The following is a 67,162-nucleotide window of genomic DNA, read 5'->3' as shown; positions in this document are numbered from 1 at the left end:
TTTCTGAAATGTAAACTTTCTAAAAAAGGAAAAAGGTGAGTTGAGTTTAATAAACCTAAGTTAAATACCTAACCTCTTAATATACCTTTGGGGGTTTGTTTTCACATTATGATGAGAATTGAGAATTGAGAATTGAGAATTGAGAATCAACAACATCCAACCCACCCTCAAATGACTAATTTGCTTGGAAGACTTAATTAGTGGAATCATAATCAGATTAGAATGTTCATCCCAATCATAATCCTATTTATAATATAATTAACGCGTAATTTGTATTTTATTTAAATATAAATTATGTAACTTAACTATATATACTTTTAGTGCATAGTAGTGATTAATGACCAACATGACAACAAAGCATAATTATCATTTTTAATTTGTTTCTCTTTTTATAAGTGTTTGATCAAAATAAATAGTGTTGGATCACTTAAGGAGTACTTGGTAGAATGTTTTCAAAACTTTCATTTATTAATTTTTATTTTTGGATAATTAGGTTGTAACCTATATTAAGAGATTTTTTAGTAGAATAATAATTAAGGCATTGGTTTATGAATATATTTTTGGCTAACTAATAATTATGCCTCTTTTTTTTTTTGCTTAATTTGAATTTTATGTGATTTGGAAATTAGATTTCATCTCAGTTGGAGTGTAAATATCATTTTTTAGACATGTTCTAGGGTTCAATTCTCATAGTCCATCCCTTTTCTTCGGCCAACACCATAATAAAAAATATCAATAATTAACTTGATAAAAATTTGATTATATATAGTACCATACAATACCCGACTCTCATACTTAATAAATCCCGCTGACTAGCAGAGTCTAGGGGTAGAATCCAAATAAAGATATACTTCCTCCATTCCAAATTAGTCGCAACATTGGCTAAAATAGCACTATTCATTCATTAGTCTTAATTTGTGATTAGTATTTAATCTATAGGTTAAAATTTAATCAAGTGAGATCTTGTTTGATTCGTCTCATTACAAAGATTATTAATATCAAATTTTTATAATTTTTTATTACTCGTAATTAGAGATATTGAAGATTGAATTAGTGAATTGAACTGCTTGAACAAGCAAATGTTACAACTAAACTGGAACGGAGGAAGTATAATCCGTAGAATCCAACACAAGCTAGGAACAAGATAAAGATATACATATAAATATAAATATAAATATAAACATGACAAATTCTTGTGTGAGATAGTCTCTCGTCATAAGATGCTTTCCATATATGGACCGAAGAACCCAATTAATATAATAATTAATAAATGGACTCCTTATTTTGAGGTTGTCTCACCGAGAAACGGTTTCTCACAGAGTAGCTAATAACTTGAATTGATTCCTAAATTAACATATAAAAATACAAAAATTAATAAAACGTAAATTTCCCTCTTTTTTTCAATTTAAAATTCCGACCAAACATGAATTCAGTAGCAATTTAGTCAGAAATTCCGACAAACACATGTCAGTCGGAAAAATCCAACTATTTTGAATTATTTGGAGCTTTTAGTCGGGATTGACGTGTTTTTTTATGATAAAAGTGCGTTCTGTAAAATTTAAAATAAATTCATCCAATCAATCAAGATTGTATATTAGTTACGTTTTCTTTTCGTTTTAAATAAATAAGTAGAATTGATTCCTTAAGAGCTAAAAAAAAAAAATTAAGTCTTATTTCATTGGAGCAAGTTTTACTTTCTTATAAGGATATGTATTAAGTTTGATTCTCACATAATTTATCTCTTTTCTCATAATTTTAGTTATAATTATCAATTCAGTATTTTCCTCCCATGCGTTAGGCTTACGTGTAATATAAAAAATTGTTAGCCCTCCGTATACTCGCATGGAATTACACCCATGAGACTAATCCATGCAGGTTTTAAGCTAATTTATTTACAAGAGCTATTAAGCTTCATATAATTACTATGAAATTGATGAGACTGATTGCAACATATATGACTAATCGGAGCATAATAAAGGAAAAAACAAAAGGAATAAATAAAGGCAATTTTTTTTAGCGTCATTGTGTTATTTGTATGTTGCTCACGAACGTTGATACAACTTTTGTTAAGCAGCACATAAATCAATTTTAAGCAATAAATTTTTGAATTTTAAAATTATATTATATAAGCATTGATTATATCTAATTTAAAATTAAATTTGAAAATTTTAATTTAGTTATCATGCAATAATATATATATTTTTAAAATATATATATATATATATATATATATATATATATATATATATATATATATATATATATATATATATATATATATATATATATATATATAATGTTTTTTTTTTATTAATTTATCTTATTATTAATTTATTGTTTAAAAAATTATTATTTTCATTAACAATCGCATCCGCTTTTGACCTTGAATTAAATGTAGAAAAATATAATTGTTAGCTTGTGAAGGGTAATATAATTTTGCCTAAAAACAAAATACTTCACAAGAAACTAATGGTAACCAAAAATACATATAGTTTAGTCAATTATGACAAGCGCACGAGTTACATTTGAGTATTTTTATTTTCTTAAGCATACTATTATAGCTTATTATATTATTTAAGTTGTTTCAAATATATAATTGAAAATCATGTTTGTCTTAATTGGAGGGCGAATATTATATTTTATGAAAGATTATGAATTTGATTATCACCTAATTCTTTTCTTCTGATCTCATCCCAACTTGTACAAGTGGTATATTAGTTAAAAAAATATTAAAAAATAATAACATTTGAATTCATACTTATATAGAAAAACTTTTTTTAAATAGTTTGCGCTGAATCAATTGAAGTCGTCACACAGTGAGCCGGCTTGAATAAAAAATTAATTGAAAAATTATATATCAAAGAGTAATAAAATTGAATATGATACAAATAAAAGTAAATTAAATAAAGCAAAAAAAAAAAAAAAAGAAAAAATGAGAATTGTTTAGGAGGGGTTGAAGAGTAGGTGAAACATATAATAGGTAGTCATTATCAAAGAGTAATAAAAGATGCATGGTATAATGATTATAATATTTCAGAAGGGTTAGTGGTGAATAATGAGGTAAAACATTGGACTTTCTTTATTTAGAATGTTACAAAATTTTAGAGTGGTCCATATTAAGTTGTAATACGGGGAGAGTCTTCACTTCATATATATACTTCTACTGCAGAAGTATATAATTCCATGTCTTTTTTCGGTATAATGTATCTTCATCTTATTTGTCCCTCCCAAACTGTTTTCAGATCAGTTTTTCACATGCAGTAATCTTTTTTGATTGGGACTCTATGGTTATAAAATTTAAAATGTTTTATTAATTAGTCTGTTAAGTTTACGATATAGCTATTTAAGTTGTTGTTAGTTGTTTAACGAGGGTTAAAATAATACTTTTCGAAAAAGTATCACTACTTGGTAAGGTAATATTTAAGTAGTGATTATGATGGATAATATAAATATATTTGAAATTTTACTATTTGTATTGTTTGAAAATAAAAAAGTAGTGTTTGATTAAGTTTTCCTCAATAATATATATTTCAATCATCATAATAACTGTTATTTTCAAGAATAATTATTTTCACAAATAATCTAACGGTTAATAACTAACAACTACAACTGTAGAGTTACATGCCTATATCTACAGGCCCACAACTAACAATTACTTAGACAACTACCGGGTATTTGGGCTGCACATACAAACCTTAATTCAAAACTAAGTGTTTATATATATAATTATCTATGACTTAATTATGTGGTGAACGACTTTTAAGTCACATGATGCAAATCTAAAGAGATAGATGGAGAATTTATTTTATTTCATTTTAGAAAGGGTAAGATAGACATTTTTGATAAAAAAAAAATAATAAATATTTATTATGATTATTAAAAGCAATTTACAAACTAAACTTGTACGTCTTTACTAAATCAAAGGCAAACAAAATTAAAGGAAACAACCCTAAATAAAGCTAATATAAAACTGCTGAAGCCAATGTGTGTAGGGTATTTGATACATACATACCTTTTAATCTCCATGGACTCCTTTTTTAGGCTATTTGTCGCACAATCTATTCTTGTCAACTTCTGTTCAGGAAGTAATGCGAGTATTATCATAATTCACTTTTTTGGATTAGGAAATTCAAAGGAGCCTCATGCTATTAAAAATTAATAAATAAATAAATAAATAAAAACTAACTTGAATCTTGTGTTAAGAATGGATAATCTAAAAAATATAGAAATAATTTATAATTTTTCAAAGCATTGGTTTTTATGTAATTTTTTTGAGATTAAAATGAGCGTAAAGTTATTGCTAAAATATGCAACTCATAGTTTTTTAGATGCTTAACTCAAATTTACTTTTAACTTGTACATAATGTGATGCTTAACTCCTATTCATTATGTAAACAACTTTATGTATGTTTGTGACAAAGAAAAATTGTCTTTAAACAATTAGTCCTAAACTCACTAAACAAGCACAATTTCAATCACATTCTCCTTCTGTTCTATTTTATTTTTCTATTTTAATTTTTACACGTATTTTAAAGCAAATTTTAAACTTGAATAGATTATAAAGCAAAGTAGTATGGATAGATTGAAAAAATAAAGTTGAACAAAAAGTTGAATATCCCCTTGTTATGTTGCACCTTCTTTTCTAGTGATTCAAACATAAATAATGTATAGCTAGTCTTTTGAGAGACCGTCTCTTTGAGAGATGGTCCTTAAGCCCAGCCCATATATGTTGCAAGCCTAATCTAAAAAAAAATAAATTAAAATCACAACAACAGTTTGTGGGTTTCAAAAAACACCTTCTACATTCTAATGAACATCTTTAATCACTTTTTCTTGGAAACTACTTAGGTAATTATTATGCACTAATCTTAATAAAAAAAAAAAAAAACTTTCATATTATCAATGAAAACTAAATATTCAGATTCAAATATAATTTCATTTTGAATTTACCCTCAAGCACGTCTATAAGAAAAACTTCTTTATAACTATTTGATAACTGATTTTTAAGGCCAACTTACATCATTTTTAATGCTAGCTTATGTTATATATAATCCCAACTTACATCATATTATATGTCAATTTATATAATATATTATTCATATCGACTTTTTAAAGACTTTTTTATGAATATCTGATAACACATTAAATTTAATAATTAATACCAACTTAAAGCATAATTAATCTCAACTTATATTATGGTTAGTGCAAACTTAAGTTAGACTTAATGCCAAATTACATCAGAGTTAATATCTACTTACATCAGGCTTCATACTAAGCTGATGACTAAATGCCAACTTAATTCGAACTTTATGGCAACTTACGTCAGACTCAAAACCAACTTAAACATTCTTTGCCAACTAAAAATACATCGTTCTCTGTAAGTTGGCATTAAGTATGATGTAAGTTGGCATTAAGTTTGATGTAAGTAGGCATAAGTCTGATGTAAATTGGCATTAGGTATAATGTAAATTGGCATTAAGTTTGATGTAAGTAGATATTAAATGTGCTGTAAGTTGGCATTAAATTTGATGTAAGTTAACATTCAGTTTGATGTAAGTAGGCAATAAGTGTGCTGTAAGTAGGTATTAGATATGATATAATTAGGTATTAAGTATGAAACGTAAATATAATATAAATATACATTAAGATGATATAAGTAGGTATTAAGTGTACCATAATTTGACATTGTGTCTGATGTAAGTAGGCATTAAGTGTGCTGTAAGTTGGCTTAATTCCTACTTACAGTATACTTACATCATCTGCCATTGATATGGTTATTCTACAATTTCAATTTAATTGTATTAAATGACAGTATTCTTAATGCTAGATTACATCAGACTTATTGCCAACTTATATCTAACCTAATGCCAGCTTACATCAGACCTAATAACCGCTTATATCAAACTTCATCCCAATTTACATCAGATTGAATACCAACTTATATCAAACCCAATACCAACTTAAAATAGATATAAAGCAAACTTACATTAGACCAAATGCCAATTTACATCAACTTAATGTCAACTAACATCAGACTCAATGTCAATATATATTAGACCTAAAATCCGCTTATATTAAACTTAAAACTCACTCATATAAGAATTAATGTCAACTTACATCAGACTAATGCCAACTTATACAGTTATAATCTCAACCTATAACATATATAATGTTAACTTATAATAAACATAATCCCAAATTTACATCAGATTAAATGCCAACTTACATCAACTTAATGCCAACTTACATCAAAGAGAAAATAGGTCAGTCTCTAAACGAAAAAAAAATAATTACAAGAACAATGATAAATATGTCAAAAATACCATAAAAAAAGAAAAAAATTAATCAACAAATAAATGGATCAAAGTTATTAACCTGTGAACGAAGAAGAACAGAGAATATAAAAAGATGAAAAAATTAATCAAACTTGTTAATTCAACACGTAATGGTCGGTTTGAATTTTGAGAAAACATGAGAAGAGAAAGCTTGAGGATGGAGAGTATAGGAAGAATAAAGGGGAAGAGGTTAATGAAAGACAAAGATGACTGACATAATTAATGAACAAATAATAAGGTAACTTTTTGAAACTCACAATTTCAGTTTTTAATGAAAACCCAACTTTTATTTTTTTGAAAATTTGAAATGAATAAGAAAAAAATATAAAAAATTTGAATAATGATAAAGTTTTGAAACTATTTCCCAAGATAAACAGTTTTTTTCCAAAGTTGTGGTTTGAATCTATTTGCTGTTACTAACAACAAACAAAGAATTGAGGTCAAAAAAGTCAAAGAGTCTATTCGCTGTTATTAACAGCGAACAAAGACTTTCACTATTTTTTACCTCCAGTCTTGGTTCGCTGTTAATAACAGCGAACAAATGCAAGTTAAATTTTCAGATCTTCCTTCCTTCCTCATTTCCCTCCAATTCCATTAAACCCTAAAATCTTAGTTGACCTTTGCTCTCTCATTTTCCTCCATTAAAACATCTTAAAAGCTCCAATTAATCCCTCCCTCTTCCAATCCAACACTAATAAAGTGGTCTAGCATATACTTGTAGTTGTCTAAGGTATAATTTTCTTTTTTTTATACGAAAATTAGGGTTTTTTCTTCCTTATCTAATTTTCATTCTTTGTTTAAAATGCAGCTCATTACTTCTGCAAATACTACTCATTTATTTCAATATAAGCTTATTAAGGTAATGTATTATTGATTCTTTACTTATTTTTGCATCCTTTTGAATTTGGTTACATTAGGTTTTTTTTTTTTTTTTTTTGTGTAGATAATGTGAGTTTGGTACCATGTTATCACTACTCATTTGAATTAATAATTATGTACTTAGTTACTTGGTGATTATATTGATTTCGTTTATGTAAATGTAGGTAGTTAATTATGTTTGTTGATTTTGTTTTGTATATTGATTATACGTAATTAATTTGTTTTGTATATTGAGTATATTTATTTTATTTGAATTAGTTAATTAGTTTATGTAGATGTAGTTAAATAGTTATGTAAATGTAGTTAATTAATTATGTATCTTCGTGAATATACTTGGTGATGAAGTTGATTTTGTATGTATTCGTGTAGAAATAACATCATTTCGTGTGACTATTGCGTGTTTTTGGAAGGGTTCCATTCGTACAAGTGCTAACAAGGTTACGTATGTTGGGGGTAAACGTAAATTATTTGCATGCAACTTGAACATGGATTTGAATGAGTTTAAGCTTCTTGTATGTTCTAAGATTGGAATTGACACCACATGAAGTACTGTTAATTTAAGTTTTAAATACTACATGAGTGGTGAATTATTAGCTTTTCCTATTGTGGATGATGATTCTATAGATGCTATGTGAGAGCATTCAAAGGCTACATCTATTCCCTCTTTGGATTTATATGTAGAAGTGGTACCCCTAGGCAATCAAGCTGTGAATGTTACTTTCAATCCTTCTCCTACGCATATGCCTATTTTAACTCAAGAAACTCAAAATTCCTTTGTTCCTTCCCCATCTTCTACTCCTTTTGAATTCCCTCAAACTCAATTCCCAAATGATGCGACTGTTAATTTAGGACAAAGTACTGAGTTGGTACCTTAGGATGGTGGTAATGAAAGTAACGAGCTTGTTGATGATCCTTATGATGATGATATGGATGTGGATGAAGATGAGGATGCACTAGCTAATGATATGACCCTAGGCAACATTTCTACAATCGTTGCTCCTACACCTTATGATCTATGTCCACTTCTGGATGAATATGTAGAGGAAAACTCTTTGAGGACTTGGGTTTGTGATACCACCTACACCAAAGATGGGGAGTTTGAAAAGGGGTATGATATGTGATAGTAAGGAAGCTTTGTTGGAAGCTGTTAGAGTCTATCATATTCGTAGGAATGTAGAGTATAGAAAAGAGACTTTTGACCAAACTTCTTTATCATTGAAGTGTAAGAGGGGATGTTCTTGGAAACTAAGGGCTAGGCTAAATACTTATTCAACCTCATGGTTTATTTCAAAGTACAAAAAGCATGGGGATTGTGTGTTGGGTAGTGACACTGTGTCAGCTGGACATATTCACTTGACGTCTTCTGTGATTAACAATGTGATTAGGAATTGTGTTTCCAAAGACACTTCAATTAAGGTGTCTGTCATTCGACAGATGTTGAAAGATCGAATTGGGATAGAGGTTACTTACAAGCTAGCATGGTGTGCTAAGCAACAAGCCCTATTATCCATTTATGGTACATGGGAGGATTCATATTATAAATGAACAATATCAAAATAAACATAATTTACAAGAACACACTTCAACTTAACTTCAAAAGCAATAGGATGGATGGAATAGAATTAACAAGGGTGATGTATATTAGATCTTCACTTAACGACTATATTTCCAGGCTACAACGGCTATATTTCAAAGCTATAATGGCTATTTTGAACAAAAACAACCAACAAAAGTAAAATAAATAAATAAATAAATAAATAAATAAAAATTATAATCCTCAAGGATTTATTCGCTGTTAGTAACAACGATCAAATTAGATCTGGTCAAACAGATCTTTGACCAGGTTTTAGCTTTGTTCGCTGTTAGTAACAGTGAACATACTATTTGCCTTTTATGAAACCCTCGGCCTTTGTTCGCTGTTACTAAGTGCGAACATAGCAAACCTCATATCTGGGAAAAAATTGCTTATCTTGGGAAATAATTTTAATACTTTACCATTATTCGAATTTTTTATAATTTTTTGCTTATTTGTTTTAAATTTTTATTTTTTTTAAAAATTATATTATATGGACTGGCCCATGAAAGATGGTCTCTTTGAGAGACCGTCTTTCATGAGAATTTGTGAATAATGTATTCTTATCATGATTTTATTCAACTAGTTTATATTTTACATTATAATTTACTTTTTCAATCCCATTTAATTTATATTAATTTTCATTTTAAATTGTATCAATCATTTTGCATAAAATCCTTATTTGAAAATAAATTTCATCACCTTTATTCAATCTCAACCACATATTCATTTCTTTTTTAAAATCATCTAAATAATTTAGTTTTTCTTCATTTAATATCACATTTTCATAATTTTTCATAATCTCGCACCCTTTTTATTTGATGAATCTCACTGAGATAGAGAGTATTAGGATTTGTGGACGAAATAAAATAAGTATATAGTCAATAAGTATGATCCAAGAGTCAAAAACTTAAACGGTAATAAAGGGTGATAATGCAAATGATTTGTGATTCTTTGATCATAAAGAAGTTTTTTTTACTACAATTACTTATTACCACCTTATACCACATTTTCAAATGCTAACATATTGAGATAAATTATATATAAAGAAAGATAATTAAAGGAGAATAATCATTATAACACAACTTGTCAGAAGATTTTTCTTCTAAAATTACACTAACTTTACATTATATTTCCGTAATCTAATACTGACTACCAAATGCGTTGTTTTAGCCTAAAGGAGACACTTAAGTGAATTAGTAGGCTATTGTTTAATTGAATATATCCTCGTTAATTTCATTGATTTTCCAGCGTGTGAAAATCCTACCATTATTACGCCAAGCTAGTATCAAAACAAGAACTAGCTATTGGTTAGCCACTGTTAAGAAATTATATATACCATTCAAATAATTAACCAGTACAAAAATGCTTACAAAAGAAGTTTTTAAAGCTGTACATAGAAAAATTTACAAGATGTGAATATAGTCGAAGGAATCCATTGAAATAGCCTATAACTTACATGTACAAGGATACATGAGCATACTTTCGACCCGAAGGATCTTCTTGTATCGAATCCTAAACATTTAGTAAAATGCGTGATTATACTACTGATTAGAAGTTCATACTGCTAACTGTTACCAAGATGACCGGACAACTTTCTATGTTCTCTTGGGTGGTCTTTTGCTTATATTGTTGCTAGAGAACGTCAATGGCAATTCTTCATCGACAAAAGTTACGGTTTCCGTCTTATCTTTCGTGTAGCATCTCTGCGAGTTTAATTGAGCGGGATCTTCAGGAATGTCCCGGTACAAGTGTTTTAGTATAAAAAGAGCGGTGTCATAATCACGCCAATAGTTTCTGCACAAAAAGTGGGATATGTTTAAGGTAATTTATTTGATCAAAATCATATTTATAATTCCCTGATAGTCTGTCTATTGATGAAATATCTTACGTGTGTGCTCCGATAGCTGATATATATGAATGCTGGAAAGTTTTATCCTACAAGGTTTATAAGAACATCCACATCAGAAGCATATTTGCATGAAAAAGTCTAAAATAAGTGTACAATAATCACTCCATCATACAAACCACTTAAATTAGTTTTCCAAAATTATTAAATTAATAAACAAAACACAAATTCTCAAATGCGACGGTCTCACGGTGAGACCATCTCTATGGGTTGACCTAGTGCAAACTAACAGTCTTAAAGAGACCACTTTAAGTTCATAAGTGATCACTTTAAAACTGTAAGTGTACATTAGGTCAACCCATAGAGATGGTCTCACCATGAGACCGTCTCATTTTTAAAGTGATTGTCTCACTTATAATTTAAAGTGACCAATTATGTCTTTAAAGTGATCACTTACAATTTTAAAGTAATGAATTATAACCTTAAAACTTTAAATTGATAACTTATAACCTTAAATAATCACTTACTGTTTTGCAAACTTCCATGTGCATTGCGCTAATTTTCCCCATCCTCTGAGATATTCGACTATTTCATTTTTAATCTTTGCACTTTAACTCCAATCGACTCGCTAATTATTGGGCTTCAATTATACTTTCCCCAGATTTCTAAATGGATAAAGATCTTGACTCTAATGGTTGATCATAGTTGTAGATAGGGTGCAAGCCATAGGGGGGAGAGCTTAGAGAAGAAAAGGATGAAATGAGCAGTACACTAACCTGAAGAACATGATCAATTCGTCCATCTTCGCTTCCAGTTAATCTTTCCATCATATAAGAGCCGTAAGATTTCTCTTCTTCAGTGACATCATCGTCTCCTACTGCAAAACATATCCATTGATAACAGAGAAAAAAAAATTCAATCAACCAGAGGAAACTATAAACATAATGAGATTCCCTTGTTTTAATAGTTCAAACTTATTACGTAACTGTAACTAAAAAAAATACAAGGTCTACAGTTACCTTCTAGGTCATCTTTCCTTCTTGATTGACATAAAGTGAGCACTTGAACCTATCAAAATAATCATATATCATCAGAATTCATACTTTACGGAAAGTGGATATACAGAGCCCTAGCCTTGTAGTAACATGATCAAAATTCTGCATTTAGGGAAAGCTATCAATTGTACTCAACATAAACATCCATCATCATTCCAGTTCTCATCAATTTCAATTATAATTACGACATTTATAAACGCCACCAAGTGGCTCCCACCCAAGCGGCAACTGCCGCATTGTAAAGGTGTAAACAAACTATGCTTTGAGTTGTTTCAAGGGATATCTCATGCTTTCAGCCAATATTTGGCATTACAATAACTGCATCACCATGTCCTTACGCAATCGCAACCGTTACCACATTTTTTCACTATGCCCTTTCCTCCTATTTCCTTTATGTTTGCTATCCTTTTCGAATGAAACATAATGATATTCAACTTGGCTAGCAGAACTAAAATTAACAATCACTAGGACAAGAAGACAAAAAGGAAACAATATTGAAGAAACATCAATACATAGTAAATTTAAGATGGATGATGGTAAAATCTGTCACCAATCATCACCACCAAACTTAACAGAAGCTAGAAATGAGAAATGACAAAGACATATGTTGTAAATGTGCCTTTTGTCGACGTAGATGTTTGGTTGTATGGTTAGAGGTTCGTGTTTGAAGACAAAATGGTTCAAGAAAAAGAGTTCAAGGGGTGAAGCTAAAGACGCAATGGAACGAAAGCTCCGGAAGCTATTTTACTTGGTGTTCAAACGAGCGTACCTAGGCTGTAGGCTTCGTTTTATCTTCTGGAAGGTTCTAAACTTGTTTGCTCATACGAAAACTTGGAGCGCTTGTTTGAGCACAGCCTAGCGAATGAAAATTCTATGTTTTTTGCTGGATATCTTATAGAGAACGATTATAAATTAGAACCTGTTTTAGATTATTTACAACAAAACAAACCTTATCCTACACACATCAATCCTAGAATCCTCCCCTCTCTCTTTAAATTCTTCTTTTTGAGTTCTTGAGTCAAGAGCTTTTATTTTATCATATAAGTAGGCTACCAAGAAGGATGAGGCCAAAGTCGAGTGAATCTCGAAAATTTTTGGGTTTTTTTAATGTTTTCTTTCAATACTTGCATATAACCAGCGATCTTGGACTTGCATATCGCTTCTGCGATGTTGTCCTTCATTGAGCAACTATCATTGCGCCGTTTATATCAATATAGATATCAGTGCATAAAAAAGTACAAAACTTAAGCAAAACTACCTTGACAACATTTAGATTCTTCACTACTGACTGAGATCGTGCTGCAACATCTTCAGCAAATTCCTGCAACTCATAGCATAATCCAAAAATAGAAATATGAGTGATAGAAATGAAAGTAAGCCATTACAGATACAGTGGCAGTCACGTAAAGCCACACCTGAAGTCCAATATGCAATCGTTTTCCTCCTCTGTGATAAGGAACGATGACAGGGCGTCTTTCAACATATTCTCTACACACAAGTGGTTCTATTCTGTGATAACACCAACAGACTTTTGTTTAGTATTCAGTTTAGAACTTTAGAGTGACAATTAGAAAAGAATGTCTTTACAAGCATTGTATGCAAAGTAAAACTGCTGTGAACTAGCTTAATTTTAAAAGGCACGAGACCCACCTTTAAGTTAACTTTTAGTGGAATGAGAAATAAAAGAGACAAAGAAGATATGTATTTAGTACATATTACCTCTCGATTGCATTTGTATCACAAAAACTTTTTTTTTTTTTTTTTTTATGATGAGGGGATTCTGACTCCTACTATGCTGTAATGTCAGCCTTACCACTGAGCTTAAGCTCAGTGATATGAACAAAAGCAATAAGCAACACAATGCTGCCCAAAAAAGAATAGAGTAAAAAGAAGAATTAGAGAAGAAGAAAGAAGAGAAGTAATAGGTGGAATGCTTGTGTATTAGGTAAAGCAAGGCAAGGTGCCAAGCCTCAACTCTTCGAGTGGTTGAGTAACTCCACATTGTCAATACACTATATGATGAATATATAACGCAATCCTACCTCTATTTATACATGAGGTCATATCAAAAGGGCTGCGAAATCAAAGAGTCTCAATACTGAATAACCGAAATCAGGATAGTAACAGCACTAAAAATTCCCTGCCCGCTGTCCCATTTCATAACCAATTTCTGTTATTCCTTTTACCTCCTGCTGTAAGTGAAAAATGGCTGTGGGTTAGGCCACTCAGTTGGGCTGTATTATGGGCCATTCGTTACATATGCATAGATGATAGCCTCTTCCTATGGTCCAATAGACTCGATCACTCAACCATACAATAACTAACCCTATATTATAATCACATTCATCCATTATTTAGAAAAAAGTTTTATGAGACAATACTGTGATTATTTTAATAAAAATTTCCATTTGCAGCCATGTGACCCCAGGGCCCAGGTAGACAGAGTTGTGCAGTGTCAAATGCGCAAGCGGTTGAGACTTCAAACCGATAATCTTTACATAGTTGAGTTTTACCTTTCCTGCTAGGTGACCATTTATATGGCATGTAATGAGAAACAAAGAACAAATTCGACAAACGTTTCAGATCGAACTACACAGTAACCAGCTTAATAAATATGAAATCAATAGATTATGAAAGGATATTGGATATTGGATAATGGATATTGGGAGGAAATAAAACGCTTACATATAAACATGCTTTTTAACCGCGTATTCGCATAACACCAATAACCTAATTGATGGCCCCCATCAAGTGTAGTAACTCAAGAATTCAGCCAAATATGAATAGCCCAACAAGATTTATGAATGGACATAGTACAAAATATACGACAAGAAATGAAAAAGGATCTTTGTACTTTAAATAGTGTTATTGGGTTTATCAACATCCCAATTCTCAAAGCCACTTTCTTTCGAGTTCTACCTACATCATGTTTTTGATTTTTAGTTTTGAATCTTCTCCCTTCTTTTCTCTAGTTAATTTACTACTGAAGTCAAGAACCCTCATCCCAAAGTCCGGTATACTATATCCCCAGCCACATAAAAGTTCACTATTCACAGTAGTTCTCCCTAAGATTTCAAATCCCTACTATTTACTTTTTATGGTCATACAGTAGCTTAATTTCAGTTCTAGGAATATTGAATGTCTGCCTCTAATTGGATCATAAAATCCAAGTAGAGTGGCAAGCACTCTCGCAGTCTCCCTAACTAACTCTACGCTTTAAGATATTTAACATTATTTTGTTGAACGTCGAGTTGTGCAAAAGTCAAAACTACAATTTATTTCGGTATGTCCAGATTATATATTTAGTAACAATGTTATCAAGAAGGTTGAGTTTACTGTTTACCTATATGCCACAGGATCAAAAGGGTGAAAGATGTTGAACATTTGTAGACAAGCAGGCATCTCTTCACATATATTCTCCTCTCCCCAGTACTCTTGTCCTTCACCTACAAAATTAGAACTCAAAATTAATCAGGCTAAGAAACTATAACCTACAAATAGAGTAAATCGCACTACTTGGAAGACCACAGAGATGAAAATGTATGCAACCCTATCCTATCCTTCGCTAGAAAAGACGATGTACCCCAAAAAGTCGAGCATAAATTCATCAAAACAAAGCACGGCAACAATTTGCAACAATCAAAATAGTGCATAGCTTCAAGATATTGTGATTCAGCACTAACGAAATCTATTAGCAACATATATCCGAAAAAAAAATGTCTCCATGGCCAGGGGTAGTTGTTTAACAGTTCACACTTGAATGTACAACCGGGTATGAGATCATATTTTTCTTGTCCGTCAATTGAAACTAACCGAATGGAATTTATGATACTTCCGAAGGCAGTCCAATTAAACCAACCAGTTTATCATACTTTGTAAGCGTTCAGTAATTTACTAAAATTGTAAAATTGAACACCCCCTCCATTCTTTTTGACTCTATCGCATTTGAGAGTGGAGACCTCATGTGTGGGTGGAATTTATAAGTAGGACCATATGAGTGAGTGACTGAGTGGTATTGGAGCGAGGACCCTAAGGATAGCTTGTATTTAAGGGCATAGTGAACTACAAGGAAAAACATAATGATAAAATAAGAAAGCATAAGATTAGCTTCCATAGACCAGTCTCCCTAGGTTTCTCCTTTGAGGGTGTTTACTTCCAATACTTGTATTCCAGGTTTACCAGCTTTCACGTCTTGTTCTTCTTGACAAGACTTTTGAGCAATAGCAAACTGTGCAAGATTGTAGTCTACCAATAGAGTGGTGAACTGATGATGTTAAGGTACAAAAGAACGAAGGGCAGGGTACGGGGAGTGGAAAAATATATAGAGATCAATGTTTATCAATGACGAATGATGAGGAAATGAAAAAACTCAAGGATAACAGGATTGAAGAAGTGAAGGAACAGACATCTGAAGAGGAGGCAAAGAAGGCAAAGAAAGAAGCAGCATCATATAAAATTAGGGACCAAGTCAATGCTAACGCTTTACATTATAAGTTGTGAAACTGGAAGCATATATTGGAGATTAACACTCTAAACATCAATATCTTTCAATTTCTATTCCATTGGCAGCCATGAAAATTTGACCACTTTGCTATGGTCTTGGGATATTTGCAGGATGTGATGAAGCCTTCACAAGACAAAACAGAAATTCATCTACCTCCCAATCAGGGTGATATGTCCATCCCTTCAGAGGAAGAATCAATGCCGACGCGACAATACTAGGAACTAGGGTTGGCAAAGTCATAGCGTCAGACTCCACTACTTTCCTTGCGAACAATATAAAGAGTTGATATATACCTTCCTCTTCGAAATGGGTTAGTAAAGTTGGGTATCTAACAATTTGCAAGGAGAAGTATTTAATGGTCTACTAAGGTTCTATGAAAGGGTGTGTGGGTTATGAAAAAGGTATATCAATATAGAAAGACACATGGAATGCAGGTGGGTTGGGAAAATCATTACCCCAAGGCCTTGATTTGAGGAAGAAGCATAAATAGAGCTTTTGATTGACCAGTGCAACATTGTTAAAGGACATGCTTAAGGGAATTTTCTTCCCTGTAGATGTAAGCAGGATTCTTTACATTCTGGTTAGTTTGAAAGGATGAACTCTACTAGATCTACTACAATGACGGGATCTTTAGAGTGAAAGATGCTTACAGATTAGCGATAAATTTAGTCCTAGAAATCTTAAAGCTTCTCGTTCAAATAAGTGTAGTCCAGGAGCATAAAATCCACCAAAGGTGGCAAATCTGATATGGAGATCCAATTGGGATATTGCTCCACATAGTCACAAGTCACGACATGCAAAGATTATTCCGAAATATGAATGGGTGCCGAGATGCAGAGTCTACTACATATTTTCAGAGATTGTTATTGGATCGCTGAGTTGTGGAGAACTGTTTAGGAAAAGTTGTGCTGGCATGAAGCTAGCTCATTTTGAGAGTAGCACGCCTGGATTTATGGAAAACACCTCAACAAAGGAACTTGAAGATTTGTTCTGGTGTGCCAGAGATAGCTCCACTTCGAGAAGCTTTACTCTTCATAGGCTAGGTGTAGCCCAGCGTCGTGATTGTTTTTCCAAAGAATTAGAGAATATGTGGTGGTAAGGCACAAAGTGTATGCGAGTAGCCCCACAATCGGCTGAAGGAAGCCCTCCCCAAGATGATTTTATAAAGGTAAACTTTGAAGCAAGAGTTAATGCAAATCAGAGAAGAATTATCCTAGATTTTGTGGCTAAAGTACAAGACTGATTGTTTATGTGATTGGTACTGGAATGTTGAAATGACAAAAGGCAATGGGAGCAAATTGGGCTATAGATATTGATTAGAGGTGAAAAATAGCATTGGATAAGGTAATGTAAGCTCTTAAGCAACAGTGTCATAGTGATAGACCCATAGCTGACTTAGCTAAAAAAATTATTGTCCTTCATTTTTCCGAATGTAATAACACTGCTCATAGGTTAGCACATTAGGCTAATAGTTCTGTAAGTGATGAGATGTGACTTAATGGTAGTCCAACTTGAATCACTTGGTGTGATTGTATCAGCTCTTTGTCTATTTCATATTATGGAGCTTGTCGTTCATTTCTAAATAAAGATTACTTTTAACCTATAAAAGCAAAGGAGTTAGAAAGCAAAGAGCAACATTCAACGATATCTACATAAAATGAGAAAAGCTATCAGCAAGCAAAAACTAAAATCAAAAGTCAAGAAGTTAAAGAGGTAAGTAAAGAAAATGGAAGAGTGAAGTATAAATATTTTGTTCAACATTTAAAGTCCTGCATGAGTGCTAGCAATTTACATGAAGCAAAAATAACAAATTAAAAGTGGTCAAAAAGAATGATGACGAACCAACATGGTGTGACATCCTGGCTAAGATTTTTAGGGGCGCTAACAATACTCATAAATCATTAAAATGGTAGTATTTAAAGTGACCCCCTTTCCCTTGCACAAAAGTATTCTAACATAGAATATTCTATGAACCACCTAAGTGTTATCACAATGAGCTATAAAACAGAGTCTGTTTGATAGATGAAAAGGAGTGATGGGGAGGAGAAGAAAGAGTGATGAGTTTTCCTTCCAAGTCTGCAGCAACGTTGAAGAGATTGGTTAATCACATTTTTGTGAAGGAATTCTCCCTCCGAGTCCCTCCCCTTCAACTCCCTTCATTTTCTATCCAAATGAAAACAAAGTCATCCCTCCATTTCCCTTCCTTTTTTCCTTACCTTTCCTTCTATCCAATAAACCATAAATATTAAATTAGGCTCCCAAGGAAAGATTGAATTTGACAGCCTCTCAGCAAATGCTAAAAATGTAACTATTTCAAGATAAATTATTCTCCATTGCTCAATAATCAATCAAAAAGGGAAGAAATCACGTATCATTGTGGTACCAAAATAAGGCTACATGTACATTTCCTACATTCATAAATGTTACAATTGAAAAAATAGAGAAGAAAAAAACGAAGTGAAAACAGGAGAAAATATATAGCATTAAGCTACAAATATACCACCAATTGATAGATGAAGGTACATGACTCTGATGAAAGAAGCATAAAGACATTTTGGCCGAAACAAAAACAGAAAGTGGGCAAACACTACATAGAAAAGCCATTTGTTGACTCTTACCAATCCCAATGCGAACATTTCGAATGGAAAGAAAGACACCAAGAGGGGATCCTACTGCAAAGAATGTATCTACCTGTGACATAGTAAACATTTGAAAATGAAAAGACTGCAACATACATAGTGTACAACTGACATATGATATGATATTACAATACAAACTACAAACATATCAATAAAAATAGGAAAATTTAATTTTAATAGTCTGGGCTTTGGGAAGTTATCTTGTAAAGGTCGACCTTTTGTTTATCCTGCAAGGTCCAACCTTTGCATGCCATTTTCTTCTAATGTTGTAGCAATTCCAAAAAAAATGCCAAATGTCCAATTATAATTGATTTTTTAAATAAAATTTAAATGAAAAAACTAAAATAAAATATAAAACAAAAAAAAGAAAAACAGAAAAGAAAAAAAAATAAAAGACGAAACCAGAAAATAAAAGAAAACAGAAAAACAGAAGAAAAAAAGAAAAAATCAAATTGGGGAATTGTCCAAATTTTTCACTGTACACTCCCCATCCCCACCACCACCCAGCCATTGTAGTGCCTCCAACCCCATCCTCCCATTTCCCTGCGCCACCCCTTCACCTCCCTTTTCCCTGCACCATACTACCCCTTCCCCTCCCCTTTCCCTGCAAAATCAACATAAACACAAACCCTACTTGTGCTAATTTGATAGGATTTGATCGAATTTTCCCTAAATTGAATCAAAATTCGATCAATTGAACAAATTCTAACCCCAATTGACTGAATTTTGCCCCAAACTGGATCAAAATTTGCCCCAATTTGAAGGATTGGTAAGAAAATTTGAACGACATTTGAGTGGGAGGGGAAGGGGTGAGGGCAAAGTCCGAAAATATGGTATCGTTCAGGATCGCAGTAACAGTCGCAAAACGGATTCCACGACCATCACGAATTATTTTGCGGCCAATGTGGACTATATTTCAATCGCGGTAAACTCCAAAACCTTTACAATACGTTCGTGATACGGTGATGTAGCCTTGTATTTGCACTATAGGTGTGGGTGGACAGTAAAAGGGAGGTGAATGGGTGGCACAGGGAAAGGTGAGGGTGGAGTGGCGGCAGTATGGTGGGTGGACGGAGGTGTACAGTAAAGTTTGTCGACACATTTGCATTTTTTTTCTTTTTTTGTTTTTCTTCTGTTTTTTCTTTTATTTTCTGTTTCTTTTAATTATTTCCTGCTACAACATTAGAAGAATATGGCATGCAAAAGTCGGATCTTTGTAGCATAAACAAAAGGTTGGCCCTTTAAAAGATAAACACCCTAAAGGCAGACCTTTAGATTTAAATGTTTAATAAAAATATTATTTATTTTTTTTGAAAAAAGAATACCTTAAACTCAAGCTTGGTGTACTTGATGTAAGGTTTATAGCCCCTTGATCGATCATCTTGCATAATTATTGTCTTTCTAGATGCATCTTGATCTGATATGCTAGGTGGCTCATGACACCCTGCACATTAAAAATTTTGGAAACACACCCAATATATAAGAAATAAGCAGACATATAGTGTAAAGAATAGTAAAGAAGAAAAGAGAAAAAAAAAAAAAAAAGAAGGAAAAATAAGATATAAAGATCATTATCACCTTCAGAAGACCTGCCACTAGCATCATTCTGATACAGTTGTGTTTCTAAATAGGCTAGTCTTGCTTTTAAAGCATCAAGCTGAAGGAGCAGACAGAAAATGTCCAAATTACACATGGAAAACAATTTACATAAAAATTCGGGTGAAAAAAAGTTTTCACACCTCTGACTTAAGAGCTTGAATATCCTCATCTTTATCACACGAATCAGATGTATTCAGAGATTCGGTTAAATTTTCTTTTACATCAGAACCCACAACACCCATATGGGTTTTTGCCTCCGAATGTTCATTGCTGTCACAACAATTGATATCAGTGGCTTTACCCAAGGTTAATATTCCTACAGGACACACATCACTAGGACTGCAATCTTGATCTTGAACATTGGCTGCAAAAGATTCAGTGCCATCTTGCATTCCACGCACATCTTCCGCTATGGAGCTTTCATCTATATTAAAACAGGGAGCTGGACAAAGATCCTTAACTAGAGGAGAATTTTCAGTCTCCAAGTCTCCAAGCCTGGGTGGATCAAGATGTCCTCCTGTCTTGTCATCATTCAAAGTTTCTTGTGGGGTTACAATACCATCATCTTTGGAGTTGAAATCAGAAGATGATTTGCAAGCATCCCCCGATGATTCATCCTTTCCATCTTTTGTGTACAAAAATTCCATTGGAAATGGGGAGGACAGATTCTCTTGGTGGCAGAGAATATCATACGAGAGAACGCTTCCCAAGGAATGACCATATAATGATACCTGCATAATTTTTAATGTACACATTTAGGAAACACGAACAACATACTCAGAAATGTGTGAGCCGGGAAGTTGGAACAGTTCATATGTAACTATACCTTGCCATCATACCCAGGATTTCTCTTTAGAAACTTAACATATAAACGATTGAGCTGGTTTGAGACCTGTGAAAAAGTAGTCGAGTTTCAATAATTTATATATGTCAACTTACTGACTTCTTTCCAATCACTGAAACGGCACACGGTTGGAAATAAATAAGGGCACAGAGATACATTGAACATTACCTCAACAAGAAAATGCAAGTTGAATGAAGTTCAAAACTAAATAAGTATAAATGTAACTACAGACCTATATTTTTCTGTTGCTCTATTTTTGAAAAGTTAATTAAAAAGTTTTGAGTTTGGAGATCAGTAACGAAAAAAGTAATGGTGCCTTTTCTTTTCTGGAATAAACAAATGACCCTTCTACCAAAATAAAAAAATTTATATTTACACAATAATCAACCACCGATGTGCCTTAAAGAGTACAGATAGTCACCTCTTTAAGAGTCCAGCCCCCTGGCATCAGCCCACCTGCCAATCAGGCACAAACCATTCACCATCGATACCACTACCCATGCACTGCTTCCAGTCCCTTACCAACCCCTGCCTCTGACATGATCTTCCTATATGCCAGATGCCAGAAACCCCCTCCCCTCTACCTTCCAACATAACCATTGCAACAAAAAAAAAAAAAAAAAAAAAAAAAAAAGCAAAGAATTCAATCAATAAACTGACATTAACGGCAGCAACTACCATGGAAAAAAATAACAAATAAAATACAGAATAATGATATGAAATTAGAATACATCAAATAGAACTCTCAAATGTCAACGAAAAGATGTGAAATGTACAAGTGAAATGAAGCTCATCACCCAAACATGTACTCTTCAGTGCAATGGATGTTAACTGGTTAGCAGATAATGTTATGTAGTGATGATACCCATAACATAAGATTAAATCTTGTATACAGAGAGTCAGAGAGTCTTTGTCTCTACTAGAGTATGTATTCATGCATACAGAAACACTTTCACAAAAAATACATGTGAGTGCGTGAGTTATGTGACAGAATGTTTAGCAAAAATGAAGACAAATATAAAGGGAAAGCAGACAGAAAATTAAATTACCGAATCAATGATCTCCTGGCAATAGATGGGGCTCATGTAGTACAAAACATCATGAACAGTTGCACTCAGAGTTGTACGCAAGCCTCGTACCCCATCTAATGTAATTTTCTCCACTGCAGATTCTCCGCTGAGTTTCAAACCCTTTCGCCACTGCATTGGACAAGAGAAAAAGTGAAAATTTCTTTTAGTTTAAGACCAAATGGTAAGATTTGAGTGTGTATGCATATGAGAAAATTTTAAGTTATTCATTTTAGTAATTGTTTTTGTTTTATTTTTATTATTTCCCCCTTTCTTTGTTTCTTATGGCTGGGATCTATCAGTTCTTCAAGAACCTTTCCATATTTTTTTTGTAAGACCTTTTAATTCACATTTTTTTATTTTTTTATTCAACTTTTTTTATGATTTAACAATCTTTTTGTTTCTCTTACTTACCATACATTTTAACTTCGGTTGGATTAAAAACCAAAATTTATGGTTGGGGCTTATTTTATAAATTTATTTAAGTTACTAATATAGGGTTGTTAAGCTTTTAATATTTTGTAGACGAGGAGTTCGTGAACAATCAATAGTGGAAGCGTAAGTTAATATTCTAGGCTCGCTTCACAAGATAATTCTCAGTGTATGAGGTTATCCTGTTAGTATTATGTGCTAGTGGTAATGTGTATAAATGAGAAGTATGATTTTACTACTATACTATGATGTATATATTTATTACTTAAATTATGTTATATCTAGACTATATTTGTTCCTACCGATTTATGACTTATATTATTTTAATTATGAAATAAAATGTTGTTGAATACTTGAATTTGAAAGAGATACTTATGATATTAAATACTATTGTGACCGAAACCAAATTTTTGCACTTTGGCTGATTTCAAGTAACATAGCAGTTATATGCCTCCCTACAAAGCTAAGGGAAAAAACTTGGCTTCTGCATCACCATATGGTCTTTCCCACAAAAATTATCGATTTAGAACAGAGTGGAAATACAATTTTTAATAAGAGAAATCAGACCCTAATGGATCTCAGTGACATCTCCACACCAGGACATGAAGTAAATCAAGTTGAAAATTTCTTGAAAGTTGCAACTACAGACACCAGTTAAAGACAAATTTGGAGTTAATATCTAGGTCTTTCATCATCTTCTAGTTTGAAAAGGTAAAGCTAGGCTTGTTGTGTCTTCTTATCAGTAATTTCATGTCATTGTTCTATTCAAAAATTTCCTAATGTAGAAATAAATTGTCGGCTAGCCCACTAGCCCCATTAACACAAGAGAATCAAAGTAAAAAATAAATAAATAAATAAATAAAGAAAAAAGATTTGCAAAGTCCTACTAAGCTACAGGTAATATTTAGTCGAACACAATGAAGAATTAAAAATCAAAAATAGAGAAAAGAAAAGAACCAATCCAACATCTCAGATGTATAACCAACATCAATGCAAATTGCATATTTTGAGGACAAATCATTCAGATAAACACCCCTTTCTATTATAGGTTATTAGCTTTCAACTGGTGTTACGCAGAACAGGGTCAAATTTGAAATAGGGTACAGAAAAGGATGTACAGAACATTGCCTATGGTGAATCAGGTAGATACAAATTTATCCCTGGAAATCTCTTTATTAATTGCTAAAATTTGAACCTAACCAAAGATCAATCATATGATATGAATTTTGAGGCAAGGTCTCACTTCCCTGGCTCAAAAGGCTGCATTTTTTTAAACCCTCTGGCCTCTTGACTTGAATATCACCAACTAATTAGTTTCGCTTTGATTGATGTCAATAACTCCCAACACTCAAAGGTTTTATTTGAGATATGTTATATCACCCCTTTTCTAATATCGAAGACCATTTGTAAATTGATTTCTAAAACCAAACATGAACACGGTTCTAAACCTCAAGCTAAAAGCTTTTTCAAAATTCAATTCACTACTCTATAATTAACGTGTAAATAATGTCCTCATCTATAAGAAAATATATTTAGAAATTTCCTTAACTCTACCTACCTTTAAAAATGGAAACTTATAAACCTAATTCAACTAGGAAACAGAAGAGGAATTAATGAACTACTACTACTAGAATAATAAGACTCTAGCATAGTGTGAAATCCTCTCCTCATTAGACGAGGAAAAACCATTACTAGTTGTACATGGACTTGAAATGATACAAGGACATGTCGATGAATTTTACTGATCTTAGAGTTTATAGCTGAACATCAACTTTGTTGAGGCATCTTTGCATAGCACATTCTTCATGCATGACCATCTTGCCTGAGAATTGAGAGCTTAAGGCCTTGTATGATAATTATTGCCAACGCATTTATTATTTAAACGGCTAGTACTCAAAAGAATTAAATGCAATTTGGGTATTAATGGCTAGTTGATATGTCATATGTTTGGCTTGCATTTATCCCCAGTTTGGTGTAGTTGCATGCATTTTATGTATTGTATCCCATAGATTTTAAGTTTTCGGTGTAGTGCACTTCCTTGTTGGTTTTTGTAGGTTATGCCTCGAAACTCATGCTACAACAACCCGAAAAACGATTGAGCATTTAATATAGGGTACATGAAGGACATCTTGTGCAAAGTGAATAAATTTGGCTAAGCAAAACAAGAAGAATAAGTAAAGAAGTGAGCTGACCCAACAGGATCGAGCTTAAGGCCCCAGTCGGGCAAAAGAAATCAAAAATCAAGAGGAAAGGAAGAGTTTGGCTTGGATCTAAAAGCGTTAAATGCCTGAGTCTTGACCAGTTCAGGCTGCACGGGCGCCGGGCCAGCCCTCCTGCCCTTCAGTTCCAGCGCAGCGCCAGAACACCAAAATGAGTCGCTGCCCAGTTAGGCCAGCCATCCCGACCCTGTCAATAGGCTATCAGCCCGCCAGCCAGTCAAAATAGCATAATTCACAAAGGTACAAAACAAATTAAGTCTCTACTCCCCCCCCCCCCCCCCCCCCCCCCCCCCCCCTCTCGCTTCTTTCTCTCTCTCAGCCACATTCAGCATTTGTAGTGCTAGAAAATACAACGGGACACTCTCAGTCACATCACACAGGCAACCACAACCCTATGCTTTGAGCTTCATATATTTCGAGCCATATTTGAATAACCTTGTCTAGGGCAAAGTTTGCAAAATTTCCTGCCTAATTCATTATCCAGAAACACAAACTCCGGCAACAACAAAAAATAAACTTTTTAATCAAATCCTTACTTGGCATGGGATAAAAAGGACTCTCTGTGTGCCCCGTTGATATGAAGTTAGATGCTTCTCAGCTAGACTTGAGGTGATATGGCGAAAAGTTGTTACATCATCAACCAAATTAGATTTCTCCAATCTTTGACCAATACCATGGACCATAAACACTAAATGGCGAACTGGAACCTGAAAATTGCAAAATTAGCATCAAAAAATCTAAACAATATGTCAAAATCACCAGTCAGTGGCAAGGAGAAAATAAGTTGAGTAAAAACATGATGAATAGAACAGTTTAAAGACATATACAGAGAGTTAATGTTGTCAATTCCAATCAACACTAAATAAGCCTTCACAAGAAAGAATCTGGATATATAAATTTGAGAACACATAAATGTTATTGATCTAACTTGCAATAACATTTTGCAGGTTATCATCCAAGATCTACTCCCAATCCTTCCCTCCCCACTCCCCTCTCTTCTTATGATCCTATGGCGTGTAGAACTTGTAAGCAACTAATGTTGAGTTACATAAGACAAGATTCAAAAGGCAAATAAAGACATCTTCATACTGACATAAACAAACACATGTCTACGTCCTAAATTAAATCAATTGTAAACATATTTTTTAAGTCAAATTTGTAGGGTCTTAACCATAGAAAAAAATTGCAAATGTCATCGCGATTGCGATGTCACAGAAGTGGCACCTCACAGTGTTACTACTCATTTTGTGGAAATTGCAATGTGAAATTTTTAATTGAAACAAAAAAAAAAAAAAAAAAAAAAAAAAAAAAAAAAAAAACTATATTATTTCTATCATACTAATTCAAGTTTTCTAGGGCATATATTTAAATTAAAAAGCTTAAAATAGGTCTTTTAAAACCTAATACAGATAAAATAAATAAATAAATAAAAATAAAAAAAGAAAAAAAGATAACAATGACTATTATGTTAAAATAACAGGTTATAATAACTGATACTTCATGATTTTGAATCACAAGTTATGTATGTGGTTCGATAAATAAAGCGATCGTTATGTAACAGAACAACTTCATTTTTATTCCATGGTCTTAACAACAATATATATTATACACACCACAAATAATTAGTCTTTAATTGCTTTAGCATAGTAAGCACCATAGTATTATACCCCATTTAGCCAGGTAGCAATGCTAGACTATCTTATCTATTAGACAAAAGCTCTTTACTTCTGTTTTCTTCTTTTTTGTTGCATTATGGATAAGGGACAGTGGAGGACCATAAGGTAAGGAAAAAGGGATGCACCTCTGAGCAATAGTCATCCATCTCCTCCTCTTTTTGCTGCCGCAATTCATCCTGCAAGAATGAATCAAAACCTAGAATGAGAATCATAAAATTTTGTATAAACACATAAAAGCAGGTGTTAAAACTCGAGTATCAAACAAGAATGTGAGAATCTAATATGTGAGATGGCAAATAGCATTGAAATTACAAAAACATAAATTAATTTCACTTATCTACTAGCAAAGGCTACCCTCTCGAATGGTAAGTAGCTTTGATCTTTGTATGGAGGTTATATAAGCAACCTTTCAATCTGTTTCTTTGACTATTGTTTTGCTGGACTATGCTAACCAGAAAACATAGCATGTGATACCAAAGCATATCAAGAAAAAATAATGCGCACATTATGGTGGCATAGAGGGTGGAAACGAATCGACAATTGCCTATTTGTTATTGTTGTTGTTGATGGCACTAAGAGGAGACGTGATCATGCAGTACAGTTTCTGCAGTGTCCAGCCTATACATGTGTTGGAAGTGATGAAATTCTTTCTTCTTGAGCAATTGCAAGCAATTCACACCAGATCTCTCCTGGGCAGTGGATCCAGGAGTGCTTCATCGAGCTTCTAGCTCCATGGAGAATGTCCAAGATAAATTTTTCCAGGGGAAATTCATTAATAGATTAGGTGCAGGTGATACCCGATTCACACGCTTCTAACAAGTCATGGTCTGGCCTTTTGTGTCACAAATCTGAAAATTATATGGTATGTTATAAGGTTCATTTAGATTATATATGGTATGGAGGTGCAGTGGGAACAAAAGGTTCTTTTAGATTCTATATGGTATGTTAAAATATTGTGATTCAAATTGGTCAAATCTCGTGTAACTTATAGAGGATGCCTTAGCCTCTATTGTGCTCTGTATTTTATAATGTGCTGCTAATCACATTCACTTGTCAACAACGGATGAACGACAATTGATAAGGACGAACAACAAAAAGACACATAGATGTCCATATCCTTTATAGCTAAGCTACAAAGAATTGGAAGCGACTTCTACGGAATGACATACTATTAGACCCATGACTGCTGGGATAATTTAAAAAACATGATGCACATAGTTCACTTGAAAATGAGTTGGTATGCAACCAGTACATTATTTATCAAGAAAAACTTAACACAAACAAAAACCAAATTTCAATAAAATTATGTTAGACGTGTATATTCTTCGTAAAAGCTTGTTAAAAACGGCAAAAAATTCTTCTCTTTTTCTACTTCCAGACTGAGGTAGCTATTCTAAGTTTCAAAGTAAATGGCTCAGGTCTGGTAAGCTAGGACCTGCAACCAAATAGACTGCATGTGCATTATATACTAGGGCAAGAGCCAATTCAGAGACACAGACACACTGAATAGGATTGTTTCCTTGGATTAGATGTTGTTTGGGATAGAGTTGAATACTTAGCAACCTTATGGGTTAAGGCCAATGGTTTGTTTGGGAGCTTTGCTATTAATGATTTATGTAGAAGCGATTGGAAGATTTTATTGTAATGGGGATGTTATTGCAGTGGGATCCTTATCCCCTGTTTTGTATTAATGCCTTACTCAAACAAAGTTTTGGGAAATTCCATGTGGTAACCTTGAGGTATTGATTTTCCACGCGGTAGACAGTTTTTTTGAAATCTACATGGTAACCATGATCTTTCTTGATAAAAAAAATGTTAAACTCAGTCAAGGGCAATGTGAAAACCAGAATTACTCATCCCTTCACATTCATTGCAACAGCCAATCCTATCTTTTCCCCCAAAATACAAACCGTAGAATTTCTCTAAAAACAAAACCAATTTCTACTATCAAATTATTCCAATTTTCTAGAGTAATGGATTATTTTCGTGGTTCATCATCATCAAATTCATTTGGAAGCTACAATGAAGTGGTATTGCTAAGAGCAAGGAAATGCAATTGCATATCAGATATCACCAAGGGTGGCAGTGGTAAGAATATCAGATTCAAAAGCTAATACAGAGCATATGTACTACAAATGTAAATTTTGCAATCTTTTTAAATGGGTTGCAGAGAGCAAGCTGATTAGGGTTGGTGGAAAGTTCAATGTTCATGAAGATTACACTAAATAGCAAAGGGTTAGGAAAATTAACGAAATCAGGGTCAGGGAACTTGAACAATACCTTCAGATTAGGAATTTCAAATTCTTCTAACAAATTTCTTCGAATTAAGGGGAAATGTTCCAATAGTTTTCAGCAATATTTAAAATCAAAAGTTCACTTATTTTGTAAAAAAAACTTTCAAAAACACTTGGCATCTTTTCTTAATTAAAGTTGTCAACGTTTTTGGTGAAAAAAGACCATGGATTTTAAATTTGATTAACTTCAGGGTTACCATGTAGATTTTAAAAAAACTTTGTCTACCACGTGGAAAATCCAATAATTCAAGGTTACCACACGGAATTTCCAAAGTTTTTCTTTATCAAAAAAAAAAAAAGAAAACCTTCTGTCAAGGATAACCATAGAAGGAACGGCGGCGAACCGCAGCTCGATTACACATATGTTGATTGCCAATGCCAATAAAATATTTTCATCTTGAAACCACGAAATCCCCTTAGGTGACAATTTATGTGTGATTTAAAATCCCAACATATGTTAATAAGCCATTGTTTTACCATATTAGCCATCATAATCAGTGATTTCAACTTATATTAAGGTTATTACATACCTATTTTTTACCAACAAAAATTTACAAGAATTACAAATATTATTGATTATAGTTATAAAATTGATATTAATCAAATTGTACACCAACAATGTGATTGCCATTAGGTCTACTGAAAACTACTAAACGCCCACAAGTAACAACACTGTTATCAACAATTGCGCCCCCTTCCAAAATACTTTTCATACTTAGGCTATAAGAACAACAATGTACATTCACTTTGCAGGTCAACAATTACAAGTTTATAAGATCTAAAACTCCAAATTTCCATGAGAAGAAAAATCTTAAAAAATAGTGTAATATGGGAAAAGTGAAGAGCTCGTGAGAAGAGAAAAAACCTGTGTAGGCTTTGGAGATGGAGAAGGAGCATATCCTCGTCTAAGCTTCACACCCTTCCCCCCAAATTTGATGATAGTGGAAAAGCCAGAAGCATCAACATTCAGCCACGCTTCCCAAGTGTCATCCTCCCCAGTAAAAAGTGCATGCAACCCCTAAGTACCAACGAACAATAATTACACTCCAGTTTAGGACTTAGAAACTCTACTTCACACATAACTATATCATACTGGAGTATAGCCATGTAAATCAACACGAGCTGCAAAAAGTCCAGATGGTTGAAATGTCCTCCGATGCCAAACCTGAAACGAAAAATTAATCAGTCATCAAATTGCAACCTTCAACAAACCAAAGATAGCTAACCAATCAAAAAGAGCATGTTTTACTGTCAAATTTTCAAGCCATAAATGTTTTATTATCTCATCATACATTCAGAAAGAAGTTTTTGGTTCACTATAAAGCGTTTGGGAGGGGGACCGGGGGAGAATAGGATGGGCAAAAATGCTTCAACTCCATCTTTCAATATAAGCTAAACAGAAATTAATAGAATCACCAGTCACTACTAACAGGACACCGAGCAGGGTGACTCAGTTAAGAAACAAAGTTTATCATGGAACTAAGGCACCTCTAAAAATAAAGCTTGGTTTCGTGACACTGCCTTAATCTTTACCTTTAAGTGTAATACTTGTTAAATTACTATTGTTGGTCATGCAAGCAAAACTACAAACTAAAAACTGAAACTACTTTTTTTGAGTTACCAAAAACTAAAACTTAGATTTTAAAAATGCCCTAAAGAACCAGAAACAATGTCTTTTTTGCATATATTCATTCTTCAATAAGAATAATATAAAAAATCTCCTACAATTAAAGGAAGCAAGACCTAGAAGTTAACTAGCATTAAGAACCTCAGGTCCTCAAAGACAAACCACTATTTATCAAATCATTCTACAATTGGATTACAACTTTATGCTCTATCTGCAATCTATTAATCCAAAGAACCAATAAGGTACCTGCTCTGAACAAGAAAACAGTTTTGAGCATAATTGGAAGTTGGAATTGCAGGAGATGAAAATAATGAAGATGTATCATTCACACTTATCCTTCCATGGATAGTTGAACTTTCTAGCACTAGCAGCCAATTGCAGAAATAGATCTCACTATTTATCTTAATGGTTAACTCCAGAGAATTCTAGCCAGAACATAACGAGTACAGGATACAAAGTGGAAACATTTACAATGTAATTACGTACAAAAGTACAGCCAGAACAAGGGATCCAGCAACAAGAGAAACTAGAGTTCATCAAGCAATCAACTGTTAAAAAGCAATGTTTGCTGATACCTGTCTACGATATGCAAACTCCAATTGTTCAGCAACATCTTCCCGGAGAGGAAGCCAATCAAGGCCTCCACTTTGTGCAAACCAATGACCTCTCAAAACACGCCGATTCTCCCCATTCCAGTATACTGGAAAGCTGTGCCGCTTCACCAAGTCCACCTGCAGCAATTGCACAATCAAGTGTGTCCATACTCCATAGATCAAAATAAAAAAAATCAAGATGTAGTCAAGATACAATTTCTTCATACAAAAGAAGAAAGAATATAAGTGGCAGAGTTTATCATTTCCATATTTATTGAACTTACAGAAACACACAAGGCTGTATCCCCCTTACCCAGCCCTAAGTGGGAGCCACTTTACTGGAATGGGGTAATGCAATGATCGTTTCATGGTAAATTGTCTCTCAGATTTTATCACATAGATATATTTTATAGACTATAACTCCTTTGTGTCTTCCTATTGGCATGTTTATAAACACTGAAGCACCACCTCATCTTTACTCAAAATAAACAACATTAATCCTTTTGTAATACTCGAAAACACTAAAAAAAATCAATAAACAAATAATTATCAGATATAAAGATAGGGTTAATTATTATTAAATAGTGCAAAATGGTAGTTTCGGTCCTGATTAGGTTTACAGTCCGGTAATACGTAATGGAGTAATGTGATAGCCGTACCATCAGAAATCAGCCAACACCACATATTATCACCCCGGCCTAAAATGTTAGTTTTATACACCTTTACTAGTCAGTCCATCCATTCATTGCACAAAGAATTGAAGAATCTAATACCTCGTACAGACCACCCTTGACAGGGACACCAACTCTTTCCTCTTCAACGACATACAGTTCAGATGTTTGAGGATTCTGAGGTACATCTGCCTCTGTACTCAAACTAGTTCTTCCTTTTGGACCTTCACTGCATTCAGCATATTCCCTCCACCAGTAGGACAACAATTCTTCCTCCCTCTGTTGCACCAAAAAATGGACAAATTATTTAAATAAAGAATCTATCAGATACAAAAGGAAATATTTAAGAAACAGTCAATTTTTGAAGGCAAAGCTTCGAGGCTTGGGGAATTAATATACATGCTTTCTCTACAAGGTTAGCATACAATTGGAGCCCATAGTATAAGAAAAGGACCGCATCATATCACATCAGCCGCATTGTAAAGGTTTTCAAAACAAACGAACCGATATCCCGCGTTGTAAAGGTGTAAAAAGAACTGCATTTTTGGCCCTATCAAGAGATTTCTTATGATTCGATCGATATATAGGTGTTATGATAACCGCATCGCTCCTATCCGTATCATCGTTCCGTTACCACGATCACAACCGTCTCCGCATTTTTACACTATGTTGGAGCCACATGCTTCACAGTTCACATATGCATCATTAATTACCATAGAGGGAAAGGGTGCAGTGGGAATGCCGGATTTTGCTTTTTTCTTCTTGATATTTGCCTATATTGAAAGGATTTTATTTATAACCAGAAGGAAAATGAACCGTTCATGTTCCCTTCCTGTAAACAAGGGGCAATACATTTCTACTACCCCTTCCCTCTAACTATTTTTTAACAAAAAATAATGTGGACGTGAGTGCATTTTCTTTTCTTGACTTAAGAAATAAGATAATGAAAGATCCATTATCCTCATAGGATGAATTAGTACCTCCTATTCTACATTGATGACTCTGGTGGGTGTTATTGCACTGGTATAATAATTTCTAACACAAAACAATTACTGCCTGATTTTCCCAGAAACAGTTTAGGGCTTTAGGCTACCGTGATTGCAGTACAGTACATACATACATAACATACAATTTAAGAGGATGATAATTAATATAAGAACAAATTATAATGCAGCCATCAAATCAAAATATAGACACTTTACCTGCAAAAAAGAGGCCTCTATTGCAAGTGAATCCCTCATACCAAAGCGAAAATATTCTCCTTTCCCAACAACCTCCGCATGTGGAATAGAGGCAGCCAACTCTGCCCAACCACTACGCATCAGAAACAATGATATGGAAGCAAAACCTTGGATCTAAAAGTTACAATAGAAATATTAACATCCTCCCCTTGCAAGCTTACCATTCACCCCCCAACCCCCAACACCCCCCCCCCCCCCCCCCCACACACACCCACTCCCCATCCCACAAAAAAAAGAGGAATCTAAAGAAAACATATCGTTATATCATGAGGTAAATCAGAAAGTATGTTTTGATGGAATAAAAAGGTCACACTAATTCTATCTTTAATAGAGAATCTAGACCATTGTAAAGCATTCACAATCCATCCCCCACCCCACCGAAAAAAAAAGAGAGGAATCTAAAGCAAGTTTATCATTATATTACAAGGAAAATCAGAACATGTGTTCTGATGACATAAAAGGTCACACTATTTCTATCTCTATTAGAGTAATTTAGACACTTGTGAAGCATCCACAATCCAACATTACAAACATCATTTTTTATAATTTGCATACACAGAAAGCACACAAAAATATCGCTAGAGTATAAGCTTGCATGCACCAAGAAAAATTAACCCCACAATTCTTATTAGGGCATCAACAACATTCCATTAAATCAATGCCACTAAGTAGCTCCCGCTTAGTCGGGGTTTTGGGGTCATGTTTACTCAACTTCACCCTTGTAACAAAGATATTGTTTCAAACCTTGATTGCAAACATCATAAAAAGGACATCTTCAAAAATCAAAAGCAATAAAGATCTAGCAATTGAAGAATTAGTGAGAAGTCTGCTACTCCCACCTACCTCCCTCTCCCCCAACGTGCGATTATGAGGAACAATTAAGAGAAATTAGGTACTAAAAAATCAAAACTGTCAAAGTAATAATTACACAGTACACACTCCTCTTCAACTATAGCTAATGGAAGAAGATAAACCTAAACATACGGTTTATGCTAATTTCCCCAATCAAAAGAGAAACAAACAATCCTCTAAACGTTTTGTTAAGCAAGCGATATCCAGCTAGCCATATTGGAAATTTAAAATGCACACTAAAATATAGCAATGCCATATAATCAAGCCAAAAAAACAAACAAATAACAGAAAACATCCAAATAACTCTTTCCCCTCTTCAACAAAACCAAAAATCAAAAAACAAAAAAAAATGAAAGGAGGAAGGTACTGACGATTAAATCCCAAAGGAACCTTGCAGAAATACCACCGAACATCCCCACCATCAGATGAGCTCCTAGTTTGCGCAAGGTACTTTTGGCGGCCTTCAAACTGCTGAATCTCATCAGCCAATCTTCGAATGTTAGAAGGAGTGTTCTTCAGTAAATCAGGGTCCGTCTCTTCAACAACACCACTTCCAGCAGCAGCAATACTACTAGCCTCTGAAATGTTTTCACCTTCATTTTGGCGCTCCAACATTATCAGGTATTCAAGACAGCTTAATTTTATGTCAACTCCAATCAAATTCACAAGTGATCAATATAATTCAAAGTTCACCAATTGCAAGAACCTGTACGCAGAAATAGCATTCACAAAGTCACAAATTTACTCATAAAATTCACCAGTCACCAATAGTCCAAAAGTCTAGAACAATCTCAAATCCAGTAAATTACAACAGCACTAGTTACTACAAACAATAATCAATTCCCCCGTCCCTGGGGAGATGGAACACTTCCATATTGTGAATTCAAATTTTATCTGAACAATTATATTTGGTTATTATTTGCTTAAGTTGGCAATATTATTACATAATCACAATTTCACATCATCAATTAAATGAAATTATAAGAAAACTCTATGAACAATCTACATTAGAAATTTTAGAAAAAATTATCCATTAACGAAAATTTACATCAATAATCCAACTGGCAACTATCAACTAATCGAACCACATTTTTCATGCATTAACCGAGAAAAATCCCCCAAATAAATTTGCAATAACAAAGAAAGTGTATCAGGTACTGGCAAAATTGGATGAAATTAAAAAGAAAACACAAATATCTAAGTGATTAGTAATCCTTAACAAATTAAACTTATTGTCTTTTAGATTGATTTGAGTTTAGCTATAAAAGGAAATCAAAAGTAGCACCTGTAAACAGAAAGAGGGATTCAGATTTCGGTGTCAGCGGCAAGATAGGACGATTGATTTCAGTTGCGAATGATTGAATGAATTGTTAACATCAAAATTTATGGCCAAAGACTCGGTTGTAAGATACTGATGAAGCTTGAAGAGTTGGTAAACAATGGCGAATTTTGGGTTTGGGACCGACCGGATGGTTTGATGTTTTGGTTAGTTTGATCGGCTGGTTTGATCACTGGTTGATTGTTTTTGTGATACACAAATTGTTAAGAAAACAAATTGCTATGAAAGACGGTGTTTCCAAGCCACCTATAAGATATAATGGTTAAATAGGTAAATAATACAAAATAAAAGAAAATAAAAATGTCGGCTTTTTGTTTTGAGATCGTCTCCTTAAGAAACGGTCTTTCACAAGAATAGTTGTTTGTGATATGCTTTAAAATTAGTTACTAAAAACTTAAAAATCTAATATAAATTCAGTCAATATTTTTTTTATTGTTTTCCTAATCTTTCATTCACAAGCTCATAATCCTCACAAATTCTTGTATCAGACGGTCTCATCGTTAGACACGCTTCTTACTTGGGTTAAATATCTCAATAATAAAAACTTTTAGATTATGACTGCCTATTTTGTGATCGTGTCACCGTGAGATAGTCTCATATAAAATGAGTTGTATATTCCTATTTTATACTCTATTTATTCAGACTTCGTTCATATAAAACTTACTCTTTTAAACACAAGTTTTTTTCTATTTGACCAAGTAATTAATTAAAGGCAACAAAAAAATAATATACTCTCTGTGTCCCTCTCAATTTACTATACATTTGTTTAGTTTGTTCAATAATTTGTCACATTACTATTTTGAAATATGACATCACCACTTTAACACGTTTTTAGAGCCTATTTTCTCTCTTTTATTTCTCATTAACTCATGTAAGAAAAAAAAACTAACTCAACTCAAATTAACTAGATATCGATCTACAATTAGTTTTAAACTCAGATTTTACTTGCATGATATTTTTAACAACCCATTTAAACTTTTGCCGCCTAATTCATTTTTTTATTAGGCTGAGTTTAGACGATTTGTTACAATACTTATCGTGGAGGGTAAAAGTTTGATACCGTGATTGAGCATTAAAAAGGATTGATAAACTACCCACATTAATAAGGTTCATTGTCTTTTCAAATGAGCTCATTTGCTACGAACTATACTGTATAAGTGTGCTTTTTGTGGAGGAGCAGAATGGATGATCTCTATAAAAGTATTTCTTAGTGCACACAAATGTTGACAAATTTTATTAAAATGACTCATGTTGATTTGTAGGATCAGTTTACATCTTTCACAAGTAGTCATCAACAATCCAGTAGAGCTAGGGTGCTACAAAGAGCTTATACCAAGGGTTCAACTTTAAGAGTTCACAATTCACATATGTGATATCAAGTCTTGAATCTTCTTTATTTTTCTCTTTATTCTTTTTTGAGTGTATTGTAGGATAGGGTAGAGATCATTGAGAACAATAGTTATATTCCAAAATCTAAGTTTAAATCTTTTTACTAATATAATTAGACTTTTATAATTAACGTGTTTTGATTTAAAAGACGTAGATAAATTATCTAATTCCTCTCCTCTTATATATATGTTTTCATTATTTGACATATATAATCAATATAAACTCAAAATGTTAAGACAACTTTCATTACATATAATAAAATACAAAATTTATTTATTAATGAAATAATATGTTGATCACACGTCTTAAAATACGCTTTTTAAAAATAATTATTGTTTACAACTAGCTATAAAAATAATGGAACATAATTACAAGAAAATGTTGAGAGGATGAAAATCACAATTATATCTCCCCAAATCTCCAATATACTTCTATGTACTTATTTGCCTATTGACCATGTAAGACCCTATCAAACTTTCCTTTTTTGGGCATTACAAAATTAGATATTGTCAAGTGATTTACTAATTTGATAACCCAGATTGATATGAAACCCCAGTTGCAGCTATCCAATCTTGCCCAAATATAAATTGGGCCACAGTAAATTTAATTGCCTCTGCTTTGGACATACTCACATGCACACCGGGCCATTTGACCCGTTGTGATACATCGGCCCGTGGCCCACTATTCCCATATTCACCATAATATAACTTATCTAATGGAGATATTGTATCCCACTCTAACCATCCTCTAGGGTCAATGTGATCACCTAAGTATGATTCCATGTACACAACTCTTGAAAATATTTCCCATGGTCGACCCAAATATGTTGGGTTGCTAGACTTAGAGGCCTCAAGGTCGTTAGTGGCTCGGGCTTGGCAAGCGTGGATTGACATGCCGGTGTTTTGGTTTGGGTCTTTGCGATTTTGAGCAGTGATAGTTAACTTTTGTTGGGGGCCTGGTTTACGAGCCCACATAATGCAATTTTGGAACACGACTGCTGCATTACCAAAAATAAAATCCACTGTTCCGTAAATATCACATTCTCGATAGAATTGTCGTAGTGAATGTACATAGAGTGTGTCTTGATATCCCTTTATCTCACAACGGTAGACTACAGCATGGTCTGCACCTACTCGAAGAGCTACTGCTTGGTGATTATTCGGTCCAGCATCATTTACAAAAGTAATGTCACGAACTACAAATCCGGTGCCAGAGGCAGCTACAATGATAATAATTAAAACAAACCTTAGTTAATCATTTAGTATTATTATGAATAGTTCTGAAAACAAATTATAATAACATTTTCAACATGTTCATGAATAAGGCTTCTATTATAATTAAAATGAAGCAAATTGTCAAAAGGTTTAATAAGAGTCGGAAACTGACCTTTGTAAATAGTATAATTAATAGATGATTTAATTACTATAAATGCTAATGCCAATGAGGATTATTAACGTTTCTACTATATAATGATTATAAATGATATATTAATCATTACATATTGATCATCGGGGATTATAATACTCTTGAGTAATAAAAACGGACCAAACTGAGCTTTGAAAGCCTGATCCATGTAAAGTCCATATTAAATTTAAACGGTCCTTATTCAATCCAACTCGACCTGCATTCGGCCCTTGAATACCCTATTGATGAATAATACCTCTAAACTACAAAATAAACAAAACTCCATTGAAAGTTAATCACTATACAAAAATGCATGCCATATGGTACAACTCATACATCAAGGCTTTGTTAATTTACCTTGTTTTAGATAATAAGTTCAGAGTACTTCAATTATAGTAAGTTAAGATAACATAAATTCAAGGGTAGTATCTACTTGTTATTAGTAGGGATGGCCAATGTAGTTTGACCTTAAACCAATTAAAGAAATATCTGATTATAAACCCCAAATTCAATCCAACACCGATTATAGAAAAATCCCATTACAAACCGCAAACCCAATCGGGCCTAAATATTTTAAGCAATTGCTTATTTAGTTGGACTATTTAGTGTAAAGGAATCAACTCAACTAAAAGTTAAGTTGATAGTTGAGGCTCTATGATATGTTATATACTCTAATACGCCACCTCACACGAGAGCCTTTTTGGACTAGATGCAACACATAACCTACTCATACCTGACGGTTGATGCTATATATTTCACTTTAAATGAACTCAACTAAAAATTTAAACTGATAATTGAGACCTTGAATATGTCACATACTCTGACATTTATTTGTAAATTTTAAATTAGAGAGTAACTATTAAATACTACCAATTGAATAACCGATTAAAAACTCTAAAAATTAGAGAGTAACTATTAAATACTACCAATTGAATAACCGATTAAAAACTCTAAAGATTGTTAGTGCTAGCTATCACCTCCTAGTTTCCAACTTTCAATATCGAAAATTGGACAAGTAGAAGTGTCAATTTCAGAGTTCACATTCATGAAAATTTGAAACAAATAACCAAAAAAATATAAAAAATTCGAATAATGATGAAGTTTTGAAACTATTTTCTAAGATAAGTAGTTTTTTCTTAAAGCCGTAGTTTGGAGCTATTCGTTGTTAGTAACAGCGAACAAAGGCTGAAGGTCAAAAAAAGTCAAAGAGTCTGTTCACTGTTACTAACAGCGAACAAAGATTTGCACTATTTTTGACCTTCAGTCTTTTCGCTGTTACTAACAGCGAACGGATGCATTCTAAAAACAACAGCTTTCTTTGTTCGCTGTTTGTAACAGTAAACAAACTTTTTGCTTTTTTTGAAACACTCTGCCTTTATTCGTTGTTGTTAAGTGCGAACAATCCGAATCTCAGATCTAGGAGAAAATTATTTATTTTAAGAAATAGTTCAAAACTTTGCTATAATTTGAATTTTTATAATTTTTTTCTTATTTATTTCAAATTTTCTACATTCATAGCAATAAATCAATAATAGTGCAAAAGAATATGGATTTAGTGGCACATTGAAGGGTTTTTCTCGACAAAGGGACCATGATCTTGCATGACATACTACTCACCCATGTATTGTTTTGTACTATGTACTATACTTCTAAAGTGATTATTTTTATTGCCCGGAAGTGATTATGTATGATTGTTTATAAATTTAAAATGATTAATTGTAATTTTAAAGTAATCACTTTTTATAATGTTAAAGTGACTATTTATAACATTTAAAGTGATCAATTACAAATAAAGTAAATAATTCGAGAAAAAAGCTAATTATATAAGCTCGTTTACCATGAAAAAGTTTCATACAGAATTTGCTCTACATAAATTATATCCAATAATCAATTTTTTTGCATATGAATTAAATGTATTCAACAACAACTATGCCAGTATCCTAGTCTCGAGAGATTAAGGTTGACTACATGATTGAGTTCCTATGTAAAAAATGATTTATTAATTTCTATATAATTTTGAAAGAAAAAATTTGGGTAGTAATTTTGGCAAGGTATTTTTTGATTTTTCCAAGGGAATTATTCATTATATGAGAATAAAATTTTTCCAAATTAAATAAAAATGTCTTTTTTAAGGTCGCCTCTCGTCGTTAAGGAATAACTTCTCATAAGAATATTTGTTGTTATTGTTAATTACTCAAAAATGTATAAAAATAAATTGAGCAAATATTTATGGATTAAGGAATGTAAATGTGAGTAAAAGAAACTTACCAAATGCAGCGGTGCGAAAAGTAGTGATTTGATCATGACCCACACTCTTTTTACCGGAAATCACAGTTTTACCTTTGCCTTCACCTAAAAACCACAAATTGGTTTTCCTGATTCCTACTTTCAAGTTATCTTCTTCATATCTATAATTACATGTTAATTTTCATTAACTCCATGAAATAGTAAATCTATAAAATACCTTTGCAAAATCACACTTACATTTATTATTTTTTTTTTAAATGAAATCACACTTACATGTTACATAATACACTAAAATATTTAAAGCCATGATATTAGACTATAATTTAGTACTTTTAAAGTGATTTAAAATTCTTATTTATGTGAAATTGCACATTATATTTGCTATGGTTAATAAAAATAATATTATCACTTTTATTATTATAAACAAAGATAAAATTGCATACATATAATACGAGTATTCGAATTTCCAAACTACACTCTCGATGCGGCCATTTAACGTCATTATAATAAATTATTATCGTTGTTGTTATAACTAATAATGACATCAAATTATACCTAAGTCATATATTTCATGAGATAATACATATCATTTTCTTGTTAATTATTTTTGAGTCTATATCATAATAATTAGGAGGGAATATGTTATTTTGTGTCGATAAGTAAAAAGGAAAAAAAGCACTATAAAATAAATAGTAGAAAAGCATATCTACCGACACCTAGTTGAAAGTTGATAGCTACAAAAGCTTTCATAATCATATTATAATTTCCAAATTTCCTTTACCATAATTTGCTTCGTTTTCAAAGTCAATTTCTCAATAAGTAGCATTGAAACGGTTTAAGAAAATTCTAAGTCGTTTAAAATATTTGTGAAATTCATTGTACAATGAATATTATAGAACTATAAAATAAATTCATACTCTAATAGTATTTTAATAATTAATAAACTTTTTCTTTCAAAAAAAAAGTAATTAAATTTTTATCCAAAATGATTTACATGACAATTAATTTTTTATAATACTACATGATAGAATATATAACCAAAATGTTAACATTTTGGTGGTAGTTTAATAATATATTATTATTATTATTATTATTATTATTATTATTATACTTTCTCTGTTTTTTAACTTACAACTCAGTCACAACTATGAAAAAAAAATTGAAAATGTAAATGGATATAGCTAAAAAACTTAAAAATCAATTAGAGAAAACAATCAATTATTATTATTATCATGGTTTAATTTATTTTATTTACATAATTTGTTCATGTTTAATCTCTTTCTTACTATATGTGCTAAAAAGTTGGTTACAAGTAGAAAAAAATAAAGTATGCTTTATTTACTACAATATTAAAATTTTATTTTTTCAATAAAAACACCATTATCATAAAAAATATTCGAGTATATAACTTATCTTAGTGCACTATTAATTTAATATTTTGGTTAAGTTTGTTTCTTAATATGTTATCAGAAATCAATGTGATAAAACTACAATATTTAGTACTAGATTTGAAGAGGACCTGTGCATATTGAGCTATTTTTTAATGTAAAATGGAGGAGAACACGTACATTCCAGCCTTGACAAGAATAATAAATCGACGACCACTATTTGACGGAGCTTTAGCAATAGCTTCAGCAATAGTCTTAACGGTACCCGACCCATCTTGTGCCACAATAATATCCGCTTGTATACTTTGGGTCGGAGTACCCAATATCTCTCTTTCGGATCTAGCCATCCACTTAGGAAAACCGGAATCGGTCTCAGGTTCGAACCCCAATAACCTCCGATTTTGAATAGGTGTACCTGCAAAGTCATCAATTTTATGACTAGCCGCATAAATAGCTAGGCAATTACTAACAAGCTCGGACAAATCTTGTAATCTTTGGACCATTTGGCTCTTTATTGTTCCTCCCACGTTGGTGAATCCATCCGTACACGTGTCATGATTTGTCATGGCCCCACTTAACCATGTCATCACATCTTGCTTTGATCCTCCCTTGTAAGTCCAAAATTGTAAATAATTAGAATTTTTTATTTTGGACCATTTTTAAACTAATAAATAAAGCAAAAAATATATATTCTCCACAAATTATCAAATGGTTGAAAGTCGTTGTCTATTGTTAGCCTACTATATATTTACAATTTTAAAATGACTAAGTATAACCTTAAAATAGAGTTTTAAAATGATTATTTATATCAGTGATCACTTATAACTAATCCCTTAGAGAAATGGATTGATTATGGGTCCAAGACTTATATGTTGTCTTTTATTTGTCCATTTTAGTATTTTCTTACTTTGATATAGTATAAAGTAAATGTATATTCATGTAAAAATAAAATATATTTATATAAGATCTTGTTAAATTCGTTTTAATACATAAAATTTTATAAAGAAATTGAAATTTAAACTTTCTTTGAAAATCGTGTCTAAGTAAATAGTAGAATAAACAAAAAGAAACATAAAGAGTAATAGTTTTTTAACTCTTATTTGATTACATTTATCGAAATCATAGGACGTAATATAAAGATTTAATTTGGAACAAATATAAATATAACTTAACATTTAAAGTTGTATAATTTAAAGAATTTTGTGCAATTTAACACCTTACACAAACACGATTAAAAAAGTTACAAATTATAAGTAAATATGAATATGTAAAAACTTATTTTATATAGGAGCTTTTTTTTGGGAAGTTGGCTACATAAACCTAATTGTAGTACCTCATATACATGCATGAATCAATTTTGTGGAGGATGGAAAGAAGAATAGGATATAGAATGTATATTTCCTTAATTCTGATATGTTATTTAGAAAATATGCTGTTAGTTTTTATCTTGCAGAAAATTCTCTTAGTCTTTCTCGAGTTCGAGGACTCTTTTGGCCGCGCTTTTTTTTATGGGTATGAATTGTTGTCGTTCTTCTCTTCTCAGATCCTGACTATAATTTTTTATGAACGGATACACTGGTTATAATGATGATAATTTTCTTTAATTTGAAAATGAGAAAAAAGAAAGACTAAATTAGAATCAAACACAATTTTTTTAAAAAACATAATACTCACAATTTAACTTGAGACGAATCTAGTTCTGGGTACATTATACCTTTAAATGTAGTAAGTGAAAAAGAAGTCGGTCCAAATAAAATTTTGCTCTATTAGTACCCTCTCTATGCTTCTGTTCCTTTAAAGTCACCCCAAACAAATAAATAAATTCCAAAAATCTTAAGGTTTTTCTGTACGTTCATCACAAAATATTCTGAACCTAATCTTTTTAAAAAAACACGTACAGTACTTTTATGTTTACGAGACAAAGTTCTAGCATAAGAAAGCCGAAGTATAAATTTTATTCGATATAAACTTTTTTTCTCGAAGAGCCACTATAATAATGAGAAAGATTTCGGCATATACGTCCAAATAGGTCAATAATATTAGCAGTGGATAAATCGGTCCGCAGCTCAAATTAAAGCTATGAAACAAGTAGCTGGTAAATTAAAACGAAACTGGCCCAATTTGCAGAATTAGAAGCCTTTGCCCGATTTGCTTCTGATCTTGATAAAGCTACTCAGAATCAGTTGGCAAGAGGGCAACGATTACGTGAATTACTATTCATATTGTGTTTACTCTCAGACAAAATGCATATTAATACTTCATACATATTCCAAATATTCAAAAAAAGTTGAAACACTCAAATAAAAATAGAGTCTCGAAGAGTTAAAGGATGAAGATAAATAAGAATTATCTTAGATAAATTTCATCATAAGTTGGAAAAATCTCTATGAAAAAAAAGAATGTAGAATCTACACATTGATTTTTTTTTTTCACAATTTTGTTTGAACTGTATGCATCAAAAGGTGCATGAATGTTTGATTTTGCACGATACAACCCAGATTTTTTTCATTTTTTTAATATATATATTTTCTATTAACTAATAGTTTGAATAGTATTGAAATGCATTCATTTCCTCGGCATTACCTGATCTATGATACTATCGAAGTGAAATAAGAGATCTAAAGAACAATAGAGACCGACTATATTAGTAACAAGTGAACCCTTTCATTTGTAATATATAATTCTACATTTTATAATATGGTGAGCTACAACAATAGTTAAAGAGCCTAACATAGCTAGGTTAAGAGATAATTGAGCATGCCATGACGTTGTTAAAATCTCATATAGGCTTTTATGCCCCTGGCCTGTAAATGGACCTTTATGAGCTTCTAAAATATCTTTTAAAATTTGAGTAGAATCTTTTATTTACTGCCCCGTTCATACGTATTTCGTATATTCATATATGGAGTTTTTGTGTCAAATTTTATGTGATTTAGTAAACAGAATATAAATTCTATCGGAGCTAGATCGATCTATATGATCCAATGAAGAATGAGCAAAAAATGGGATTTTTCAATAAATAGGGAAGCCTACGTATGTTACAAATTATCTCAAACCCCGATTTTTGACTTATACAAGGTAAGATCTATTCTTCAGTATCGCGGAATGTCGTTATTTCTTAGAAATGAAATAAAAGATTATTTTGGAACCCAAGGAATAACTCATTCCGAGCTAAAGACTAAAAAACTTCCGAATTCATTTTGTTATTTTTCTTTTTTTCGACATTTCGTCTTGAAACAAGACAAAAAAATTTATTAATGTATCAAAAAAATAAATAAAAAAAATGTGAATTCAAGTTAAATATAGATGATTAAAGAAATAGTGGCTTCCTTCGTTTCTATGGTTACTTTTAAAACGGTGAAGTCCTCTCTGTGACAATTCCAATGACAGTTACATTTTGAATTACATTTTTAATGAAAGTGGAAATAGGAGTGAAAATTTCAGTAAAAGAACGAGCACAAATGATAGTAATTTACCTAGAATAGAAAGTTCTAATAATCTTGATGTAACTCAAAAATATAAACATTTGTGGGTTCAATGTGAAAATTGTTATGCATTAAATTATATGGGGAAGAAGTGGACTCTAGAAATATTCCTTAATTAATTACTCATTGAGTTTTTAGTTGAGGAATAAAACTGTATCATTTGTTTTAGATTTATAGGTCGCTCCAGAAAGTGTTTTTCATTTTTAATTAAAGATAATAAAGAAATGTCAATAAAAGATATAGAATCTATTCTCTTTTTTCAAAAAAAAATAATCTTCAAGATTGTGTAACGCTTACTCTCAAACTTTTTGTTTACACAATAGTAATTTTTTTGATTCTCTTTTCATTTTCAGATTCCTATCTAATGATCCAGGACGTAATCTGGACACGAAGAATTTACTCTTTCTCTCCTTGCCCCATGATAAATTTATTTTTGATTTCTTACCCTACATTTAGAAAAAAAATTCTCCATATGTACCAGATATTTTTTCTTTTATTTCAATGATTTCAACATTTAATTTTATAATAGATTATAAATGGTACTTTTATTGCTCTTATTATTTAATTTGTCTTGTTTTCAATTTAAGACTGGTTTATTTAATTTTGTCTCATTTACTATCGTTGGTTATGACTCACCACTTTTATCCTTTATATTCTTTCTCTTATTTTTAAACATTCCAGTACTTCAACTTATTAATTTCTTAATTTTCGTGTTAAAAGAAAATGAGTTAAAATGGCTTAAACTACCAATATATTTTAAAGATAATTTAGAATTTAAATTTAAAATCTTACCAATAATTGGATGAATATTTATGGATACTTTTTATAGAAGTTTAAGAATTTGATTATGAAGGCTCAAGTCTTATTACTAAGGAGGATAATGTACATATGTACAATTACAAGGAGGATTTGTTATTTTATCTTAAAACAAACCAAATTAAGAAAACAAAAATTAATTAAATAATTGGTTTTACACTTTTTTTAATCCATGGATACAAACAAAGATGATACATATTATTACATTCTTCATAGCCCCCAGGCGAAAATGATTGCTTATATATATTATTCACTTTATTTATTTTATATATAATATAAAAGTTTGTTTTCTTGTACCTTTTTATATGAGACTCATATTAACTTATATGAATAGAAAAGGAGTAATTTTTTACAATTATTTTATGCATAAAGCTATTACATACATATTTTACAGTTATAAGTATTATATTTCTTTCAAATAAAGATGAAATAATTATTTATATTAATTGTCCAAATAATAATGTCAAACCTTAATTCTAAAAAATTAAAATCAACTATTTAAACTAAAATATTAGTTTAAATAATTGTCCATGTTATTTTTTTATTCAATTTGTCTGAAGAAAGTAAAAAATCTTTAATAAACTAATAGGAGTAGTACAAGAAAATTCCATGTACATAATGATCAATATCGTTACTTTACTTACTCCAATATAATAATATTAATTATTAACTTGGTAGTAATATGTATCAACCTTATTGGTTTTGTTTTTTAGAAAGCAAATATAATTTTCTAAAAAAAATTAAATTTAATTTTTATCTGGCTCTTTATTTCTCTCATCTCACTCAACATTATTAATGCTCGTTAATCTTTAGTAGTTAGTAGCTACGTCTCCTAATCTCTTTTGAGTCGAGAAACTTTTTTGACCGCGCTCTTCTTTATGGGTATGAGTTGCCGCCGTCCTTCCCTCCCCGAACCCTGTCCATAGTTTTTTCTATAAGCGGGATACATTAGATAGGATGATGATGAATCATTAGTCGTTAGTCATTAAAGCAGTAATACTACAAACACAAGGTTTTATAGCCCTTGTAAATTTAAAAAATTGTATTATGAGAATTGGTGATGTTAATTTACTGATTAAAACTTTTCGTTATATTATTGTGATAGCGATTCTCCAACTCTAACTTATCCTCAAATAAAAAAATATTATTATTTTAATTAATTTTTATTTTAAAAAAAATTAAATTTAAATATTAATAATAATTTATTTTATAGCTTTACATTTAAAGAATACAAACTCACCTTATACATATTACCATCATTAGTGACACTTTCCTCTTCCATCGACGAAGTTTGAGCGATAGAAAACAACGAGCGTCCAAGAAGATCAACGGAATGGTCCAACAATTCTAAACAATCGTCATACGCCGACCTCGTCATCCTATCCATATTCAAGTTCCTTATTTCCGTCGAAGCGGACAACGCCGCCCCGAACCTACGAAACGTCATGTTTACCGAAATGTGGGCTACTTCAAGTGGGTTCCCTGCGGCCATAGCCCCAGGGAAACTTGCCAATGAGGATAAGCAGAGTTCGGGAAACCGAGTCACTCCGCAAACCTCCTGGATTACCCTTGTCGTACCATGGACCAATAAGGGATTGTTATTATTGGGCTTCCTTAAAATTCGTGCTGCCGCTAGTATTCCACAAGCGACAGCAATGATAAGGAGAGCCCCAATAAAAAGGAGGATGAGGCGGCAAGAGGTTCGAATTTTCGGTGGGGGTTTTGGGTTTTGTGGGTCCGGGTCGGTGATTCGGGCTGATGGAGTTGGGTATAAACGGCCGTAATCTTGGTTCATTTTTGGGCCGAGTTTGGGTTTGGGTTTATGAAGAGGGTATGAATTAACTATGAAGGTAAGGAATGTGGAGGAAGGGGGTTTAATAGGAAGAGTTAGGGAGGTGGGTGTAAAGTCTTGTCTAAGGGAGAATTGCTCTAACCAATTAAGGAGTAGAAATGGAAAGGAGTATATTTTTTGGTTGGGACATTAGATAGAGAAGCCAAAAAATAAATAATTATTTGTCATATGGTATAAAATTTATTATATTGGTTGAGAATTTTCCTTTTTTGCTAAAGGATCTAAGTCATTAAGATATAGAAGTAATTATGTAAGGTTTGAAAATTTTAATAAAATTGGAATTTTATTTTATATGATTCATATATCTAAATTTATAAAAACTTTCTAAAACTCACTAAGTCATTATTAAAGAATACAATAAATAAAAATATATGAGGTAGGAGTAATAAGATTGATCTAATTATCAACTCTCATTATAATTTTTTATGAAATTTATTTATAGATATTATGTTTTAAATACACGCTTCAAAAATTATAAAAAAATAAAATAAAAACATGAAAAGGAACTTAGTGAGTATATCACTAGATTTTGAAAAGTCTTTGATGATGAAAGCATGGCAACGTAATATTATTAAATAAACGCTTTAAAAAATATAAAATAAATAGAATAAAAACATAAAAAGAATGGTACGGAGTATATTACTAGATTTTGAAAAGGTGTTAGTAAAGTTTACCATCCCTTTTCATTTTATCGCCATTTCCTCGAAATTACCTATTTGCCCCTGAAGTTTAAAAAATTACAAAATTGCCACTGGACTTAAAATTTAATTAATAAATGTAAATCACACTTAATAACACTGTTAACACTTTAATCTAGAAGATTTGTCTATATATTTCGAATTCTCAGTCGCGTATGAAGTACGAATTCAAACACGGTACTATCTCTCTAAAAACTCTTAAACAAGCTGTTACCTGTAATCGGTTAACTATGGCTAACGAAAGCGACTACGAATCCGATGCGGTTTGTAAATTTTTCGATTTGAATGGTATAAAATTTATTAAAAAAAAAAATCGCACAAAAGTAGGCGATTGAACCATGGTTCAATCGCACAAAACTAGGCGACTTGTGCGACTGGACCATGGTTCAGTCGCCCAGTTTTATGCGATTTATATATATATATATATATATATATATATATATATATATATATATATATATATATATATATATATATATATATATATATATATATATTTAAATTTATTTATTTATTTATTTACGTAAATTTTTTTTTTATTTTTATTATTGTTGTTGTTGTCATTATTAATTTTAATTTTCGTAATTTTTTATTATTCTTATTAATATTATTATTATTATTATTATTATTACTATTTTTATTAATTATTTTTTTAGTATTAGTAGTTTTATTAATTTTTGTTATAATTATTATTTAAATTTTCGTCATTAATGTAATTAATTTATATTATTATGATTTTAAATTTGCAGAAGTTTGAAAACTTTGGAGACAACATAGACTACTCCGGTAGCTTTGCTACGGATAGGGAATTTATTTCCGTAGATGAGTTACAAAGTTGGGGTAATGCGATAGTAATAACAATTGGTTTTCAATTTACACGTGCTTCTTATAAAAAGAAAGAAGGACGTTCTAGAGTTAGTGTCTATTTAAGATGTCACCGCTATGGTAATATTAGGGGTGATGTACATAATCTAGATAATACTGCCCGACTTGGTTCTAAAAGTAGAAGTTGCGGGTGTAAATTTTCTTTTTTTTGATTGTAGGAAATAGTCGTAAACCAGGAGAAAGACTTTACACGGTAAGGGTGTGTCCTGGTGAAAAAGAAAAACATGACCACCGTTCTTAGTGTACAGAGATGGTCATATAAGGGCGAATAGGATCAATGTAGATATTCGGGAGCACATACGACAGCTTACTGCAACCGGAATGCAACCGGCCTTTATTATGAATATCAGATATATAATATTAGGCAATCAATAAGGAGAGAAGAGATGGAGGGTAGGACTCCCCTTCAACACTGTCTTCATATGGCCACGGAACTTAATTACGTGGTCTGGACAGACTTGGATAGCGAAGGGCAATTGAGCAGACTGTTAATTGCAAATCCTACCTCTATCCAAATGATACGTATGTGGCCGTATGTTGTGCTGATAGATACAACGTACAAAACGAACAAACAAAAGTGGCCACTATGTGAAGTGATCGGAATGACGCCAACCAATCACAACTTCTTGGTTGGGTTTTGTTTGATGCGAGATGAGGCGGCTCTGTCATATTCGTGGGTGTTGCAGGGATTGAGAGATATTTTCGGCACTGCTCAGACTCCCAGCATCATTATAACCGATCGAGACGAAGGTCTATCTGCAGCTATTCGTGACGTCTTCCCAGGTAAAAGGGTTTTTCTGATAAGGTATTATCGTTCTATCTATTGAATATGTCTTAATTACGTTCAATGTTTTGTTTAATGTAGATGTGCGGCATTTGTTATGCATCTGGCATATTGCCAACAACGTTGAGAACATGGTGGACAAGTTGTGTGGCGGGAAAAAAAATCAACAAGGCCAAATATTCAGACGGGGCAAATGGAACCCCTTGGTTGAAAGTTCTACAATCGGGGAATTTGAACAGAGATGGCAAGCGATCGTGAGTACGTGGTCGGTTAGGAACAAAAAGGTCGTTCGGTATCTGGCTGGAACATGGATTCCACTTAGAGAGAAATCTGTGCGTGCGTGGACAAATGATTGTTTCCACTTGGGTAACCAAACTACCAGCAGAGTTGAAAGCCAACACTCGTCTTTCAAGTATTACCTTGGTAGCGGTAATAGCTCATTCGATACCCTTTTAAAAAGGGCACACGCACAGATTACAAATCAGCAAGCTAGGATCCGACAAGCGCTACAGGAATCCATGAATTCTGTAGCAAGGTCGTTGCGACAGCATTTCTTTAGACCTTTATATCGCCACGTATCTATCTATGTCTTGGAGCAGCTCCAGCTTGAGTATAACCGCATGTTAGAACTGGGTGATTTTGTACTAAACAAATGCGGTTGTGTACTTCAACAAACCCATGGATTGCCGTGTGCATGCTATTTACATATATGCATCAGTTCACATGGTGCTTTGTATGTGGATGACATTCATCAATTCTGGAGTACTTTGAGGTACACAGAGGTAGGAGACGAGACCAACGATGGAGTACGATACGCGAACGCCAATGATAAGGAGTACTTTCAATATCTGGTCGATGAAGTCCTTAAATCTGATCCCTCTGTTGTACGCCGAATGTCTCAGGTACTTGAATATGAACTACACCCAGAAGGAGCCGAAATACCTGAGCCTTACGCAAGTCCACCGAGAAAGGGAAGACCAAGCACAAATAAAACCATGAGAAGGAAAAAAAGCGCATTTGAATGTAGCAGATCATCTTCTCGTGGTCAAGGGTCTAGATCTTCATCCCGCGGGAGATCTAGTGGCAGATCTAGTGGTCGAGAAACGCAATCTTCAGTAGGACTTAAGTTTAGTTTCAACTTATCCGGTACATGACTATCGTTTTTATTATTTACTTTCATTTATTACAACTTCATCTTATTAACTTTATTTTCAATTATTGCAAATGATCCAGGAGGGCGCGATTTTTCAGAGTTTTCATGGCCTAATGACATCCCATTCATTCTTCCACCTTACTTGTTTGACTGGATTGATGTGTTAGGTGATGGTAATTGTGGATTTAGAGCTATAGTCGTCACAGAGCTGAGAGGCGAGGAAGCATGGCCTCTTTTAAGACGTGCTATGTGTATGGAAATGCAAATGAACAGAGAGCAATACCTAGGTTTGTATCTATCCCAGGAGTCGTTAGACGAGGCTATATTCAGAATAGGTTCACACGGCAATAGACCTTCTCCTTTTATTCACTGGATGGATACACTGATGGCTTTGTACTCTGCAGCAACCTTTCTAAACATTGGCATTGCTTATTATGGTTCTAATAACTGTGACACGATGTACAACTGTTTGGTTCTTCCATTAAGGAAAGCACTGGGCGTGCATAGTGTAAATAAAGTTATACATATATGTTGGGTGAATGGAAATCATTATATTCAACTTTTAATGAACGACGATTCATCCCCTCTGCCGTCTATCCGTCAACGTTGGAGAGAAGTAGTTGACAATTTCACCAGACATATTGACACACATTTCACTACGAGGATTATGCTCTAGAATAATCTACGCGGGCCACGACCACCACCAACTAATAATACCGCTGACGATGCTGTAAATTTAGATACTACATAGTCTTACGTGTTGTATAAATCCTTATTTACTTGTATTATAGAAATGATTCAATTTGTATATAGTCCATAGTTATACTACTGTATATAGTGGTTGTTATAGAACATATAGAAGACATTCATTGTGTATAGCAACGATTTAATCTTAAATTAAATTTGATGTACATAGCATCAACGAAAATAAATACATTCATTAATGTAAAACAGTTTAAGTACAGACTATGAAGGGCCATCCCTTTAAAAATTTGCCATTCGGCAAATAAATCTCTACAATCATTAAGGTATATTTCTAACGCATGTCCTTGACAGGGGTTCATATCCGCGAGCGAAGAAGATAGCCTAGCCACTGGAGCAAATCGAATGGGCCATTCATTGAGGAACTGAAAAAACAAAAGGAAAAAAGGAGTTAACAAGATATAAAACAACATCAAACAAAACACAAACACATAGCATAGAAGAAGTATATTTTCAAAACTCACGTATTCCACTTTGCTCTGAGAAGGACCAGATGCCCGTCGAAGGCCCTGCTCAACAACGCGGGCACTAAAGGGGAACCTACTCCATGCCTCCAAATAAACAGCAGAAGAAGTAAAGGTCACGGAGTAGGTGCCGTGTGCCGGTCGGATAGCCTTGTTGGTCTCATAGGAGCGGGGGGAATAGCCTGCACGAACCTGATCTGTCGCAAAGTCCGCTCCGGCAAATACACCTCGACGATATCAAAGCACGTGATACCCCCGACGATGGTGGTGCGTGGGTGCTCATTCAGCAACGCACTAGGAGCAGAAATGTACGGAGTCCATTCCACTTGCATGCAGGCCAAGTTAACAAATAAGAATAATGTACAACTAAAAACACATGCATAACAAAATTAACTTTAACTACAATACCTGAGTCTCCGTCATTGAGTCAAGAACCCTGCGGCAGTCCCTCAGCATGTCTACCTCACGACATGGTTTCTTCGTTGACCACATCTCCACCCTAGTCATGTTTGGCACATCTTCTCGTCAAGGATGAGGGCGGAAAGCGGGAAAGTACTAATAAATCCATGTCTGGAGCAATGTTAGGCATCCCACAATGGTCTTGCAACCAGCCCTAGATGCCATTCCGAGCTGCCTATACAAATAGGCCAAGGTCACCGCACCCCAGGCCACCTCCTGTTGATCGACGTTCACGGCTAGTATCAGGTGAGGTGGCATGCCAATTCTGGTCTTATACGCCAGCAAGGTAGAGCCGACGATAGCCATGTAGTACGCTGTCGTCTGGGTATCCATGGCCTGTGACCTATGACACAGCCGCATCAGTTCAGCAACGTTCACGCTGCCGCAGGTGAACGCACCCCTACGCCGAAGCTCAGACATAGGCTCCCCGAAGAGATTGGTGATACCGACGTGCCACTCCGCCTTAGAAGGCTCAGCCGACAGAAAACCTTCAATAGAAATGCCCAGTATGCGTTGCACGTCGTGCAACATAATTGTCATTTCCCCCCATAACATGTGGACGGTGTTCGTATCCGGCTGCCACCCCTCCACGAACGCCGATATCAAAGCACAGTCGATGTGCTGGTGCATAATGTCCGGTAGTCGGCCGAGGGAAGTGGTAGGTAGAACATCGTTAAACGCATCAGACATGTCCCTTAGTCGAATGATGGACTCCACCAGCCTCTTCCTAATACGGCAATCCAGAATCGGAGGCGTACGCTCAGAGCCGTCGAAAATAAGTTTAGTTATGTGCCCGCCATAGCTAGGGATCAGTTGCGTATCTGTCGGCCCCCTGGGCTGGGGCGATGTGACTAACCAGTCCGTGTTAGCGGACTGTGAGGACCTGCTCTCTCGTGGCGGCTCATTATCGACGAAACTACGTCCTGCGCGCTCAGATGCGGCAGAAGAACTAGAGCCGCCATGTGCGAATCTCCCCTCGGGCCCGCGAACAACAGTCCAGTCCAATGGGCGAGAATCAGGAGCTTCGTATTGAACATCATCAGCATCATTATCATCATCACTAGAAACCCCCCAACTACTCTGGATGCTGCTGGACTGGTCATCAAGAGGGGTTCGGACTAGGTCTAGCGCACTCGACCTTTGGGCAATACTGTGTCTGGCAGCCTCTTCCTGCCTTGCCCTCTTAGCAAAACCCGTTACCCCCCTCTCATGCGGGTCCCCTCTAAGTAAGGTAGGCCTAAAACTACTACCTCTCAACAATTGTCTAAACAAACCCTTTCCTTTTCCTTGATTACAAGCCATTTACTACAATTTTGACAATTTCATTAAATATTAATAATAAATGAACATAATCAAACATTATGTTACATAAAACAAATGAACAAAAAACAATATTAATTTTCTAAATAGACAATAATCATAAAAATAATAACAACATTAACAAAAGTAATAACATTAATAATAATCATAACAATAATAACACTAATAACAAAAAAAATAATTATGAATAAAATTAAAGGATGATATAATAACAATAATAATAATAACAACCACTATAATAATAATATAATAATAAAAATAATAAGAATAACTACTACAACAACAACAACAACAACAACAACAACAACAACAACAACAATAATAATAATAATAATAATAATAATATAAATAATAATATAAATAAAAATAATAATAATTATTCAAAAAACAAAATAATAAAAAAATAAAAAATAGAAAAAAAATATATATACAAAAAACACCAATAACAAAAACAAATTTCATCACAACATACATAGTTTATTAATAATAATAATATTAATTATAATAAACATATTTAAAATAATAAATTAATAATTAAAAAAAAATAATTATTTAATAATAAAAATAATAACAATCACAAAAATAATAATAAAATTATTAATAATATCAGTAATAATAATAATAATAATAATAACAACAATACTAAAATTAAAAATAACAATAATAATTATCAAAAATAAACGAAAAAAAAAATTTTAATGAATCGCCCAGATTTAGGCGATTTATTTTACTTTTTTTTTTCTAAAATTTAAATACTTTACATTCCAAAATTAAAAAAAAAAACACAACAATAACAATAAAAATTTAAAAAATTTATTAAAAATAAACATAACAATAATAATTATAACAAACACATTTACATTAACAAATTAAAAATCAAAACATAAAAATATATTCAATAATAAAAATAATAACAATCACAAAAATAATAACAATAATAATAAAATTATTAAAATAATATTAATAAAAACAATATTAACAATAATAATAATAATAATAATATAATTAAAATTTATAATAATTATACGAAAACAAACGAAAAAAAACTTATTTGAATCGCCCAGATCTGGGCGGTTCAACTTTAATTTTTTTTTTCGTTTGAAAATTTAAATTAATTGTTTGCGGATTGAACTTAGTTTTTTCTCCAACAATTTACTTTTGTAAGTTGGTTTTTAAGTGTGGTAAGAAAAAATTTAGTCAGAATGTGGTATATATAGAAAATTTTAAGTTCAATGGCAAAATCGTAATTTTTTGAATATCCAGGGGCAAATACGTAATTTTCTCAAGAAGTGGCGATAAAATGAAAAGGATGACGAAATTTAAAGATTGGGATTTTGAAAAGTCTTTGATGATGAAAGCATGGCAAAAGTAATATTCAATCATGGAGAGATCTTAATTAGTTGGGTTGGTTAAAAGGTAATTATATTTAAAGACATGTTTAGATTGAATGTAAATATTTAAGGGGTAAAAAAAAGTCAAAGTAAGAAAACAAAGTTGTTAAATGAGAAATTAGTGAAATTTGATTGTTGTAGAGGTGGGACAATGGTTGCAAAGTAACGAAACATGAAGGAAGCTCTCAAATTTGTGGGATAAATATTTATCCTATGGGAGGGTGGGGAAATGTATTACCTCCATAATAGGGAAAATGATCTTCTTTTTATATTATTATTTTTATTTCATGCTCATTTTACCTTTTTGACAACTATCTCAATTACTTCAAATGCATCTCTATTTGTATTCATTTCATTAGTTTGATTCTATTTCTCCCCTTAAATATTTATCTCCAATCCAAGCATGCCCTAATTAATATTGAGGTGATAGTAGCTAGTAGAGGAATAATAGCTCTTTTTAAAGGTCGAAAAGGTTAATCACCTCATTGGTTCATTATCATGAGATATTTATAATTGAAAATACATTAGATAGATTCTAAGAGTAAATGAGACAATTGCTAGTAAGTAAAGCTTTGGAAAAGGTTAGAGAAAAGGAAGACATGGATGGTGGAATTGAAATTTAGGCATTTTTGTCGATAAGATCGAAAATGAAACTATGAGGGCGATCAAAGTTGAATATCTGATATTTAATGTTAATGAGACTAAGTTAAAAAATTTTAGTTGGATTTTTGAAATATCTGATACCCATCATCTAAATTTAGTCAAAATAACTTTAAAAAATATTATTTTTGTCTTATTAGTACCGAATGTTCAAATTTAATTATAAAATGTGGATATTCTATATTTGATATTTGATTATTCAAAAAATGGATATTTGGATATCTAAATCTAAAAATGTGATCCTTGAATTTATATCCATTATCCGAATTTTGAAATCAAATATCTAATTCAAATTATAATTTCAAGAGTATTTCCGTCATTATCGATTATACGTACTCGACTATTTACGCATGCTAAAGAATAATAAACTATACATCATGTCTTCCTTTATTGCACTTTCGTCAAACGACCAAAACTAATTAAACGAGTTAGAGTAAATTTGATGATAAATTTATTATTGAACTCGTAAAACATGATTCATACATGAGGTATGTGGATTATAAATAAATTTGATGAGATTTCATCCTAAAATAAATTAATAATATAAATATGTTATATGTTAATGAAATCTTAATCATGAGTTTTATTCCAACATTTGCATATAGACTCAACGTGTTTCTTTAACTCGGTGTGATAATCAGACCTTTATTATCAGAGTGAAAGAAAAAAATTTTAACCACTAAACTAATTTATAATTTTCCATATAACTTTGATCACTATGTATGTGACACTTTTAGTAGAATCTGGCCTATGGACATATTTAGTTTATCTTAATTTTAATTGAATGGTATTTTATCTATTAAATTTATACTTGTTATTTTTATTTTACCTTTCTTTATTGAGTATCATTGTTTAAGGAAGATCAAAATAATTATTAGGGTTATTATGAAATACTTTTATGTATTTTTTTTACTCTTATTGTCATGATTATCATATCAAAAAATTTGGACAAGACGGTCTCATTATGAGATCGTCAATTTGGGCTGGCCCAATTCGTGCGTGTAATAATATTTCTATTCTCTGAGCATTTATTAATTTTGACCTTAAAGGTTGTTACACGCGCGAATTGAGCTGATCCAAATTGACGGTCTCATTATGAGGTCATATTGTCCAAGACCAGCTATTATCATATATAGTATATCTAACTCATAGAAGCTATGATGAATAGGGTCTACAGAAATGAAAAACGATAGATCATACCCTCATCAAAGAAGATTAGATAGGGAGGTTGCAGTCAGTGAAACCCTTAACTCAAAAAAGACCTACAAATGATAACAAAAAGACCATACCATATGTCCTCCAAAAATATCCATCTTTCTTTGTGTTGGGATGCTCTTCCTACAAGAAGTACCCTTTATCATCGTTCTATTACCCATCTTTCTGACTATCCTTTCTGCCCTTCCTCAGCGGAATTTTCTATGCATTGTCTTAGGGACTGCTTTATAGCTAAAGAATTTTGGCTCCTATGCTACCCTGGTTTACCAGATAACTTCTTCTCCCTTGATCTCTCTGTCTAGTTAACCTCTAATCTCAGCTCCATTAACTCTTTCAACCTCATTCCGTGGCCAACCTGGTTCAGCTTTGCTCTCTGGACTCTGTGGATTAAACGGAATAACAAAGTTTTCTCTAAGCCCAACCCAACAATAGATATCTCCCTTAGTCTTACCATATCCAGTGCTCTTAATTTCTTCTTCTCCCAATCCCACCAAGGTCAAGGGGTCTCAAACCTGCATGGCTTCCCTTATCAGCTTGCTTGTCTTTCGAGTAATCTTATCCAAGTTGATGGTTCCTTCTTTCCTACATCTTTGCATCATTGGCGTGACCTATTTCTCTGACCTGGTATTTGGTTTTTCTCCTTTATTCTGTCTGCTAGGGCTCTAGATGCAAATATGACTGAACTTTTGGCTATTATTACCGGATTTATGGTTGCTGATTTCCTATCTTGGACTGACTTTACTATTGTAGCTTTCAAACATACTAGTGTCTCCCATTGTAAAAATGAGGATTTTTATAATCTCCCTATTTATACTTTCCTATAAAATATAATTTTTTTATTATTTTAATTCACTTTTCTTTATAATCTCCTTATTTATACTTATAGACTATTTCTTTTGGAAAAAAAAAGTATAATGTAGACAAATAACAATTGATTAATTAATAAACTATGGAAAACAGCAAAAAAGGTGCATTGTATCTTGCTTTCTTTCAAAACATTCATCACCATCATCATCATCATCCTACTCAGTGAATCCCTCTCATAGAAAAACTACGAACAGGGTCTGGGGAGGAAAAGACGATGGCAACTCATACCTATAAAGGAAAGCGCAACAAAAGGAGTCCCTCGGCTCGAGACGATAAAAAGATAAAGAGACGTAACTACACAAGAAATATAACTTAAATGCCTGTAAATAAATAAAAAAGTAGAACGAACTACAAAAAAAAACAAAAACTAATAATAACAGATACGAGATAAGCGAGAGGGCAAGAACACCAAAGGTAAACTAAGAGGACATCAGTAGTCTAAAACATGGATATGGCGCCTCCAACTAACCCTATCCCTAGTCAGTCCCTCAGAGAGGTTTAACTCATGCAAGTCAACTCTTACTTGCCCATCCCACGTTCTCCTCGGTCTTCCTCAACTCCTCTTACCCTCTACTATAATGCTTTCTACCCTGCTCACAGGGGCGTCGAAAGTCTTTCTCTGCACATGTCCGAACCACCTCAATCTATTTTCGCGCATTTTTTCAGAAATAGGGGTTACCCCTAGTTTGTCCCTAAACTCTTGGTTCCTAATTCGATCCATCAATGTGTGCCCACACATCCACCTCAACATACGCATTTCTGTAACTTCCATATTATGTTCAAAAATCTTCTTTACAGGCCAACATTTGGTCTCATATAGCAGAGCAGGTTTGATTGCTTCCCGGTAGAATTTTCCTTTTAGCTTGCTTGGGAATTTCCTATCACATAGCACTGCAGTGGTTGCTCGCCACCTGAGTCAGCCCGCATGTATACGATGATTTACATCTCCGTCAATCTCCCCATCCCTTTGAATAATCAATCCCAAATACTTGTATTTGGTCGTACTTTTAGCAACTGCTTCATCAATGGACACCTCTGGTTCACCTACCGGTGGTGTCCCACTAAAGTCACAGTGCAAATACTCGGTCTTCGTACGACTAATGCGCAACTCGTTACCTTCTAAAGCTTCCCTACACTCATCCAATTTATTACCAACCTCCTCTCTAGTTTACCAGCACTATGTCGTCAGCGAATAGCATGCACCACGGTACCGTCTCCGAAATAGATTTAGAAATCTCTTCCACAATGACAGTAAAAATGAAAGGGAATAAAGCCGATCCCTAATGTAGTCCAACTTCAACCGGAAAAGGCTCTATTATTCCCACTGGTGTCTGAATGTTAGTCGAAACTCTGTCATACATATCCCATATAGCCTCAATGTACACTGAAGAGATCCTTCCAGCCTTGAGGCTATCCCAGATGACACGTTGTTGTATGCTATCATACGCTTTCTCCAAGTCAATGAACACCATATGCAGATCCTTCTTTCGCTTTTGCTCTCTCTATTTCTTCATCAGTCTTCTCAAAACATGAATTGCCTCAATGGTAGACCTTCCTGGCATAAAACCGAATTGATTCTCTCTAATCACCGTTTCCTGTCTAATTCTCCTCTCTATCACTCTTTCCAACAATTTCATTGTGTGGCTTAGAAGTTTGATACCTCTATAGTTCCCGCATACTTGCGCATCACCTTTGTTTTTATAAAGAAGTATTAGTGTGCTTGTAACAGGCTCAAATTTCTTAATCTTAATCTTCTTCCGAAATTTCTTTTCGAATTCCTAATCCTTTGGTTATCTAATTCAAATCACCTTTAATTCCTAAACCTTATTCCGATTTTTGTAATTTCTTCCAAATATTAAACTTAAAAATATATTTATATTCTTAAATTTCTTTATAAGCACTAAAATATTATTTTATTATTTTATACTACAAAAAGTAAAATTTTAATATTATATTTACGGTTTTATTAAAACGTTACGTTTCAATTTCGTTTCCTTAAACTAACTTTACTACTTATCATTTTAACTTTAAAACTTTGATTTAATTATTTTATACCTAAAAATTAACTATATTTTTTTATTAACTTTAAGTATAGTTTTAACTAAAATTTTCTAAGTAAACTTTCATATTTTCATAATCAAACCTTAATCATACTTTCCCATTAATCTAAAACATTTCACTAGCATAAACTAGAACAAAAATTTGATGAATCAAAATCCTTTCTACATCAATCCATAATGTTCATCACTTACACAAGCTATCACCATTTCCTTACACAAGTTAAACTTCTTCTACACTCCAAATTCTTACACATCCACTTACACACTCCAACTCTTACACATTCACTTACACACTCTAAATTACTTACACAAGTTAACCTTCTTTTTCATACAATCTTATGAACTAAAAAGTTGCCCAAAACCCATTATAAATACCCCTCCTTAGCCATGAGATCACTTACACCCCCATCATCAAATCTTTCTACCATTCTTTCTTATATCTTCACTTCATTAACATCTTACTAACTTTATACCCTTTTTATTTGTTGAAGAATCAAATGAAGATGGAGCTTGATCTTATCACTTCTTAAGCCGATAATCATCAACTTTTAAAAAGTCAAGTATTATCTTTTGGAGCTTGGATATCTTTTTCTTTTGGGTAATTGAAGATCTACTTCTTTGAAGCTTGGAACCTTGAAGACTTTCTTTTGGAACTTATTTCCTTAAGTTCTTATTTTTCTATTATTATTCTCTTACTTGGTTTAGCACCACCTTCGGAGGAAAATGGTACACATTTTCTTAACTCTCTCGTTATGTGATATTTATTTATGGTTACTCGATAATATAAAAGCATGATCAACATGATTTTATTTTAGTCATTTAAACTTTATATGGTAATATTAAAGTTATATCCAGTTTAGTGATATTTTCGTCAAAACAATAATACTTTTGGGACACTCAAAAAAAAAAGTCATATATATGGAAATTTTTGATTAATATGATAATATAGATATATATGAATTTTACTAGTTAAATAAACTTATGTGTTTAAAATGATTTCATATCATCTTGGTGTTTTGATATTTTTTTGTTGGACTCAAGTAATTATAAAGAATTATTAATCGGTTTATCGGTAAAATAGTCAAACAAATTTGTTAAAATGCTTAGCATTGTTTTTCTTGAAAACTCATTTCATATAGATTTTGGACCCTTAATAATTTGTCGGATTATGTTATTTTTATAGTGATGATAGATCCGTTTTACTATTTTACTGGTTATTTGATAAAATATGTTATTAAGTACTTAGAAATATTACCCTTGACTGTTATGATTATTTATGACACAATAATGACTTAGTTTAGCCTCAGGAATCTTAGTATAGCTACGAAAATTTGTTATTTAATTAAATATTAATTTATTAGATACTAGTAATTTGTTTCTACTAAAAGGGTAGAATTGTCAAAAATTTGACTAGTGGAAGTTTGACTTATAAGAATGTAAACTATTTCGGTTTAGAGTCTTGTTTGATATTGCATGATATTGATTGTATGACTCTGATAGTAAGGTAACGTCGAACCATGGACCGGCATGTAAAATCCCGGCGTCCGTGTTAGCCGGCACGTAAAATGCGGTGTCAGACAGGGGGTCCGAGAAAAACCCATCCTGTGAAGTCTCGAGCATAACAGTATTGAGAGGAGTGACGACTCCCACCACAGTTAGGAATTAGGACTACGGTCCTCACCTAACCAGACCCTTACATATATCAATTGTCATTATTGTTGTGATCTTGTGATGTGCTATGATGGTAAAGCTATGAGGCTTAATTGAACTTGATTAAATAAGCATTAAGGTTACCAAGTATTTAGTAGCAGTAATGAACTTCTGCAAGTATTGAGAATGTAACTTAATGGCTTAGTAAAGGTCAATAATGAGTAATAACCATCTATATTGTGCTTGATGATTATTTTGTAAGCATGATTTAACTATCGCATCATAAGCTTATTGAGAAAATTGTACTCGGCTTTATCGCTGACCGATTTAATCGGCTGTCATCCGTATTATGGATGACAGTATTTTGCAGGAAAAAAAAATTAGCTCAGGTTTCGATCCAGGCCGCAACTTTAATTATTCTATCGAGGACTTAGCTTTAATGATTTTACTTGATGACTATATTGTACTTATGTTTTTTTTATCGTATTTAAGTAAACCTTATTTTATATTTTCTCAGTTGTAAGATATATTTTTACTTATGTTTTGAACATTTTTTTTTATTTCAAATGGTTTTTAGCAGTTCGGCGTTTTACACTTCCGCATTATTTATCTTAAGTATAATTATTAATGTTAATTATGTAACGAGAGTGCCGCTCCTGCTACAGTGCTACTCCTCCATTCTTCTGGCATCTTATGTGTCCTCAAAATAATATTAAAGAGGTTAGTCAGCCAACGAATGCCCTTTTCTCCTAAACCCTTTCACACCTCGATCGGGATGTTATCTGGCCCGACTGTCTTTGTTCTCCCCGTTGAGAGCTTCTCCTACTTCTTCTGTAGTAATATCACACGTTGACCCGTATTCCAATGGTCTTTGGACGTAAGAAATTTGATTATCCGCCTCCTTTGGCCCCCTAGACTCATTGAGTAGCTGAGAGAAATACTAGAGCCATCTGGTTTTGATGTCCTCTTGTCTAAGAAGAACTCGTCCTCCTTTTTCCTTGATGTATTTCACTGCCTCTAAGTCTTGCCGTTGCCTGGACCTAGTCCTTGCCAACTTAAAAATCTGCTTCCCCCCCCCCCCTCTTTGGTATCAAGCTTCCGATACAAGTCTTCATAACCACTGTTTTTTGCCTCCGTTACCGCTTTCTTTGTCGCCCGCTTTGCTTCTTTATAGCTCACTCTCTTTTCTATCCTATCCTTCTCTTTCGTGCATGCCATAAGTTCCTTAAATCTCTTGTTTTTATCCTTCATCTTCTTTTCCACCTCATCGTTCCACCACCACGACTCTTTGAACACTTTTGGTTTACCCGACGACACCCCCAAGGTCTCTTTTGCCACTTTTCTAATGATTTTTGTCATATTCACCCACCTTACAATCCAAGCATGAGGCCCGATCTCCTTTCCGCACTAAGAAATAGTCAACTTCGGTTGCGTGCCCGCTGCTCTTATATGTGGTCAAACGCTCATCTTTCTTTCTAAAGATCGAGTTTGCTATAATCAATTTTTTAGCTAGCGCAAACTCCAGCAAATTCTCTCCACTCCCATTCCTTGTCCCTAAACCAAACCCTCCATGTACCGAGCTATAGTTGCCTGTGTAACGGACAGTTCTGTTCCAAATATAGGTTTATTATAATATAATAGTAAGTAATGCTAAGCAGAAGTCTATCAAACCGTGATTATTACGAAAAAGAAATAAAACAAAACAGAATTTTCAAAAAAAACAAAGAAAACTTAAATCATTAAAATATAATTTTACGTATTACATCTTTCTTTAATACACTCATTTTTACATACCCGTAATATAAATTACATATATACTAACATCACATAGACAATTTAACAGCTTCATGTAAAGTCACCAGCAGCATCTGCTCCCGATATATGGGAACAGCCGATGAAAATCGGTTAGCTTTTAAAAAAATCGAGCATAAAAACTTACCGCAATTATACAAGTATAGAAAATATATGCATTGCAATAAGTAATATGCAAAGATAAGTGCATCACAATAAATAATATGCAAGGTATCTTATGTATTATAGGGAATTCATTTTAAGGTTAGATTTATTTAAATATATTAAACTTCTAGTCCTTCTGCTTGAGTACTTACTAACACTTCTGCTTGAGTATTAGGGCGTGGAATCCGATTACTTATTTAAAGAATGCAACACATATGATCTTTGTTTGATATATGTAAGGGCCTGTTAGGGTGAGGTAAACCAAAACCCCTAACTTAGTGGGAGTCGTCACTCCTCCAGTACAATGTTGCTCGAGCCACAAGTCAGGTTAAACAACCTTACTGTGTTCGCTGTATTTCACGTGCCGGAAAACACGTCCCACGTTTTTTACATGCCGGAAGCATGGTTCAGCATTTCCTTACTATCAAGCTTTTTTATTATCATGTTAGTGTTTTCATATAAATGCAACATTATAATAACATATAATAGAAATTAATTTATAACAACTTACATATAAATAATAACTTATTATTAAACTAAATCAAAACTAAAATGGGTCTTTAGTATTTATTTATAGATGAATTTTCAATTAAGCTTTATTAACTTTTTAATAATCAATTTCTTAAATGTCTATTTATTATAAATGATAGAATAAATAGTTCCATCATAAATAAATACTAAAAAAATGTCTTAACAAGGAAATATTTGGTTTATTAAAGATCCTAGCCCATTTATCCAAATTTTTAGAAAATAAAATTTTATTTTATTTAATTAATTTTCTTAATAGCTTAGTTTTCGATTTAGTACATTAATAATTAATTTTCTAAAGATTAAAATCTACACGAAATATTTTAAAATAAATAATTTATTAAATGAGTTGGTGTATATTCTTATTCACCAAAATAACTGAATTTTAATTATTATTTTCATTTTTCTTTCTTTTCGCCTATAATAACAATTTAGATTATTAATTTATTTCTTTAAAATTTAAATATCACAAAATTTCACAAAATAATTAAAATGAAAAGAAAATACAATAACACTAAAATAAATAATTTTTTTCCAGAATTATTTATTTTTAACCTAATTTATGAATTTCGTTATTTTATGCGTTTTTTTAGCAAAAATTAATAATAATATTTATGCTCAACTATAATTCACAAAATTAATACACAATTTATATCTCATATATATATATGTACAGAAAAATTTTTGTTTAAAAATATCAATATTTACTATTTTAATTAAAATTATTTCAGATTATGCGGTTTTTGGCAATTAAAATGAATAATACATATATAAATTACAACGAATTAATTCAACAAAATTTACAGAAAATTTAATTTATATATACTAAACACATATAAAATTTATGGGCATAATTTTATGTAAATAAATATATATAAGAATTTATACCTTTAATAATTTCACTATTAATCAATTTCCTTTGTTGTAGAATTTCTAGCCACAAAATTAGCTTCCTCCCCTTGAATTTCTATAATTAACACTAAATACTATTACTAGGAAAATTTTGAGGATTTTTAGGAATTTTTCTACGATTTTTTTAGTTTTTCTTTAGGAATTTGCTTTTATGAATTAATTTTCTAATTTTTTTTTCTTTCTCCTTTTTTTTTACCCACGGTATACTTGGACTTAAATAGGCCATGATTGTAAATTTTTTTATTATTTTAATTTTTCTTCATGGGCAAGAAATTAAAATCCAAGATTTTTCTTCTTGGGTTTTATCCAAAAGATAAGACTAAGTTATAATTATGCCACCTTGCTTTGGCTTGCTGCCAACTTCTATGATTTTTACATTTTATTTTTGTTATTATTATATATATTTTTATTTTTAATCATAAGTTAATATAGGGAATAAAAAGATTAAGTTATTGTAGGTAATTTAGCTAGACTTAATATTTTAGGTAATTTATTTAAGAGAAATAAATTATATATAAAAGAAAATCGAGAACTTAAGAACGATTGGAATAAAATTCGAAATGACATTAAAAAGAAAATAATAAAACGAAACGATTATTGAATTGTCAAAATATTTAAGATTAAAAAAAAAGGTCTGTTACAGCCTGCATCTCTGCCTATATGTCCGTTAAAGTCTCCTCCTAAGAAAACTTTCTCATCTTCCGGGATAGTTCTCATGAGGTCTCCTAGGTTATCCTTACATGTTACATGTAGTCTTATTTATTAGTTTTTCTTAACATAGTATCAGAAGTTAGTGTGACAAGAGGTTACGAGTTCGAATTTTAACCACCCATCATTTAAAGTGGAATATATAGTATAAGAAGGGCTTGTGTTGCATCTACGCTTGTAACGCAAAGGGCTTTGATACGAGGAGGTGTTGTTAGAATATATAACATATTTTGGGACCTTAAGCATCAGCTTAAACTTTTGATTAAGTTGATTACTTGACAATATGAATATATGTTCTATATTTCCCTTAAAGTTTACTAATATTTTTCTAGGATGAAATTCTAGTTAGACGTTGCATTTATGATAATTTTGTTAGTTTGCAACATCTTCCACTCATGTACTTCTCGATGGATAAGCATGAATAGACCAAGGACAAGACATTAGTTTTAGGATCAAAAAATAATTGAGTAGGATGCATAATTAGTTGGAGCACATTATAGTCGTCTTATCGTAAATTCAAAAATAGACTTATCACCCACCATAAGTCAAGATTATGAAAGGGCACTCAAATTGAGGTAGATCCATGCATAATCATGGGTGGATTACTCATTAACCACTACTTATACTGCTATTTCACTATCTAATATTTTCCTAGAGTATATAACATATCTTAGAGCCTTAATCATGAATTTATAAAGGAAGATCGGAAACGTTAATCTGATATTATGACAAGGAACCAACTCAACCAAAAGCTTAAACTTATGATTGAGGCCCCAAAATACGTTATATATTCTAACACGCCCTCTCACACGAGAGCCCTT

General features: G+C 32.5%; 3 protein-coding genes across 3 annotated transcripts; all 3 read right to left on the bottom strand.

Moving 5' to 3' along the window:
* Positions 1–10,098: 10,098 nt before the first annotated feature.
* Positions 10,099–35,518, bottom strand: LOC130802689 (phospholipase SGR2). The gene is made up of 22 exons (XM_057666712.1): positions 35,235–35,518; positions 34,321–34,655; positions 33,059–33,159; positions 31,959–32,135; positions 31,168–31,323; positions 30,059–30,130; positions 29,831–29,983; positions 26,797–26,847; positions 25,532–25,702; positions 22,327–22,476; positions 21,260–21,325; positions 20,574–21,164; positions 20,413–20,491; positions 20,160–20,278; positions 18,814–18,886; positions 15,035–15,137; positions 13,107–13,200; positions 12,950–13,012; positions 11,656–11,704; positions 11,413–11,513; positions 10,679–10,725; positions 10,099–10,584 (listed from the first exon to the last, which is right to left on the bottom strand). The coding sequence occupies exons 2-22, from the start codon at positions 34,562–34,564 to the stop codon at positions 10,386–10,388; spliced, it is 2,859 nt and encodes a 952-aa protein (XP_057522695.1). The 5' UTR covers positions 34,565–34,655; positions 35,235–35,518; the 3' UTR covers positions 10,099–10,385.
* A 1,408-nt stretch (positions 35,519–36,926) lies between these two features.
* Positions 36,927–48,203, bottom strand: LOC130805128 (probable pectinesterase/pectinesterase inhibitor 61). The gene is made up of 4 exons (XM_057669784.1): positions 47,258–48,203; positions 41,897–42,324; positions 40,350–40,489; positions 36,927–37,896 (listed from the first exon to the last, which is right to left on the bottom strand). Exons 1-4 carry the CDS (start codon positions 47,810–47,812, stop codon positions 37,199–37,201), a joined length of 1,821 nt encoding a protein of 606 aa, XP_057525767.1. The 5' UTR covers positions 47,813–48,203; the 3' UTR covers positions 36,927–37,198.
* A 4,111-nt stretch (positions 48,204–52,314) lies between these two features.
* LOC130806823 (protein MAIN-LIKE 1-like) lies at positions 52,315–65,817 on the bottom strand. Its single transcript, XM_057672029.1, has 4 exons — positions 65,610–65,817; positions 53,024–54,379; positions 52,616–52,940; positions 52,315–52,516 (listed from the first exon to the last, which is right to left on the bottom strand). Exon 2 carries the CDS (start codon positions 54,374–54,376, stop codon positions 53,171–53,173), a length of 1,206 nt encoding a protein of 401 aa, XP_057528012.1. The 5' UTR covers positions 54,377–54,379; positions 65,610–65,817; the 3' UTR covers positions 52,315–52,516; positions 52,616–52,940; positions 53,024–53,170.
* Positions 65,818–67,162: the final 1,345 nt, after the last annotated feature.

This window comes from Amaranthus tricolor, chromosome 2 (assembly GCF_026212465.1).
Source record: "Amaranthus tricolor cultivar Red isolate AtriRed21 chromosome 2, ASM2621246v1, whole genome shotgun sequence".
NCBI classification, from domain to species: Eukaryota; Viridiplantae; Streptophyta; class Magnoliopsida; order Caryophyllales; family Amaranthaceae; genus Amaranthus; species Amaranthus tricolor.
This window is presented reverse-complemented; position numbering and strand designations above follow the sequence as displayed.

Coding starts and splice junctions, on each gene's coding strand:
- LOC130802689 (XM_057666712.1), bottom strand. CDS start 34,564: ATGTTGGAGCGCCAAAATGAAGGTGAAAACATTTCAGAGGCTAGTAGT. Junction 26,848..29,830: donor CATCTCCAAAGCCTACACAG/GTTTTTTCTCTT, acceptor TCATTCTTGCAG/GATGAATTGCGGCAGCAAAA. Junction 15,138..18,813: donor AAATGTTCGCATTGGGATTG/GTAAGAGTCAAC, acceptor CTAATTTTGTAG/GTGAAGGACAAGAGTACTGG.
- LOC130806823 (XM_057672029.1), bottom strand. CDS start 54,376: ATGGCTTGTAATCAAGGAAAAGGAAAGGGTTTGTTTAGACAATTGTTG.
- LOC130805128 (XM_057669784.1), bottom strand. CDS start 47,812: ATGAACCAAGATTACGGCCGTTTATACCCAACTCCATCAGCCCGAATC. Junction 42,325..47,257: donor ATGATGGTAATATGTATAAG/GTGAGTTTGTAT, acceptor TGGACTTACAAG/GGAGGATCAAAGCAAGATGT. Junction 37,897..40,349: donor TTTTCGCACCGCTGCATTTG/GTAAGTTTCTTT, acceptor TTATCATTGTAG/CTGCCTCTGGCACCGGATTT.